A 69,607-nucleotide genomic window follows, 5' to 3' on the forward strand; every position below is an offset into this window, starting at 1 on the left:
ATTTTTTCCAATCTGTTCCCCCTGCTCCCTTTGGTTCCCCTGTGTTCTTCAGTGTTCCCCACGCTTCCCCACCCCTTCCAATCTGTACCCCCTGCTCCCTTTGGTTCCCCTCCATTCTGCAGTGTTTCCCACGATTCCCCACTTTTCCAACCTGTACCCCCTGCTCCCTTTGGTTCCCCTCTGTCCTGCAGTGTTCCCCACGATTCCCCACTTTATCCAATCCATTCCCCCTGCTCCCTTTGGTTCCCCACTCTTCTGCATTTTTCAATATGGTTCCCCACTTTTTCCAATCCGTTCCGCCTGCTCCCTTTGGTTCCCCTCGGTCCTGCAGTTTTCCCCACTGCTTCCCACTTTTTCCAATCCATTCCCCCTGCTCCCATTCGTTCCCCTCTGTTCTGCAGTGTTCCCCACGGTTCCCCACTTATTTCCAATCTGTTCCCCCTGCTCCTTTGGTTCCCCTCCGTTCTGCAGTGTTCCCCACGGTTCCCCACTTTTTCCATTCTGTTCCCCCTGCACCTTTGGTTCGCCTCTGTTCTGCAGTGTTCACCACGGTTCCCTTCATTTTCTAATCCCTTCGCCCTGTCCCCTTTGTTTCCGCACTGTTCTGCAGTTGTCCCCACAGTTCTCCACATTTTTTCCAATCTGTTCCCCATGCTCCCTTTGGTTCCCCTGTGTTCTTCAGTGTTCCCCACGATTTCCCATTTTTTCCAACCTGTACCCCCTGCTCCCTTTGGTTCCCCTCTGTCCTGCAGTGTTCCCCACGGTTCTCCACTTTTTCCAATCCGTTCCCCCTGCTCCCTTTGGTTCCTCACTCTTCTGCATTTTTCCATACGGTTCCCCACTTTTTCCAATCCGATCCCCCTGCTCTCTTTGATTCCCCACTGTTCTGCAGTGTGCCCCACTTCTCAACTTTTTTCCAATATGTTCACCCTGCTCCCTTTCGTTCCACTCTGTTCTGCAGTGTTTCCCACGTTTTCCCAAGTTTCCCCACATTTTCCAATCCGTTCCCGCTGCCCCCTTTCGTTACCCACTGTTTTGCAGTGTTCGCCACGGTTCCGCTCTTTTTCCAATATGTTCTCCATGCTCCCTTTATTTCCCCTCTATTCTGCTCTGTTCCCCAACGTTGCACATTTTTTCGATCTGTTCACCCTGCTCCCTTTGGTTCCCCTCTATTCTGCAGTGTTCCCCATGGTTCGCCACTTTTCCAACCTGTACCCCCTGCTCCCTTTAGTTCCCCTCTGTCCTGCAGTGTTTTCCACGGTTCCCCAGTGTTTCCAATCCTTTCACCCTGCTCCTTCGGTTCCCCTCCGTTCTGCAGTGTTCACCACGGTTCCCTTCATTTTCTAATCCCTTCGCCCTGTCCCCTTTGTTTCGGCACTGTTCTTCAGTTGTCCCCACGGTTCTCCACATTTTTTCCAATCTGTCCCCCCTGCTCCCTTTGGTTCCCCTGTGTTCGTTATTGTTCCCCATGCTTCCCCACTTTTTGCAATCTGTCCCCCCTGCTCCCTTTGGTTCCCCTCTGTCCTGCAGTGTTCCCACGGTACCCCACTTTTTCCAATCCCTTCCCCCTACTCCCTTTAGTTACCCAATCTTCTGCATTTTTCCATACGGTTCCCCACTTTTTTCAATCTGATCCCCCTGCTCCCTTTGATTCCCCACTGTTCTGCAGTGTTCCCCACTTCTCAACTTTTTTCCAATATGTTCGCCCTGCTCCCTTTCGTTTACCTCTGTTCTGCAGTGTTTCCCATGTTTCCCCACTTTTTCTAATCCATTCCCCCTGCTCCCATTCGTTCCCCTCTTTCCTGCAGTGTTCTCCACGGTTCCCCACTTTTTCCAAACTCTTCCCCCTGCTCCCTTTGTTTCCCCTCTGTTCTGTAGTGTTGCTCACGGTTCGCCACATTTTCCAATCCGTTCTCCCTTCTCTCTTTGGTTACCCACTGTTCTGCATTTTTCCACACTGTTCCCCAATTTTTCCAATCTGTTCCCCCTGACTCCTTTGGTTCACCTCTGTTCTGCAGTGTTCACCACGATTCCCCACTTTTTCCATTCTGTTCTTCTGCTCCTTTGGTTCCCCTCAATTCTGCAGTGATCCCCACGGTTCCCCACTTTTTCCAATCTGTTCCCCCTGCTCCGTTTGGTTCTCCTTTATTCTGCAGTGTTCCCCTCTGTCCTGCATTGTCCTTCGCGATTCCCCACTTTTTCTAATCAGTTCCACCTGCTCCCTTGGTTCCCCTCTGTTCTTCAGTGTTCCCCATGGTTCCCCAATTTTTCCAATGTATACCCCCTGCTCCATTTGTTTCCTCACTCTTCTGCATTTTTCCACACTGTTCCCCACTTTTTCCAATCAGTTTCCCCCGATCCCTTTGGTTCTCCACTGTTCTGCAGTATTCCCCACTTTTCCACTATTTTCGAATTTGTTCGCCGTGATCGCTTTTGTTCCTCTCTGTCTGCATTGTTCTTCACAGTTCCCCACTTTATCCAATCCATTCCCCCATGCTCCCTTTGGTTCCCCTCTGTCCTGCAGTGTTCCCGACTTCTCAACTTCTTTCCGATATGCTCGCCGTGCTCCATTTCGTTCCCCTCTGTTCTGCAGTGTTTCCCACGGTTCCCCACTTTTTCCAATCCGTTCCCGCTGCTCCCTTTGGTTCCCCACTGTTTTGCAGTGTTCGCCATGGTTCTGCACTTTTTCCAATCTGTTCCCCATGCTCCGTTTAGTTCCCCTCTATTCTGCAGTGTTCCCCAAGGTGCACACTTTTTCGAATCTGTTCACCGTGCTCCCTTTGTTTCCCCTCTGTCCTGCAGTGTTCCCCATGTTTCCCCACTTTTTCCAATCAGTTCGCCCTGCTCCCTTTGTTTCCCCTCTGTCCTGCAATGTTCTCCACGGTTCCCCACTTTTTCCAATCCATTCCCCCTGCTCCTTTTGGTTCCCCACTGTTCTGCAGAACACCCCACGATTCCCCACTTTTTCCAATCTGTTCCCCCTGCTCCGTTTGGTTCTCCTTTATTCTGCAGTGTTCCCCAAGGTTCCCCACTTTTCCGAGCTGTTCCCCCTGCTCCCTTTGGTTCTGCAGTGTTCTGCAGTGTTCCCCACGGTTACCCACTTTTTCCAAACCGTTCCCCCTGCTCCCTTTGGTTCCCCTCTGTCCTGCAGTGTTCCCCATGGTTACCCTCTTATTCCAATCCATTCCCCCTGCCCCCTTTGGTTCCCCTCTGTCCTGCATTTTCCCCAACAGTTCCCCACTTTTCCAATCCGTTTCCCCTGCTCCCTTTAGTTCCCCTCTCTACTGCAGTGCTCTCCACGGTTCCCCGTATTTTCCAATCCGTTCTCCCTGCTCCCTTTGGTTTCCCACTGTTCTGCATTTTTCCACACGGTTCCCCAATTTTTCCAATCTGTTCCCATGCTCCATTTGCTTCCCCTCTTTTCTGCAATATTCCCCACTGTTCCCCACCTTTTGCAATCTGTTCCCCCTGCTCCCTTTGGTTCCCCACTGTTCTGCAGTGTTCGCTAACGGTTCCCCAATTTTTACAACCTGTACCTCCTGTTCCCTTTGGATCCCCTCTGTCCTGCAGTATTCCCCACGGTTCCACACTTTTTCCAATCTGTTCGCCGTGCTCTCTTTGGTTCCCCTCAGTTCTACAATGTTCCCCACAGTTCCCCACTTTATCCAATCTGTTCCCCCTGCTCCCTTTGGTTCCCATCCGTCCTGCACTGTCCTCCATGGTTTCCCAAATTTTCCAATCTCTTCCCCGTGCTCCTTTGGTTCCCCTCTGTTGTGCAGTGTTCCGAACGGTTCCCCACTTTTTCCAATCCGTTCCCCCTGCTTTCTTTGATTCCCTTCTGTTCTGCAGTGTTCCACACTGTTCCCCAAATTTTCCAATCCGTTCACCCTGCTCCCATTGTTTCTCCACTCTTCTGCATTTTTCCACACCGTTCCCCACTTTTTCCAATCTGTTCGCCCTTCTCCATGGGCTCCCCTGTGTTGTGCAGTTTACCCCACAGTTTCCACTTTTTCCAATCTGTTCCCCCTGCTCCCTTTGGTTTCCCCTCTATTCTGCAGTATTCTATACAGTTCCCCACATTTTCCAATCCGTTACCCCTGCTCCCTTTGGTTCCCCTCTGTTCTGCAGTGTTCCCCACGGTTCCCCACTTTTTCCATTCTGTTCCCCCTGCTCCTTTGGTTCGCCTCTGTTCTGCAGTGTTCACCACGGTTCCCTTCATTTTCTAATCCCTTCGCCCTGTCCCCTTTGTTTCCGCACTGTTCTGCAGTTGTCCCCACAGTTCTCCACATTTTTTCCAATCTGTTCCCCATGCTCCCTTTGGTTTCCCTGTGTTCTTCAGTGTTCCCCACGATTTCCCATTTTTTCCAAGCTGTACCCCCTGCTCCCTTTGGTTCCCCTCTGTCCTGCAGTGTTCCCCACGGTTCTCCACTTTTTCCAATCCGTTCCCCCTGCTCCCTTTGGTTCCTCACTCTTCTGCATTTTTCCATACGGTTCCCCACTTTTTCCAATCTGATCCCCCTGCTCCCTTTGATTCCCCACTGTTCTGCAGTGTTCCCCACTTCTCAACTTTTTTCCAATAAGTTCGCCCTGCTCCCTTTGTTTCCCCTCTGTCCTCCAATGTTTTCCACGGTTCCCCACTTTTTCCAATCCATTCCCCCTGCTACTTTTGGTTCCCAACTGTTCTGCAGAACTCCCCACGATTCCCCACTTTTTCCAATCTGTTCCCCCTGCTCCGTTTGGTTCTCCTTTATTCTGCAGTGTTCCCCAAGGTTCCCCACTTTTCCGAGCTGTTCCCCCTGCTCCCTTTGGTTCTGCAGTGTTCTGCAGTGTTCCCCACGGTTACCCACTTTTTCCAAACCGTTCCCCTGCTCCCTTTGGTTCCCCTCTGTCCTGCAGTTTTCCCCACGGTTACCCTCTTATTCCAATCCATTCCCCCTGCCCCCTTTGGTTCCCCTCTGTCCTGCATTTTCCCCCACAGTTCCCCACTTTTTCAATCCGTTCCCCCTGCTCCCTTTAGTTCCCCTCTGTACTGCAGTGCTCTCCACGGTTCCCCGCATTTTCCAATCCGTTCTCCCTGCTCCCTTTGGTTTCCCACTGTTCTGCATTTTTCAACACGTTTCCCCAAATTTTCCAATCTGTTCCCATGCTCCATTTGGTCCTCCTCTTTTCTGCAATATTCCCCACTGTTCCCCACCTTTTGCAATGTGTTCCCCCTGCTCCCTTTGGTTCCCCACCGTTCTGCAGTGTTCGCTAACGGTTCCCCACTTTTTACAACCTGTACCTCCTGTTCCCTTTGGTTCCCCTCTGTCCTGCAGTATTCCCCACGGTTCCACACTTTTTCCAATCTGTTCGCCGTGCTCTTTTTGGTTCCCCTCAGTTCTACGATGTTCCCCACAGTTCCCCACTTTATCCAATCTGTTCCCCCTGCTCCCTTTGGTTCCCCTCCGTCCTGCACTGTCCTCCATGGTTTCCCAATTTTTCCAATCTCTTCCCGTGCTCCTTTGGTTCCCCTCTGTTGTGCAGTGTTCCGAACGGTTCCCCACTTTTTCCAATCCGTTCCCCCTGCTTTCTTTGATTCCCTTCTGTTCTGCAGTGTTCCACACTGTTCCCCAATTTTTCCAATCCGTTCACCCTGCTCCCATTGTTTCTCCCCTCTTCTGCATTTTTCCACACCGTTCCCCACTTTTTCCAATCTGTTCGCCCTTCTCCATGGGCTCCCCTCTGTTCTGCAGTTTACCCCACAGTTTCCACTTTTTCCAATCTGTTCCCCCTGCTCCCTTTGGTTTCCCCTCTATTCTGCAGTATTCTATACAGTTCCCCACATTTTCCAATCCGTTACCCCTGCTCCCTTTGGTTCCCCTCTGTTCTGCAGTGTTCTCCACGGTTCCCGACTTTTTCCAATCTGTTCCTCCTGCTCCCTTTTGTTCCCCACTGTTCTGCATTTTTCCACACAGTTCCCCACTTTTTCCAATCTGTTCCCCCTGCTCCCTTTGTTTCCTCACTCTTCTGCATTTTTCCACACTGTTCGCCACTTTTTCCAATCTGATCCCCCTGCTCCCTTTGTTTCCTCACTCTTCTGCATTTTTCCACACTGTTCCCCACTTTTTCCAATCTGTTTCCCCCGATCCCTTTGGTTCCCCACTGTTCTGCAGTATTCCCCACTTTTCCACTATTTTCGAATTTGTTCGCCGTGATCGCTTTGGTTCCTCTCTGTCTGCAGTGTTCTTCACAGTTCCCCACTTTATCCAATCCGTTCCCCCCTGCTCCCTTTGGTTCCCCTCTGTCCTGCAGTGTTCCCCACTTCTCAACTTCTTTCCGATATGCTCGCCGTGCTCCATTTCGTTCCCCTCTGTTCTGCAGTGTTTCCCACGGTTCCCCACTTTTTCCAATCCGTTCCCACTGCTCCCTTTGTTTCCCCACTGTTTTGCAGTGTTCGCCATGGCTCTGCTCTTTTTCCAATCTGTTCCCCATGCTCCGTTTAGTTCCCCTCTATTCTGTAGTGTTCCCCAAGGTGCACACTTTTTCGAATCTGTTCACCCTGCTCCCTTTGTTTCCCCTCTGTCCTGCAGTGTTCCCCATGTTTCCCCACTTTTTCCAAACAGTTCGCCCTGCTCCCTTTGTTTCCCCTCTGTCCTCCAATGTTCTCCACGGTTCCCCACTTTTTCCAATCCATTCCCCCTGCTACTTTTGGTTCCCCACTGTTCTGCAAAACTCCCCACGATTCCCCACTTTTTCCAATCTGTTCCCCCTGCTCCATTTGGTTCTCCTCTATTCTGCTGTGTTCCCCATGGTTCCCTACTTTTGCGAGCTGTTCCCCCTGCTCCCCTTCGTTACGTACTCTTCAGCAGATGTCCCCACGGTTCTCCACATTTTTTCCAATTTGTTCCCCCTGCTCCCTTTGGTTTCCCTCTGTTCTGCAGTGTTCCCCAAGATTCCCCACTTTTTCCAATCAGTTCTCCCTTCTCCCTTTGGTTCCCCTCTGTCCTGCAGTGTTCCCCACGGCTCCACACTTTTTCCAATCTGTTCGCCGTGCTCTCTTTGGTTCCCCTCTGTTCTACACATTTCCCCACAGTTCCCCACTTTTTCCAATCTGTTCCCCCTGCTCCCTTTGGTTCCCCTCCGTCCTACACTGTCCTCCATGGTTTCCCAATTTTTCCAATCTCTTCCCCGTGCACCTTTGGTTCCCCTCTGTTCTGCAGTGTTCCTAACGGTTCCCCACTTTTTCCAATCCGTTCCCCCTGCTTCCTTTGATACCCCTCTGTTCTGCAGTGTTCCTCACAGTTCCCCACTTTTTCCACTCCGTTCACCCTGCTCGCGTTCTTTCTCCACACTTCTGCATTTTTCGACACCTTTCCCCACTGTTCTGCAGTTTTCGCCACAGTTCCCCACTTTTTCCAAACTGTACCTCCTGTTCACTTTTGTTCCCCTCTGTTCTGCAGTTTTCCCCACAGTTCCCACTTTTTCCCATCTGTTCCCCCTGCTCCCTTTGGTTCCCCTCTGTCCTGCAGTGTTCCCCACGCTTCCCCACTTTTTCCAATCTGTAACCCCTGCTCTCTTTGGTTCCCCTCGCTTCTGCATTTTTCCACACGGTTCCCCACTTTTTCCAATCCATTCCCCCTGCTTCCTTTGGCTCACCTCTGTCCTGCAGTGTTGCCCACGGTTCCCCACTTTTTCCAATCCGTTCCCCCTGCTCCCTTTCGTTCCCCTCTGTCCTGAAGTATTCTCCATGGTTCCCCACTTTTCCAATCTGTTCCCCCTGCTCCCTTTGCTTCTCCTCTAATCTGCAGTGTTCCCCACGGTTCCCCACTTTTCCGAACTGTTCCCCCTGCTCCGTTTCGTTCCCCACTGTCCTGCAGTGTTCGCCACGGTTCCCCACTTTTTCCAACCTGTACCTCCTGTTCCCTTTGGTTCCCCTTTGTCCTGCAGTGTTCCCCACAGTTCCCCACTTTTTCCAATCTGTTCCCCCTGCTCCGTTTGGTTCTCCTTTATTCTGCAGTGTTCCCCACGGTTCCCCACTTTTCCGAGCTGTTCCCCCTGCTCCCTTTGGTTCCCCTCTATTCTGCAGTGTTCCCCCCGGTTCACTACATTTTCCAACCTGTATCTCCTGTTCCCTTTGGTTCCCATCTGTCCTGCAGTGTTCCCCACGGTTCCACACTTTTTCTAATCTGATCACCGTGCTCTCTTTGGTTCCCCTCTATTCTGCAGTGTTCCCCACAGTTCCCCACATTTTCCAATCTGTTCCCCCTGCTACCTTTGGTTCCCCTCCATCCTGCACTGTCCTCCATGGTTTCCCAATTTTTCCACTCTCTTCCCCGTGGTTCTTTGCTTCCTCTCTGTTCTGCAGTGTTCCTAACGGTTCCCCACTTTTTCCAATCCGTTCCCCCTGTTTCCTTTGATTCCCCTCTGTTCTGCAGTGTTCCACACAGTTCCCAACTTTTTCCAATCTGTTCCCTCTGCTCCCTTTGGTTCCCCTCTATTCTGCAGTTTTCCATACAGTTCCCCACATTTTCCAATCCCTGACCCATGCTCCCTTTGGTTCCCCTCTGTCCTGCAGTGTTCCCCACAGTTCCCGACTTTTTGCTATCTGTTCCTCCTGCTCCCTTTGGTTCCCCACTGTTCTGCATTTTTCCACACAGTTCCCCACTTTTTCCAATCTGTTCCCCCTGCTCCCTTTGGCTCCCCACTGTTCTGCAGTGTTCCCCACTTCTCCACTTTTTTCCAATTTGTTCGACCTGCTCCCATTGGTTTCCCTCTGTTCTGCAGATTTACCCACAGTTCCCCACTTTTTTCAATCCGTTCCCCCTGTTCCCTTTGGTTCCCCTCTGTCCTGCAGTGTCCTTCACAGTTCCCCACTTTTTCCAATCCATTCCCCCTGCTCTCTTAGTTCCACTCTGTTCTACAGTTTTCCCCACGGTTCCCCACTTTTCCCAATCTGTTCCCATGCTCCATTTGGTTCCCCTCTTTTTTGCAATATTCCCCACTGTTCCCCACTTTTTCCAATCTGTTCTCCCAGCTCCCTTTGGTTCCCCACTGCTCTGCAGTGTTCGCCACGGTTCCCGACTTTTTCCAACCTGTACCTCCTGTTCCCTTTGGTTCGCCTTTGTCCTGCAGTGTTCCCCACGGTTCCACACTTTTTCCAATCTGTTCGCCATACTCTCTTTGGTTCCCCTCTATTCTACACATTTCCCCACAGTTCCCCACTTTTTCCAATCTGTTCCCCCTGCTCCCTTTGGTTCCTCTCCGTCCTGCACTGTCCTCCATGGTTTCCCAATTTTTCCAATCTCTTCCCCGTGCTCCTTTGGTTCCCCTCTGATCTGCAGTGTTCCTAACGGTTCCCCACTTTTTCCAATTCGTTCCCCCTGCTTCCTTTGATTCCCCTCTGTTCTGCAGTGTTCCACACAGTTCCCCACTTTTTCCACTCCGTTCACCCTGCTCCCGTTGTTTCTCCACACTTCTGCATTTTTCCACACCGTTCCCCACTGTTCTGCAGTGTTCGCCACAGTTCCCCACTTTTTCCAACCTGTACCTCCTGTTCACTTTTGTTCCCCTCTGTTCTGCATTTTTCCCCACAGTTCCCACTTTTTCCCATCTGTTCCCCCTGCTCCCTTTGGTTCCCCTCGCTTCTGCATTTTTCCACACGTTTCCCCACTTTTTCCAATCCATTCCCCCTGCTTCCTTTGGCTCACCTCTGTCCTGCAGTGTTGCCCACGGTTCCCCACTTTTTCCAATCCGTTCCCCCTGCTCCCTTTCGTTCCCCTCTGTCCTGAAGTATTCTCTACGGTTCCCCACTTTTTCCAATCTGATCCCCCTGCTCCCTTTGCTTCTCCTCTAATCTGCAGTGAATCCCACGGTTCCCCACTTTTCCGAACTGTTCCCCCTGCTCCCTTTGGTTCCCCACTGTTCTGCAATGTTCGCCACGGTTCCCCACTTTTTCCAACCTGGACCTCCTGTTCCCTTTGGTTCCCCTTTGTCCTGCAGTGTTCCCCACAGTTCCCCACTTTTTCCAATCTGTTCCCCCTGCTCCGTTTGGTTCTCCTTTATTCTGCAGTGTTCCCCACGGTTCCCCACTTTTCTGAGCTGTTCCCCCTGCTCACTTTGGTTCCCCTCTATTCTGCAGTGTTCCCCCCGCTTTACTACATTTTCCAACCTGTATCTCCTGTTCCCTTTGGTTCCCATCTGTCCTGCAGTGTTCCCCACGGTTCCACACTTTTTCTAATCTGATCGCCGTGCTCTCTTTGGTTCCCCTCTATTCTGCAGTGTTCCCCACAGTTCCCCACATTTTCCAATCTGTTCACCCTGCTCCCTTTGGTTCCCCTCTGTTCTGCATTTTCCCCACGGTTCTCCACATTTTTTCCAATCTGTCCCCACTGCTACCTTTAGTTCCCCTCTGTTCTGCAGTGTTCTCCACGGTTCCCCACTTTTTCCAACCTGTACCCCCTGCTCCCTTTGGTTCCCCTCTGTCCTGCAGTGTTCCCCAAGATTCCCCACGTTTTCCAACTTGTACCTCCTGCTCCCTTTCGTTCACGTCTGTCCTACATTGTTCTCCACGTTCCCCACTTTTTCAAATCCATTCCCCCTGCTCCCTTTGGTTCCACAGTGTTCTGCAGAACTCCCCACGATTCCCCACTTTTTCCAATCTGTTCCCCCTGCTCCGTTTGGTTCTGCTCTATTATGCAGTGTTCCCCACGGTTCCCCACTTTTCCGAGCTGTTCCCCCTGCTCAATTTTGTTCCGCAGTGTTCTTCAGTGTTCCCCACGGTTCTCCACATTTTTTCCAATCTGTTCCCCCTGCTCCCTTTGGTTCCCCTGTGTTCTTCAGTGTTCCCCACGCTTCCCCACCCCTTCCAATCTGTACCCCCTGCTCCCTTTGGTTCCCCTCCATTCTGCAGTGTTTCCCACGATTCCCCACTTTTCCAACCTGTACCCCCTGCTCCCTTTGGTTCCCCTCTGTCCTGCAGTGTTCCCCACGATTCCCCACTTTATCCAATCCATTCCCCCTGCTCCCTTTGGTTCCCCACTCTTCTGCATTTTTCAATATGGTTCCCCACTTTTTCCAATCCGTTCCGCCTGCTCCCTTTGGTTCCCCTCGGTCCTGCAGTTTTCCCCACTGCTTCCCACTTTTTCCAATCCATTCCCCCTGCTCCCATTCATTCCCCTCTGTTCTGCAGTGTTCCCCACGGTTCCCCACTTATTTCCAATCTGTTCCCCCTGCTCCTTTGGTTCCCCTCCGTTCTGCAGTGTTCCCCACGGTTCCCCACTTTTTCCATTCTGTTCCCCCTGCACCTTTGGTTCGCCTCTGTTCTGCAGTGTTCACCACGGTTCCCTTCATTTTCTAATCCCTTCGCCCTGTCCCCTTTGTTTCCGCGCTGTTCTGCAGTTGTCCCCACAGTTCTCCACATTTTTTCCAATCTGTTCCCCATGCTCCCTTTGGTTCCCCTGTGTTCTTCAGTGTCCCCACGATTTCCCATTTTTTCCAACCTGTACCCCCTGCTCCCTTTGGTTCCCCTCTGTCCTGCAGTGTTCCCCACGGTTCTCCACTTTTTCCAATCCGTTCCCCCTGCTCCCTTTGGTTCCTCACTCTTCTGCATTTTTCCATACGGTTCCCCACTTTTTCCAATCCGATCCCCCTGCTCTCTTTGATTCCCCACTGTTCTGCAGTGTGCCCCACTTCTCAACTTTTTTCCAATATGTTCACCCTGCTCCCTTTCGTTCCACTCTGTTCTGCAGTGTTTCCCACGTTTTCCCAAGTTTCCCCACATTTTCCAATCCGTTCCCGCTGCCCCCTTTCGTTACCCACTGTTTTGCAGTGTTCGCCACGGTTCCGCTCTTTTTCCAATATGTTCTCCATGCTCCCTTTATTTCCCCTCTATTCTGCTCTGTTCCCCAACGTTGCACATTTTTTCGATCTGTTCACCCTGCTCCCTTTGGTTCCCCTCTATTCTGCAGTGTTCCCCACGGTTCGCCACTTTTCCAACCTGTACCCCCTGCTCCCTTTAGTTCCCCTCTGTCCTGCAGTGTTTTCCACGGTTCCCCAGTGTTTCCAATCCTTTCACCCTGCTCCTTCGGTTCCCCTCCGTTCTGCAGTGTTCACCACGGTTCCCTTCATTTTCTAATCCCTTCGCCCTGTCCCCTTTGTTTCGGCACTGTTCTTCAGTTGTCCCCACGGTTCTCCACATTTTTTCCAATCTGTCCCCCCTGCTCCCTTTGGTTCCCCTGTGTTCATTATTGTTCCCCATGCTTCCCCACTTTTTGCAATCTGTCCCCCCTGCTCCCTTTGGTTCCCCTCTGTCCTGCAGTGTTCCCACGGTACCCCACTTTTTCCAATCCCTTCCCCCTACTCCCTTTAGTTACCCAATCTTCTGCATTTTTCCATACGGTTCCCCACTTTTTTCAATCTGATCCCCCTGCTCCCTTTGATTCCCCACTGTTCTGCAGTGTTCCCCACTTCTCAACTTTTTTCCAATATGTTCGCCCTGCTCCCTTTCGTTTACCTCTGTTCTGCAGTGTTTCCCATGTTTCCCCACTTTTTCTAATCCATTCCCCCTGCTCCCATTCGTTCCCCTCTTTCCTGCAGTGTTCTCCACGGTTCCCCACTTTTTCCAAACTCTTCCCCCTGCTCCCTTTGTTTCCCCTCTGTTCTGCAGTGTTGCTCACGGTTCGCCACATTTTCCAATCCGTTCTCCCTTCTCTCTTTGGTTACCCACTGTTCTGCATTTTTCCACACTGTTCCCCAATTTTTCCAATCTGTTCCCCCTGACTCCTTTGGTTCACCTCTGTTCTGCAGTGTTCACCACGATTCCCCACTTTTTCCATTCTGTTCTTCTGCTCCTTTGGTTCCCCTCAATTCTGCAGTGATCCCCACGGTTCCCCACTTTTTCCAATCTGTTCCCCCTGCTCCGTTTGGTTCTCCTTTATTCTGCAGTGTTCCCCTCTGTCCTGCATTGTCCTTCGCGATTCCCCACTTTTTCTAATCAGTTCCACCTGCTCCCTTGGTTCCCCTCTGTTCTTCAGTGTTCCCCATGGTTCCCCAATTTTTCCAATGTATACCCCCTGCTCCATTTGTTTCCTCACTCTTCTGCATTTTTCCACACTGTTCCCCACTTTTTCCAATCAGTTTCCCCCGATCCCTTTGGTTCTCCACTGTTCTGCAGTATTCCCCACTTTTCCACTATTTTCGAATTTGTTCGCCGTGATCGCTTTTGTTCCTCTCTGTCTGCATTGTTCTTCACAGTTCCCCACTTTATCCAATCCATTCCCCCATGCTCCCTTTGGTTCCCCTCTGTCCTGCAGTGTTCCCGACTTCTCAACTTCTTTCCGATATGCTCGCCGTGCTCCATTTCGTTCCCCTCTGTTCTGCAGTGTTTCCCACGGTTCCCCACTTTTTCCAATCCGTTCCCGCTGCTCCCTTTGGTTCCCCACTGTTTTGCAGTGTTCGCCATGGTTCTGCACTTTTTCCAATCTGTTCCCCATGCTCCGTTTAGTTCCCCTCTATTCTGCAGTGTTCCCCAAGGTGCACACTTTTTCGAATCTGTTCACCGTGCTCCCTTTGTTTCCCCTCTGTCCTGCAGTGTTCCCCATGTTTCCCCACTTTTTCCAATCAGTTCGCCCTGCTCCCTTTGTTTCCCCTCTGTCCTGCAATGTTCTCCACGGTTCCCCACTTTTTCCAATCCATTCCCCCTGCTCCTTTTGGTTCCCCACTGTTCTGCAGAACACCCCACGATTCCCCACTTTTTCCAATCTGTTCCCCCTGCTCCGTTTGGTTCTCCTTTATTCTGCAGTGTTCCCCAAGGTTCCCCACTTTTCCGAGCTGTTCCCCCTGCTCCCTTTGGTTCTGCAGTGTTCTGCAGTGTTCCCCACGGTTACCCACTTTTTCCAAACCGTTCCCCCTGCTCCCTTTGGTTCCCCTCTGTCCTGCAGTGTTCCCCATGGTTACCCTCTTATTCCAATCCATTCCCCCTGCCCCCTTTGGTTCCCCTCTGTCCTGCATTTTCCCCAACAGTTCCCCACTTTTCCAATCCGTTTCCCCTGCTCCCTTTAGTTCCCCTCTCTACTGCAGTGCTCTCCACGGTTCCCCGTATTTTCCAATCCGTTCTCCCTGCTCCCTTTGGTTTCCCACTGTTCTGCATTTTTCCACACGGTTCCCCAATTTTTCCAATCTGTTCCCATGCTCCATTTGCTTCCCCTCTTTTCTGCAATATTCCCCACTGTTCCCCACCTTTTGCAATCTGTTCCCCCTGCTCCCTTTGGTTCCCCACTGTTCTGCAGTGTTCGCTAACGGTTCCCCACTTTTTACAACCTGTACCTCCTGTTCCCTTTGGATCCCCTCTGTCCTGCAGTATTCCCCACGGTTCCACACTTTTTCCAATCTGTTCGCCGTGCTCTCTTTGGTTCCCCTCAGTTCTACAATGTTCCCCACAGTTCCCCACTTTATCCAATCTGTTCCCCCTGCTCCCTTTGGTTCCCATCCGTCCTGCACTGTCCTCCATGGTTTCCCAAATTTTCCAATCTCTTCCCCGTGCTCCTTTGGTTCCCCTCTGTTGTGCAGTGTTCCGAACGGTTCCCCATTTTTTCCAATCCGTTCCCCCTGCTTTCTTTGATTCCCTTCTGTTCTGCAGTGTTCCACACTGTTCCCCAAATTTTCCAATCCGTTCACCCTGCTCCCATTGTTTCTCCACTCTTCTGCATTTTTCCACACCGTTCCCCACTTTTTCCAATCTGTTCGCCCTTCTCCATGGGCTCCCCTGTGTTGTGCAGTTTACCCCACAGTTTCCACTTTTTCCAATCTGTTCCCCCTGCTCCCTTTGGTTTCCCCTCTATTCTGCAGTATTCTATACAGTTCCCCACATTTTCCAATCCGTTACCCCTGCTCCCTTTGGTTCCCCTCTGTTCTGCAGTGTTCCCCACGGTTCCCCACTTTTTCCATTCTGTTCCCCCTGCTCCTTTGGTTCGCCTCTGTTCTGCAGTGTTCACCACGGTTCCCTTCATTTTCTAATCCCTTCGCCCTGTCCCCTTTGTTTCCGCACTGTTCTGCAGTTGTCCCCACAGTTCTCCACATTTTTTCCAATCTGTTCCCCATGCTCCCTTTGGTTCCCCTGTGTTCTTCAGTGTTCCCCACGATTTCCCATTTTTTCCAAGCTGTACCCCCTGCTCCCTTTGGTTCCCCTCTGTCCTGCAGTGTTCCCCACGGTTCTCCACTTTTTCCAATCCGTTCCCCCTGCTCCCTTTGGTTCCTCACTCTTCTGCATTTTTCCATACGGTTCCCCACTTTTTCCAATCTGATCCCCCTGCTCCCTTTGATTCCCCACTGTTCTGCAGTGTTCCCCACTTCTCAACTTTTTTCCAATAAATTCGCCCTGCTCCCTTTGTTTCCCCTCTGTCCTCCAATGTTTTCCACGGTTCCCCACTTTTTCCAATCCATTCCCCCTGCTACTTTTGGTTCCCAACTGTTCTGCAGAACTCCCCACGATTCCCCACTTTTTCCAATCTGTTCCCCCTGCTCCGTTTGGTTCTCCTTTATTCTGCAGTGTTCCCCAAGGTTCCCCACTTTTCCGAGCTGTTCCCCCTGCTCCCTTTGGTTCTGCAGTGTTCTGCAGTGTTCCCCACGGTTACCCACTTTTTCCAAACCGTTCCCCCTGCTCCCTTTGGTTCCCCTCTGTCCTGCAGTTTTCCCCACGGTTACCCTCTTATTCCAATCCATTCCCCCTGCCCCCTTTGGTTCCCCTCTGTCCTGCATTTTCCCCCACAGTTCCCCACTTTTTCAATCCGTTCCCCCTGCTCCCTTTAGTTCCCCTCTGTACTGCAGTGCTCTCCACGGTTCCCCGCATTTTCCAATCCGTTCTCCCTGCTCCCTTTGGTTTCCCACTGTTCTGCATTTTTCCACACGTTTCCCCAAATTTTCCAATCTGTTCCCATGCTCCATTTGGTCCTCCTCTTTTCTGCAATATTCCCCACTGTTCCCCACCTTTTGCAATGTGTTCCCCCTGCTCCCTTTGGTTCCCCACCGTTCTGCAGTGTTCGCTAACGGTTCCCCACTTTTTACAACCTGTACCTCCTGTTCCCTTTGGTTCCCCTCTGTCCTGCAGTATTCCCCACGGTTCCACACTTTTTCCAATCTGTTCGCCGTGCTCTTTTTGGTTCCCCTCAGTTCTACGATGTTCCCCACAGTTCCCCACTTTATCCAATCTGTTCCCCCTGCTCCCTTTGCTTCCCCTCCGTCCTGCACTGTCCTCCATGGTTTCCCAATTTTTCCAATCTCTTCCCGTGCTCCTTTGGTTCCCCTCTGTTGTGCAGTGTTCCGAACGGTTCCCCACTTTTTCCAATCCGTTCCCCCTGCTTTCTTTGATTCCCTTCTGTTCTGCAGTGTTCCACACTGTTCCCCAATTTTTCCAATCCGTTCACCCTGCTCCCATTGTTTCTCCCCTCTTCTGCATTTTTCCACACCGTTCCCCACTTTTTCCAATCTGTTCGCCCTTCTCCATGGGCTCCCCTCTGTTCTGCAGTTTACCCCACAGTTTCCACTTTTTCCAATCTGTTCCCCCTGCTCCCTTTGGTTTCCCCTCTATTCTGCAGTATTCTATACAGTTCCCCACATTTTCCAATCCGTTACCCCTGCTCCCTTTGGTTCCCCTCTGTTCTGCAGTGTTCTCCACGGTTCCCGACTTTTTCCAATCTGTTCCTCCTGCTCCCTTTTGTTCCCCACTGTTCTGCATTTTTCCACACAGTTCCCCACTTTTTCCAATCTGTTCCCCCTGCTCCCTTTGTTTCCTCACTCTTCTGCATTTTTCCACACTGTTCGCCACTTTTTCCAATCTGATCCCCCTGCTCCCTTTGTTTCCTCACTCTTCTGCATTTTTCCACACTGTTCCCCACTTTTTCCAATCTGTTTCCCCCGATCCCTTTGGTTCCCCACTGTTCTGCAGTATTCCCCACTTTTCCACTATTTTCGAATTTGTTCGCCGTGATCGCTTTGGTTCCTCTCTGTCTGCAGTGTTCTTCACAGTTCCCCACTTTATCCAATCCGTTCCCCCCTGCTCCCTTTGGTTCCCCTCTGTCCTGCAGTGTTCCCCACTTCTCAACTTCTTTCCGATATGCTCGCCGTGCTCCATTTCGTTCCCCTCTGTTCTGCAGTGTTTCCCACGGTTCCCCACTTTTTCCAATCCGTTCCCGCTGCTCCCTTTGGTTCCCCAATGTTTTGCAGTGTTCGCCATGGCTCTGCTCTTTTTTCAATCTGTTCCCCATGCTCCGTTTAGTTCCCCTCTATTCTGTAGTGTTCCCCAAGGTGCACACTTTTTCGAATCTGTTCACCCTGCTCCCTTTGTTTCCCCTCTGTCCTGCAGTGTTCCCCATGTTTCCCCACTTTTTCCAATCAGTTCGCCCTGCTCCCTTTGTTTCCCCTCTGTCCTCCAATGTTCTCCACGGTTCCCCACTTTTTCCAATCCATTCCCCCTGCTACTTTTGGTTCCCCACTGTTCTGCAAAACTCCCCACGATTCCCCACTTTTTCCAATCTGTTCCCCCTGCTCCATTTGGTTCTCCTCTATTCTGCTGTGTTCCCCATGGTTCCCTACTTTTGCGAGCTGTTCCCCCTGCTCCCCTTCGTTACGTACTCTTCAGCAGATGTCCCCACGGTTCTCCACATTTTTTCCAATCTGTTCCCCCTGCTCCCTTTGGTTTCCCTCTGTCCTGCAGTGTTCCCCAAGATTCCCCACTTTTTCCAATCAGTTCTCCCTGCTCCCTTTGGTTCCCCTCTGTCCTGCAGTGTTCCCCACGGCTCCACACTTTTTCCAATCTGTTCGCCGTGCTCTCTTTGGTTCCCCTCTGTTCTACACATTTCCCCACAGTTCCCCACTTTTTCCAATCTGTTCCCCCTGCTCCCTTTGGTTCCCCTCCGTCCTACACTGTCCTCCATGGTTTCCCAATTTTTCCAATCTCTTCCCCGTGCACCTTTGGTTCCCCTCTGTTCTGCAGTGTTCCTAACGGTTCCCCACTTTTTCCAATCCGTTCCCCCTGCTTCCTTTGGTTCCCCTCCGTCCTGCACTGTCCTCCATGGTTTCCCAATTTTTCCAATCTCTTCCCGTGCTCCTTTGGTTCCCCTCTGTTGTGCAGTGTTCCGAACGGTTCCCCACTTTTTCCAATCCGTTTCCCCTGCTTTCTTTGATTCCCTTCTGTTCTGCAGTGTTCCACACTGTTCCCCAATTTTTCCAATCCGTTCACCCTGCTCCCATTGTTTCTCCCCTCTTCTGCATTTTTCCACACCGTTCCCCACTTTTTCCAATCTGTTCGCCCTTCTCCATGGGCTCCCCTCTGTTCTACAGTTTACCCCACAGTTTCCACTTTTTCCAATCTGTTCCCCCTGCTCCCTTTGGTTTCCCCTCTATTCTGCTGTATTCTATACAGTTCCCCACATTTTCCAATCCGTTACCCCTGCTCCCTTTGGTTCCCCTCTGTTCTGCAGTGTTCTCCACGGTTCCCGACTTTTTCCAATCTGTTCCTCCTGCTCCCTTTTGTTCCCCACTGTTCTGCATTTTTCCACACAGTTCCCCACTTTTTCCAATCTGTTCCCCCTGCTCCCTTTGTTTCCTCACTCTTCTGCATTTTTCCACACTGTTCGCCACTTTTTCCAATCTGATCCCCCTGCTCCCTTTGTTTCCTCACTCTTCTGCATTTTTCCACACTGTTCCCCACTTTTTCCAATCTGTTTCCCCCGATCCCTTTGGTTCCCCACTGTTCTGCAGTATTCCCCACTTTTCCACTATTTTCGAATTTGTTCGCCGTGATCGCTTTGGTTCCTCTCTGTCTGCAGTGTTCTTCACAGTTCCCCACTTTATCCAATCCGTTCCCCCCTGCTCCCTTTGGTTCCCCTCTGTCCTGCAGTGTTCCCCACTTCTCAACTTCTTTCCGATATGCTCGCCGTGCTCCATTTCGTTCCCCTCTGTTCTGCAGTGTTTCCCACGGTTCCCCACTTTTTCCAATCCGTTCCCGCTGCTCCCTTTGGTTCCCCACTGTTTTGCAGTGTTCGCCATGGCTCTGCTCTTTTTCCAATCTGTTCCCCATGCTCCGTTTAGTTCCCCTCTATTCTGTAGTGTTCCCCAAGGTGCACACTTTTTCGAATCTGTTCACCCTGCTCCCTTTGTTTCCCCTCTGTCCTGCAGTGTTCCCCATGTTTCCCCACTTTTTCCAATCAGTTCGCCCTGCTCCCTTTGTTTCCCCTCTGTCCTCCAATGTTCTCCACGGTTCCCCACTTTTTCCAATCCATTCCCCCTGCTACTTTTGGTTCCCCACTGTTCTGCAAAACTCCCCACGATTCCCCACTTTTTCCAATCTGTTCCCCCTGCTCCATTTGGTTCTCCTCTATTCTGCTGTGTTCCCCATGGTTCCCTACTTTTGCGAGCTGTTCCCCCTGCTCCCCTTCGTTACGTACTCTTCAGCAGATGTCCCCACGGTTCTCCACATTTTTTCCAATCTGTTCCCCCTGCTCCCTTTGGTTTCCCTCTGTCCTGCAGTGTTCCCCAAGATTCCCCACTTTTTCCAATCAGTTCTCCCTGCTCCCTTTGGTTCCCCTCTGTCCTGCAGTGTTCCCCACGGCTCCACACTTTTTCCAATCTGTTCGCCGTGCTCTCTTTGGTTCCCCTCTGTTCTACACATTTCCCCACAGTTCCCCACTTTTTCCAATCTGTTCCCCCTGCTCCCTTTGGTTCCCCTCCGTCCTACACTGTCCTCCATGGTTTCCCAATTTTTCCAATCTCTTCCCCGTGCACCTTTGGTTCCCCTCTGTTCTGCAGTGTTCCTAACGGTTCCCCACTTTTTCCAATCCGTTCCCCCTGCTTCCTTTGATACCCCTCTGTTCTGCAGTGTTCCTCACAGTTCCCCACTTTTTCCACTCCGTTCACCCTGCTCGCGTTCTTTCTCCACACTTCTGCATTTTTCCACACCTTTCCCCACTGTTCTGCAGTTTTCGCCACAGTTCCCCACTTTTTCCAAACTGTACCTCCTGTTCACTTTTGTTCCCCTCTGTTCTGCAGTTTTCCCCACAGTTCCCACTTTTTCCCATCTGTTCCCCCTGCTCCCTTTGGTTCCCCTCTGTCCTGCAGTGTTCCCCACGCTTCCCCACTTTTTCCAATCTGTAACCCCTGCTCTCTTTGGTTCCCCTCGCTTCTGCATTTTTCCACACGGTTCCCCACTTTTTCCAATCCATTCCCCCTGCTTCCTTTGGCTCACCTCTGTCCTGCAGTGTTGCCCACGGTTCCCCACTTTTTCCAATCCGTTCCCCCTGCTCCCTTTCGTTCCCCTCTGTCCTGAAGTATTCTCCATGGTTCCCCACTTTTCCAATCTGTTCCCCCTGCTCCCTTTGCTTCTCCTCTAATCTGCAGTGTTCCCCACGGTTCCCCACTTTTCCGAACTGTTCCCCCTGCTCCGTTTCGTTCCCCACTGTCCTGCAGTGTTCGCCACGGTTCCCCACTTTTTCCAACCTGTACCTCCTGTTCCCTTTGGTTCCCCTTTGTCCTGCAGTGTTCCCCACAGTTCCCCACTTTTTCCAATCTGTTCCCCCTGCTCCGTTTGGTTCTCCTTTATTCTGCAGTGTTCCCCACGGTTCCCCACTTTTCCGAGCTGTTCCCCCTGCTCCCTTTGGTTCCCCTCTATTCTGCAGTGTTCCCCCCGGTTCACTACATTTTCCAACCTGTATCTCCTGTTCCCTTTGGTTCCCATCTGTCCTGCAGTGTTCCCCACGGTTCCACACTTTTTCTAATCTGATCACCGTGCTCTCTTTGGTTCCCCTCTATTCTGCAGTGTTCCCCACAGTTCCCCACATTTTCCAATCTGTTCCCCCTGCTACCTTTGGTTCCCCTCCATCCTGCACTGTCCTCCATGGTTTCCCAATTTTTCCACTCTCTTCCCCGTGCTTCTTTGCTTCCTCTCTGTTCTGCAGTGTTCCTAACGGTTCCCCACTTTTTCCAATCCGTTCCCCCTGTTTCCTTTGATTCCCCTCTGTTCTGCAGTGTTCCACACAGTTCCCCACTTTTTCCAATCTGTTCCCCCTGCTCCCTTTGTTTCCTCACTCTTCTGCATTTTTCCACACTGTTCGCCACTTTTTCCAATCTGATCCCCCTGCTCCCTTTGTTTCCTCACTCTTCTGCATTTTTCCACACTGTTCCCCACTTTTTCCAATCTGTTTCCCCCGATCCCTTTGGTTCCCCACTGTTCTGCAGTATTCCCCACTTTTCCACTATTTTCGAATTTGTTCACCGTGATCGCTTTGGTTCCTCTCTGTCTGCAGTGTTCTTCACAGTTCCCCACTTTATCCAATCCGTTCCCCCCTGCTCCCTTTGGTTCCCCTCTGTCCTGCAGTGTTCCCCACTTCTCAACTTCTTTCCGATATGCTCGCCGTGCTCCATTTCGTTCCCCTCTGTTCTGCAGTGTTTCCCACGGTTCCCCAAATTTTCCAATCCGTTCACCCTGCTCCCATTGTTTCTCCACTCTTCTGCATTTTTCCACACCGTTCCCCACTTTTTCCAATCTGTTCGCCCTTCTCCATGGGCTCCCCTGTGTTGTGCAGTTTACCCCACAGTTTCCACTTTTTCCAATCTGTTCCCCCTGCTCCCTTTGGTTTCCCCTCTATTCTGCAGTATTCTATACAGTTCCCCACATTTTCCAATCCGTTACCCCTGCTCCCTTTGGTTCCCCTCTGTTCTGCAGTGTTCCACACGGTTCCCCACTTTTTCCATTCTGTTCCCCCTGCTCCTTTGGTTCGCCTCTGTTCTGCAGTGTTCACCACGGTTCCCTTCATTTTCTAATCCCTTCGCCCTGTCCCCTTTGTTTCCGCACTGTTCTGCAGTTGTCCCCACAGTTCTCCACATTTTTTCCAATCTGTTCCCCATGCTCCCTTTGGTTCCCCTGTGTTCTTCAGTGTTCCCCACGATTTCCCATTTTTTCCAACCTGTACCCCCTGCTCCCTTTGGTTCCCCTCTGTCCTGCAGTGTTCCCCACGGTTCTCCACTTTTTCCAATCCGTTCCCCCTGCTCCATTTGGTTCCTCACTCTTCTGCATTTTTCCATACGGTTCACCACTTTTTCCAATCTGATCCCCCTGCTCCCTTTGATTCCCCACTGTTCTGCAGTGTTCCCCACTTCTCAACTTTTTTCCAATAAGTTCGCCCTGCTCCCTTTGTTTCCCCTCTGTCCTCCAATGTTTTCCACGGTTCCCCACTTTTTCCAATCCATTCCCCCTGCTACTTTTGGTTCCCAACTGTTCTGCAGAACTCCCCACGATTCCCCACTTTTTCCAATCTGTTCCCCCTGCTCCGTTTGGTTCTCCTTTATTCTGCAGTGTTCCCCAAGGTTCCCCACTTTTCAGAGCTGTTCCCCCTGCTCCCTTTGGTTCTGCAGTGTTCTGCAGTGTTCCCCACGGTTACCCACTTTTTCCAAACCGTTCCCCCTGCTCCCTTTGGTTCCCCTCTGTCCTGCAGTTTTCCCCACGGTTACCCTCTTATTCCAATCCATTCCCCCTGCCCCCTTTGGTTCCCCTCTGTCCTGCATTTTCCCCCACAGTTCCCCACTTTTTCAATCCGTTCCCCCTGCTCCCTTTAGTTCCCCTCTGTACTGCAGTGCTCTCCACGGTTCCCCGCATTTTCCAATCCGTTCTCCCTGCTCCCTTTGGTTTCCCACTGTTCTGCATTTTTCCACACGTTTCCCCAAATTTTCCAATCTGTTCCCATGCTCCATTTGGTCCTCCTCTTTTCTGCAATATTCCCCACTGTTCCCCACCTTTTGCAATGTGTTCCCCCTGCTCCCTTTGGTTCCCCACCGTTCTGCAGTGTTCGCTAACGGTTCCCCACTTTTTACAACCTGTACCTCCTGTTCCCTTTGGTTCCCCTCTGTCCTGCAGTATTCCCTACGGTTCCACACTTTTTCCAATCTGTTCGCCGTGCTCTTTTTGGTTCCCCTCAGTTCTACGATGTTCCCCACAGTTCCCCACTTTATCCAATCTGTTCCCCCTGCTCCCTTTGGTTCCCCTCCGTCCTGCACTGTCCTCCATGGTTTCCCAATTTTTCCAATCTCTTCCCGTGCTCCTTTGGTTCCCCTCTGTTGTGCAGTGTTCCGAACGGTTCCCCACTTTTTCCAATCCGTTCCCCCTGCTTTCTTTGATTCCCTTCTGTTCTGCAGTGTTCCACACTGTTCCCCAATTTTTCCAATCCGTTCACCCTGCTCCCATTGTTTCTCCCCTCTTCTGCATTTTTCCACACCGTTCCCCACTTTTTCCAATCTGTTCGCCCTTCTCCATGGGCTCCCCTCTGTTCTGCAGTTTACCCCACAGTTTCCACTTTTTCCAATCTGTTCCCCCTGCTCCCTTTGGTTTCCCCTCTATTCTGCAGTATTCTATACAGTTCCCCACATTTTCCAATCCGTTACCCCTGCTCCCTTTTGTTCCCCTCTGTTCTGCAGTGTTCTCCACGGTTCCCGACTTTTTCCAATCTGTTCCTCCTGCTCCCTTTTGTTCCCCACTGTTCTGCATTTTTCCACACAGTTCCCCACTTTTTCCAATCTGTTCCCCCTGCTCCCTTTGTTTCCTCACTCTTCTGCATTTTTCCACACTGTTCGCCACTTTTTCCAATCTGATCCCCCTGCTCCCTTTGTTTCCTCACTCTTCTGCATTTTTCCACACTGTTCCCCACTTTTTCCAATCTGTTTCCCCCGATCCCTTTGGTTCCCCACTGTTCTGCAGTATTCCCCACTTTTCCACTATTTTCGAATTTGTTCGCCGTGATCGCTTTGGTTCCTCTCTGTCTGCAGTGTTCTTCACAGTTCCCCACTTTATCCAATCCGTTCCCCCCTGCTCCCTTTGGTTCCCCTCTGTCCTGCAGTGTTCCCCACTTCTCAACTTCTTTCCGATATGCTCGCCGTGCTCCATTTCGTTCCCCTCTGTTCTGCAGTGTTTCCCACGGTTCCCCACTTTTTCCAATCCGTTCCCGCTGCTCCCTTTGGTTCCCCACTGTTTTGCAGTGTTCGCCATGGCTCTGCTCTTTTTCCAATCTGTTCCCCATGCTCCGTTTAGTTCCCCTCTATTCTGTAGTGTTCCCCAAGGTGCACACTTTTTCGAATCTGTTCACCCTGCTCCCTTTGTTTCCCCTCTGTCCTGCAGTGTTCCCCATGTTTCCCCACTTTTTCCAATCAGTTCGCCCTGCTCCCTTTGTTTCCCCTCTGTCCTCCAATGTTCTCCACGGTTCCCCACTTTTTCCAATCCATTCCCCCTGCTACTTTTGGTTCCCCACTGTTCTGCAAAACTCCCCACGATTTCCCACTTTTTCCAATCTGTTCCCCCTGCTCCATTTGGTTCTCCTCTATTCTGCTGTGTTCCCCATGGTTCCCTACTTTTGCGAGCTGTTCCCCCTGCTCCCCTTCGTTACGTACTCTTCAGCAGATGTCCCCACGGTTCTCCACATTTTTTCCAATCTGTTCCCCCTGCTCCCTTTGGTTTCCCTCTGTCCTGCAGTGTTCCCCAAGATTCCCCACTTTTTCCAATCAGTTCTCCCTGCTCCCTTTGGTTCCCCTCTGTCCTGCAGTGTTCCCCACGGCTCCACACTTTTTCCAATCTGTTCGCCGTGCTCTCTTTGGTTCCCCTCTGTTCTACACATTTCCCCACAGTTCCCCACTTTTTCCAATCTGTTCCCCCTGCTCCCTTTGGTTCCCCTCCGTCCTACACTGTCCTCCATGGTTTCCCAATTTTTCCAATCTCTTCCCCGTGCACCTTTGGTTCCCCTCTGTTCTGCAGTGTTCCCCACGGCTCCACACTTTTTCCAATCTGTTCCCCCTGCTCCCTTTGGTTCCCCTCCGTCCTACACTGTCCTCCATGGTTTCCCAATTTTTCCAATCTCTTCCCCGTGCACCTTTGGTTCCCCTCTGTTCTGCAGTGTTCCCCACGGCTCCACACTTTTTCCAATCTGTTCGCCGTGCTCTCTTTGGTTCCCCTCTGTTCTACACATTTCCCCACAGTTCCCCACTTTTTCCAATCTGTTCCCCCTGCTCCCTTTGGTTCCCCTCCGTCCTACACTGTCCTCCATGGTTTCCCAATTTTTCCAATCTCTTCCCCGTGCACCTTTGGTTCCCCTCTGTTCTGCAGTGTTCCTAACGGTTCCCCACTTTTTCCAATCCGTTCCCCCTGCTTCCTTTGATACCCCTCTGTTCTGCAGTGTTCCTCACAGTTCCCCACTTTTTCCACTCCGTTCACCCTGCTCGCGTTCTTTCTCCACACTTCTGCATTTTTCCACACCTTTCCCCACTGTTCTGCAGTTTTCGCCACAGTTCCCCACTTTTTCCAAACTGTACCTCCTGTTCACTTTTGTTCCCCTCTGTTCTGCAGTTTTCCCCACAGTTCCCACTTTTTCCCATCTGTTCCCCCTGCTCCCTTTGGTTCCCCTCTGTCCTGCAGTGTTCCCCACGCTTCCCCACTTTTTCCAATCTGTAACCCCTGCTCTCTTTGGTTCCCCTCGCTTCTGCATTTTTCCACACGGTTCCCCACTTTTTCCAATCCATTCCCCCTGCTTCCTTTGGCTCACCTCTGTCCTGCAGTGTTGCCCACGGTTCCCCACTTTTTCCAATCCGTTCCCCCTGCTCCCTTTCGTTCCCCTCTGTCCTGAAGTATTCTCCATGGTTCCCCACTTTTCCAATCTGTTCCCCCTGCTCCCTTTGCTTCTCCTCTAATCTGCAGTGTTCCCCACGGTTCCCCACTTTTCCGAACTGTTCCCCCTGCTCCGTTTCGTTCCCCACTGTCCTGCAGTGTTCGCCACGGTTCCCCACTTTTTCCAACCTGTACCTCCTGTTCCCTTTGGTTCCCCTTTGTCCTGCAGTGTTCCCCACAGTTCCCCACTTTTTCCAATCTGTTCCCCCTGCTCCGTTTGGTTCTCCTTTATTCTGCAGTGTTCCCCACGGTTCCCCACTTTTCCGAGCTGTTCCCCCTGCTCCCTTTGGTTCCCCTCTATTCTGCAGTGTTCCCCCCGGTTCACTACATTTTCCAACCTGTATCTCCTGTTCCCTTTGGTTCCCATCTGTCCTGCAGTGTTCCCCACGGTTCCACACTTTTTCTAATCTGATCACCGTGCTCTCTTTGGTTCCCCTCTATTCTGCAGTGTTCCCCACAGTTCCCCACATTTTCCAATCTGTTCCCCCTGCTACCTTTGGTTCCCCTCCATCCTGCACTGTCCTCCATGGTTTCCCAATTTTTCCACTCTCTTCCCCGTGCTTCTTTGCTTCCTCTCTGTTCTGCAGTGTTCCTAACGGTTCCCCACTTTTTCCAATCCGTTCCCCCTGTTTCCTTTGATTCCCCTCTGTTCTGCAGTGTTCCACACAGTTCCCAACTTTTTCCAATCTGTTCCCTCTGCTCCCTTTGGTTCCCCTCTATTCTGCAGTTTTCCATACAGTTCCCCACATTTTCCAATCCCTGACCCATGCTCCCTTTGGTTCCCCTCTGTCCTGCAGTGTTCCCCACAGTTCCCGACTTTTTGCAATCTGTTCCTCCTGCTCCCTTTGGTTCCCCACTGTTCTGCATTTTTACACACAGTTCCCCACTTTTTCCAATCTGTTCCCCCTGCTCCCTTTGGCTCCCCACTGTTCTGCAGTGTTCCCCACTTCTCCACTTTTTTCCAATTTGTTCGACCTGCTCCCATTGGTTTCCCTCTGTTCTGCAGATTTACCCACAGTTCCCCACTTTTTTCAATCCGTTCCCCCTGTTCCCTTTGGTTCCCCTCTGTCCTGCAGTGTCCTTCACAGTTCCCCACTTTTTCCAATCCATTCCCCCTGCTCTCTTAGTTCCACTCTGTTCTACAGTTTTCCCCACGGTTCCCCACTTTTCCCAATCTGTTCCCATGCTCCATTTGGTTCCCCTCTTTTTTGCAATATTCCCCACTGTTCCCCACTTTTTCCAATCTGTTCTCCCAGCTCCCTTTGGTTCCCCACTGCTCTGCAGTGTTCGCCACGGTTCCCGACTTTTTCCAACCTGTACCTCCTGTTCCCTTTGGTTCGCCTTTGTCCTGCAGTGTTCCCCACGGTTCCACACTTTTTCCAATCTGTTCGCCATACTCTCTTTGGTTCCCCTCTATTCTACACATTTCCCCACAGTTCCCCACTTTTTCCAATCTGTTCCCCCTGCTCCCTTTGGTTCCTCTCCGTCCTGCACTGTCCTCCATGGTTTCCCAATTTTTCCAATCTCTTCCCCGTGCTCCTTTGGTTCCCCTCTGATCTGCAGTGTTCCTAACGGTTCCCCACTTTTTCCAATTCGTTCCCCCTGCTTCCTTTGATTCCCCTCTGTTCTGCAGTGTTCCACACAGTTCCCCACTTTTTCCACTCCGTTCACCCTGCTCCCGTTGTTTCTCCACACTTCTGCATTTTTCCACACCGTTCCCCACTGTTCTGCAGTGTTCGCCACAGTTCTCCACTTTTTCCAACCTGTACCTCCTGTTCACTTTTGTTCCCCTCTGTTCTGCATTTTTCCCCACAGTTCCCCACTTTTTCCAATCGGTTCCTCCTGCTCCCTTTTGTTCCCCACTGTTCTGCATTTTTCCACACAGTTCCCCACTTTTTCCAATCTGTTCCCCCTGCTCCCTTTGTTTCCTCACTCTTCTGCATTTTTCCACACTGTTCGCCACTTTTTCCAATCTGATCCCCCTGCTCCCTTTGTTTCCTCACTCTTCTGCATTTTTCCACACTGTTCCCCACTTTTTCCAATCTGTTTCCCCCGATCCCTTTGGTTCCCCACTGTTCTGCAGTATTCCCCACTTTTCCACTATTTTCGAATTTGTTCGCCGTGATCGCTTTGGTTCCTCTCTGTCTGCAGTGTTCTTCACAGTTCCCCACTTTATCCAATCCGTTCCCCCCTGCTCCCTTTGGTTCCCCTCTGTCCTGCAGTGTTCCCCACTTCTCAACTTCTTTCCGATATGCTCGCCGTGCTCCATTTCGTTCCCCTCTGTTCTGCAGTGTTTCCCACGGTTCCCCACTTTTTCCAATCCGTTCCCGCTGCTCCCTTTGGTTCCCCACTGTTTTGCAGTGTTCGCCATGGCTCTGCTCTTTTTCCAATCTGTTCCCCATGCTCCGTTTAGTTCCCCTCTATTCTGTAGTGTTCCCCAAGGTGCACACTTTTTCGAATCTGTTCACCCTGCTCCCTTTGTTTCCCCTCTGTCCTGCAGTGTTCCCCATGTTTCCCCACTTTTTCCAATCAGTTCGCCCTGCTCCCTTTGTTTCCCCTCTGTCCTCCAATGTTCTCCACGGTTCCCCACTTTTTCCAATCCATTCCCCCTGCTACTTTTGGTTCCCCACTGTTCTGCAAAACTCCCCACGATTCCCCACTTTTTCCAATCTGTTCCCCCTGCTCCATTTGGTTCTCCTCTATTCTGCTGTGTTCCCCATGGTTCCCTACTTTTGCGAGCTGTTCCCCCTGCTCCCCTTCGTTACGTACTCTTCAGCAGATGTCCCCACGGTTCTCCACATTTTTTCCAATCTGTTCCCCCTGCTCCCTTTGGTTTCCCTCTGTCCTGCAGTGTTCCCCAAGATTCCCCACTTTTTCCAATCAGTTCTCCCTGCTCCCTTTGGTTCCCCTCTGTCCTGCAGTGTTCCCCACGGCTCCACACTTTTTCCAATCTGTTCGCCGTGCTCTCTTTGGTTCCCCTCTGTTCTACACATTTCCCCACAGTTCCCCACTTTTTCCAATCTGTTCCCCCTGCTCCCTTTGGTTCCCCTCCGTCCTACACTGTCCTCCATGGTTTCCCAATTTTTCCAATCTCTTCCCCGTGCACCTTTGGTTCCCCTCTGTTCTGCAGTGTTCCTAACGGTTCCCCACTTTTTCCAATCCGTTCCCCCTGCTTCCTTTGATACCCCTCTGTTCTGCAGTGTTCCTCACAGTTCCCCACTTTTTCCACTCCGTTCACCCTGCTCGCGTTCTTTCTCCACACTTCTGCATTTTTCCACACCTTTCCCCACTGTTCTGCAGTTTTCGCCACAGTTCCCCACTTTTTCCAAACTGTACCTCCTGTTCACTTTTGTTCCCCTCTGTTCTGCAGTTTTCCCCACAGTTCCCACTTTTTCCCATCTGTTCCCCCTGCTCCCTTTGGTTCCCCTCTGTCCTGCAGTGTTCCCCACGCTTCCCCACTTTTTCCAATCTGTAACCCCTGCTCTCTTTGGTTCCCCTCGCTTCTGCATTTTTCCACACGGTTCCCCACTTTTTCCAATCCATTCCCCCTGCTTCCTTTGGCTCACCTCTGTCCTGCAGTGTTGCCCACGGTTCCCCACTTTTTCCAATCCGTTCCCCCTGCTCCCTTTCGTTCCCCTCTGTCCTGAAGTATTCTCCATGGTTCCCCACTTTTCCAATCTGTTCCCCCTGCTCCCTTTGCTTCTCCTCTAATCTGCAGTGTTCCCCACGGTTCCCCACTTTTCCGAACTGTTCCCCCTGCTCCGTTTCGTTCCCCACTGTCCTGCAGTGTTCGCCACGGTTCCCCACTTTTTCCAACCTGTACCTCCTGTTCCCTTTGGTTCCCCTTTGTCCTGCAGTGTTCCCCACAGTTCCCCACTTTTTCCAATCTGTTCCCCCTGCTCCGTTTGGTTCTCCTTTATTCTGCAGTGTTCCCCACGGTTCCCCACTTTTCCGAGCTGTTCCCCCTGCTCCCTTTGGTTCCCCTCTATTCTGCAGTGTTCCCCCCGGTTCACTACATTTTCCAACCTGTATCTCCTGTTCCCTTTGGTTCCCATCTGTCCTGCAGTGTTCCCCACGGTTCCACACTTTTTCTAATCTGATCACCGTGCTCTCTTTGGTTCCCCTCTATTCTGCAGTGTTCCCCACAGTTCCCCACATTTTCCAATCTGTTCCCCCTGCTACCTTTGGTTCCCCTCCATCCTGCACTGTCCTCCATGGTTTCCCAATTTTTCCACTCTCTTCCCCGTGCTTCTTTGCTTCCTCTCTGTTCTGCAGTGTTCCTAACGGTTCCCCACTTTTTCCAATCCGTTCCCCCTGTTTCCTTTGATTCCCCTCTGTTCTGCAGTGTTCCACACAGTTCCCAACTTTTTCCAATCTGTTCCCTCTGCTCCCTTTGGTTCCCCTCTATTCTGCAGTTTTCCATACAGTTCCCCACATTTTCCAATCCCTGACCCATGCTCCCTTTGGTTCCCCTCTGTCCTGCAGTGTTCCCCACAGTTCCCGACTTTTTGCAATCTGTTCCTCCTGCTCCCTTTGGTTCCCCACTGTTCTGCATTTTTCCACACAGTTCCCCACTTTTTCCAATCTGTTCCCCCTGCTCCCTTTGGCTCCCCACTGTTCTGCAGTGTTCCCCACTTCTCCACTTTTTTCCAATTTGTTCGACCTGCTCCCATTGGTTTCCCTCTGTTCTGCAGATTTACCCACAGTTCCCCACTTTTTTCAATCCGTTCCCCCTGTTCCCTTTGGTTCCCCTCTGTCCTGCAGTGTCCTTCACAGTTCCCCACTTTTTCCAATCCATTCCCCCTGCTCTCTTAGTTCCACTCTGTTCTACAGTTTTCCCCACGGTTCCCCACTTTTCCCAATCTGTTCCCATGCTCCATTTGGTTCCCCTCTTTTTTGCAATATTCCCCACTGTTCCCCACTTTTTCCAATCTGTTCTCCCAGCTCCCTTTGGTTCCCCACTGCTCTGCAGTGTTCGCCACGGTTCCCGACTTTTTCCAACCTGTACCTCCTGTTCCCTTTGGTTCGCCTTTGTCCTGCAGTGTTCCCCACGGTTCCACACTTTTTCCAATCTGTTCGCCATACTCTCTTTGGTTCCCCTCTATTCTACACATTTCCCCACAGTTCCCCACTTTTTCCAATCTGTTCCCCCTGCTCCCTTTGGTTCCTCTCCGTCCTGCACTGTCCTCCATGGTTTCCCAATTTTTCCAATCTCTTCCCCGTGCTCCTTTGGTTCCCCTCTGATCTGCAGTGTTCCTAACGGTTCCCCACTTTTTCCAATTCGTTCCCCCTGCTTCCTTTGATTCCCCTCTGTTCTGCAGTGTTCCACACAGTTCCCCACTTTTTCCACTCCGTTCACCCTGCTCCCGTTGTTTCTCCACACTTCTGCATTTTTCCACACCGTTCCCCACTGTTCTGCAGTGTTCGCCACAGTTCCCCACTTTTTCCAACCTGTACCTCCTGTTCACTTTTGTTCCCCTCTGTTCTGCATTTTTCCCCACAGTTCCCACTTTTTCCCATCTGTTCCCCCTGCTCCCTTTGGTTCCCCTCGCTTCTGCATTTTTCCACACGGTTCCCCACTTTTTCCAATCCATTCCCCCTGCTTCCTTTGGCTCACCTCTGTCCTGCAGTGTTGCCCACGGTTCCCCACTTTTTCCAATCCGTTCCCCCTGCTCCCTTTCGTTCCCCTCTGTCCTGAAGTATTCTCCATGGTTCCCCACTTTTCCAATCTGTTCCCCCTGCTCCCTTTGCTTCTCCTCTAATCTGCAGTGTTCCCCACGGTTCCCCACTTTTTCCAATCCGTTCCCCCTGCTCCCTTTCGTTCCCCTCTGTCCTGAAGTATTCTCTACGGTTCCCCACTTTTTCCAATCTGATCCCCCTGCTCCCTTTGCTTCTCCTCTAATCTGCAGTGAATCCCACGGTTCCCCACTTTTCCGAACTGTTCCCCCTGCTCCCTTTGGTTCCCCACTGTTCTGCAATGTTCGCCACGGTTCCCCACTTTTTCCAACCTGGACCTCCTGTTCCCTTTGGTTCCCCTTTGTCCTGCAGTGTTCCCCACAGTTCCCCACTTTTTCCAATCTATTCCCCCTGCTCCGTTTGGTTCTCCTTTATTCTGCAGTGTTCCCCACGGTTCCCCACTTTTCTGAGCTGTTCCCCCTGCTCACTTTGGTTCCCCTCTATTCTGCAGTGTTCCCCCCGCTTTACTACATTTTCCAACCTGTATCTCCTGTTCCCTTTGGTTCCATCTGTCCTGCAGTGTTCCCCACGGTTCCACACTTTTTCTAATCTGATCGCCGTGCTCTCTTTGGTTCCCCTCTATTCTGCAGTGTTCCCCACAGTTCCCCACATTTTCCAATCTGTTCCCCCTGCTCCCTTTGGTTCCCCTCGCTTCTGCATTTTTCCACACGGTTCCCCACTTTTTCCAATCCATTCCCCCTGCTTCCTTTGGCTCACCTCTGTCCTGCAGTGTTGCCCACGGTTCCCCACTTTTTCCAATCCGTTCCCCCTGCTCCCTTTCGTTCCACTCTGTCCTGAAGTATTCTCTACGGTTCCCCACTTTTTCCAATCTGATCCCCCTGCTCCCTTTGCTTCTCCTCTAATCTGCAGTGAATCCCACGGTACCCCACTTTTCCGAACTGTTCCCCCTGCTCACTTTGGTTCCCCACTGTTCTGCAGTGTTCGCCACGGTTCCCCACTTTTTCCAACCTGGACCTCCTGTTCCCTTTGGTTCCCCTTTGACCTGCAGTGTTCCCCACAGTTCCCCACTTTTTCCAATCTGTTCCCCCTGCTCCGTTTGGTTCTCCTTTATTCTGCAGTGTTCCCCACGGTTCCCCACTTTTCTGAGCTGTTCCCCCTGCTCCCTTTGGTTCCCCTCTATTCTGCAGTGTTCCCCCCGCTTTACTACATTTTCCAACCTGTATCTCCTGTTCCCTTTGGTTCCTATCTGTCCTGCAGTGTTCCCCACGGTTCCACACTTTTTCTAATCTGATCGCCGTGCTCTCTTTGGTTCCCCTCTATTCTGCAGTGTTCCCCACAGTTCCCCACATTTTCCAATCTGTTCCCCCTGCTCCCTTTGGTTCCCCTCCGTTCTGCACTGTCCTCCATGGTTTCCCAATTTTTCCAATTTTTTCCCCGTGCTCCTTTGGTTCCCCTCTGTTCTGCAGTGTTCCCCACGGTTCCCTACGTTTCCAAGCTGTTCCCCCTGCTCCCCTTCGTTCCGCACTCTTCTGCAGTTCTCACCATGGTTCTCCACATTTTTTCCAAACTGTTCCCCCTGCTCCCTTTGGTTCCCCTCTGTCCTGCCGTGTTCCCCACGCTTCCCCACTTTTTCCAATCTGTACCCCCTGCTCCCTTTGGTTCCCATCCTTTCTGCAGTGTTCCCCATGATTCCCCACTTTTTCCAAACGGTACCCCCTGCTCCCTTTGGTTACCCTCTATTCTGCAGTTTTCTCCATGGTTCCCGACATTTTTCAATCCGTTCCCCTTGCTCCCTTTGGTTCTCCCCTATTCTGCTGTGTTCCCCATGGTTCCCTACTTTTCCGAGCTGTTCCCCCTGCTCCCCTTCGTTCCGTACTCTTCAGCAGATGTCCCCACGGTTCTGCACATTTTTTCCAATCTGTTCCCCCTGCTCCCTTTGGTTTCCCTCTGTCCTGCAGTGTTCCCCAAGATTCCCCACTTTTTCCAATCAGTTCTCCCTGCTCCCTTTGGTTCCCCTCTGTCCTGCAGTGTTCCCCACGGCTCCACACTTTTTCCAATCTGTTCGCCGTGCTCTCTTTGGTTCCCCTCTGTTCTACACATTTCCCCACAGTTCCCCACTTTTTCCAATCTGTTCCCCCTGCTCCCTTTGGTTCCCCTCCGTCCTACACTGTCCTCCATGGTTTCCCAATTTTTCCCATCTCTTCCCCGTGCTCCTTTGGTTCCCCTCTGTTCTGCAGTGTTCCTAACGGTTCCCCACTTTTTCCAATCCGTTCCCCCTGCTTCCGTTGATACCCCTCTGTTCTGCAGTGTTCCCCACGGTTCCCTACGTTTCCAAGCTGTTCCCCCTGCTCCCCTTCGTTCCGCACTCTTCTGCAGTTCTCACCATGGTTCTCCACATTTTTTCCAAACTGTTCCCCCTGCTCCCTTTGGTTCCCCTCTGTCCTGCCGTGTTCCCCACGCTTCCCCACTTTTTCCAATCTGTACCCCCTGCTCCCTTTGGTTCCCCTCCTTTCTGCAGTGTTCCCCATGTTTCCCCACTTTTTTCAATCCGTTCCCCTTGCTCCCTTTGGTTCTCCCCTATTCTGCTGTGTTCCCCATGGTTCCCTACTTTTCCGAGCTGTTCCCCCTGCTCCCCTTCGTTCCGTACTCTTCAGCAGATGTCCCCACGCTTCTGCACATTTTTTCCAATCTGTTACCCCTGCTGCCTTTGGTTTCCCTCTGTCCTGCAGTGTTCCCCAAGATTCCCCACTTTTTCCAATCAGTTCTCCCTGCTCCCTTTGGTTCCCCTCTGTCCTGCAGTGTTCCCCACGGATCCACACTTTTTCCAATCTGTTCGCCGTGCTCTCTTTGGTTCCCCTCTGTTCTACACATTTCCCCACAGTTCCCCACTTTTTCCAATCTGTTCCCCCTGTTCCCTTTGGTTCCCCTCCGTCCTACACTGTCCTCCATGGTTTCCCAATTTTTCCAATCTCTTCCCAGTGCTCCTTTGGTTCCCCTCTGTTCTGCAGTGTTCCTAACGGTTCCCCACTTTTTCCAATCCGTTCCCCCTGCTTCCTTTGATACCCCTCTGTTCTGCAGTGTTCCTCACAGTTCCCCACTTTTTCTACTCCGTTCACCCTGCTCGCGTTCTTTCTCCACACTTCTGCATTTTTCCACACAGTTCCCCACTGTTCTGCAGTTTTCGCCACAGTTCCCCACTTTTTCCAAACTGTACCTCCTGTTCACTTTTGTTCCCCTCTGTTCTGCAGTTTTCCCCACAGTACCCACTTTTTCCCATCTGTTCCCCCTGCTCCCTTTGGCTCCCCTCTATTCTGCAGTTTTCCCAACAGTTCCCACTTTTTCCCATCTGTTCCCCCTGCTCCCTTTGGTTCCCCTCTGTCCTGCAGTGTTCCCCACGCTTCCCCACTTTTTCCAATCTGTACCCCCTGCTCTCTTTGGTTCCCCTCACTTCTGCATTTTTCCACACGGTTCCCCACTTTTTCCAATCCATTCCCCCTGCTTCCTTTGGCTCACCTCTGTCCTGCAGTGTTGCCCACGGTTCCCCACTTTTTCCAATCCGTTCCCCCTGCTCCCTTTCGTTCCCCTCTGTCCTGAAGTATTCTCCATGGTTCCCCACTTTTCCAATCTGTTCCCCCTGCTCCCTTTGCTTCTCCTCTAATCTGCAGTGTTCTCCACGGTTCCCCACTTTTCTGAACTGTTCCCCCTGCTCCGTTTCGTTCCCCACTGTCCTGCAGTGTTCGCCACGGTTCCCCACTTTTTCCAACCTGTACCTCCTGTTCCCTTTGGTTCCCCTTTGTCCTGCAGTGTTCCCCACAGTTCCCCACTTTTTCCAATGTGTTCCCCCTGCTCCGTTTGGTTCTCCTTTATTCTGCAGTGTTCCCCACGGTTCCCCACTTTTCCGAGCTGTTCCCCCTGCTCCCTTTGGTTCCCCTCTATTCTGCAGTGTTCCCCCCGGTTCCCTACATTTTATAACCTGTATCTCCTGTTCCCTTTGGTTCCCATCTGTCCTGCAGTGTTCCCCACGGTTCCACACTTTTTCTAATCTGATCACCGTGCTCTCTTTGGTTCCCCTCTATTCTGCAGTGTTCCCCACAGTTCCCCACATTTTCCAATCTGTTCACCCTGCTACCTTTGGTTCCCCTCCATCCTGCACTGTCCTCCATGGTTTCCCAATTTTTCCACTCTCTTCCCCGTGCTCCTTTGCTTCCTCTCTGTTGTACAGTGTTCCTAACGGTTCCCCACTTTTTCCAATCCGTTCCCCCTGCTTCCTTTGATTCCCCTCTGTTCTGCAGTGTTCCCCACAATTCCCGACTTTTTGCAATCTGTTTCTCGTGCTCCCTTTGGTTCCCCACTGTTCTGCATTTTTCCACACAGTTCCCCACTTTTTCCAATCTGTTCCCCCTGCTCCCTTTGGCTCCCCACTGTTCTGCAGTGTTCCCCACTTCTCCACTTTTTTCCAGTTTGTTCGACCTGCTCCCATTGGTTCCCCTCTGTTCTGCAGAGTTCCCCACGGTTCCCCACTTTTTCCAATCCATTCCCCCTGCTCTCTTAGTTCCACTCTGTTGTACAGTTTTCCCCACGGTTCCCCACTTTTTCCAATCTTTTCCCATGCTCCATTTGGTTCCCCTCTTTTTTGCAATATTCCCCACTGTTCCCCACTTTTTCCAATCTGTTCTCCCAGCTCCCTTTGGTTCCCCACTGCTGTGCAGTGTTCGCCACGGTTCCCGACTTTTTCCAACCTGTACCTCCTGTTCCCTTTGGTTCCCCTTTGTCCTTCAGAGTTCCCCACGGTTCCACACTTTTTCCAATCTGTTCGCCATACTCTCTTTGGTTCCCCTCTATTCTACACATTTCCCCACAGTTCCCCACTTTTTCCAATCTGTTCCCCCTGCTCCCTATGGTTCCTCTCCGTCCTGCACTGTCCTCCATGGTTTCCCAATTTTTCCAATCTCTTCCCCGTGCTCCTTTGGTTCCCCTCTGTTCTGCAGTGTTCCTAACGGTTCCCCACTTTTTCCAATTCGTTCCCCCTGCTTCCTTTGATTCCCCTCTGTTCTGCAGTGTTCCACACAGTTCCCCACTTTTTCCACTCCGTTCACCCTGCTCCCGTTGTTTCTCCACACTTCTGCATTTTTCCACACCGTTCCCCACTCTTCTGCAGTGTTCGCCACAGTTGCCCACTTTTTCCAACCTGTACCTCCTGTTCACTTTTGTTCCCCTCTGTTCTGCAGTTTTCCCCACAGTTCCCACTTTTTCCCATCTGTTCCCCCTGCTCCCTTTTGTTCCCCTCTATTCTGCAGTTTTGCCCACAGTTCCCACTTTTTCCCATCTGTTCCCCCTGCTCCCTTTGGTTCCCCTCGCTTCTGCATTTTTGCACACGGTTCCCCACTTTTTCCAATCCATTCCCCCTGCTTCCTTTGGCTCACCTCTGTCCTGCAGTGTTGCCCACGGTTCCCCACTTTTTCCAATCCGTTCCCCCTGCTCCCTTTCGTTCCCCTCTGTCCTGAAGTATTCTCTGCGGTTCCCCACTTTTTCCAATCTGATCCCCCTGCTCTCTTTGCTTCTCTTCTAATCTGCAGTGAATCCCACGGTTCCCCACTTTTCCGAACTGTTCCCCCTGCTCCCTTTGGTTCCCCACTATTCTGTAGTGTTCGCCACGGTTCCCCACTTTTTCCAACCTGTACCTCCTGTTCCCTTTGGTTCCCCTTTGTCCTGCAATGTTCCCCACAGTTCCCCACTTTTTCAAATCTGTTCCCCCTGCTCCGTTTGGTTCTCCTTTATTCTGCAGTGTTCCCCACTGTTCCCCACTTTTCTGAACTGTTCCCCCTGCTCCCTTTGGTTCCCCTCTATTCTGCAGTGTTCCCCCCGCTTTACTACATTTTCCAACCTGTATCTCCTGTTCCCTTTGGTTCCCATCTGTCCTGCAGTGCTCCCCACGGTTCCACACTTTTTCTAATCTGATCGCCGTGCTCTCTTTGGTTCCCCTCTATTCTGCAGTGTTCCCCACAGTTCCCCACATTTTCCAATCTGTTCCCCCTGCTCCCTTTGGTTCCCCTCTGTCCTGCACTCTCCTCCATGTTTTCCCAATTTTTCCAATCTCTTCCCCGTGCTCCTTTGCTTCCTCTCTGTTCTGCAGTGTTCCTAACGGTTCCCCACTTTTTCCAATCCGTTCCCCCTGCTTCCTTTGATTCCCCTCTGTTCTGCAGTGTTCCACACAGTTCCCCACTTTTTCCAATCTGTTCCCTCTGCTCCTTGGGCTCCCCACTGTTCTGCAGTTTTCCCTTCGGTTCCCACTTTTTCCAAGCTGTTCCCTCTGCTCCCTTTGGTTCCCCTCTATTCTGCAGTTTTCCATACAGTTCCCCACATTTTCCAATCCGTTACCCATGCTCCCTTTGGTTCCCCTGTGTCCTGCAGTGTTCCGCACAGTTCCCGACTTTTTCCAATCTGTTCCTCCTGCTCCCTTTGGTACCCCACTGTTCTGCATTTTTCGACACAGTTCCCCACTTTTTCCAATCCGTTCCCCCTGCTTCCTTTGATTCCTCTCTGTTCTGCAGTGTTCCACACAGTTCCCCACTTTTTTCCAATCTGTTCCCTCTGCTCCTTGGACTCCCCCCAGTTCTGCAGTTTTTGCGACGGTTCCCCCTTTTTCCAATCTGTTCTCCCTGCTCCCTTTGGTTCCCCTCTATTCTGCAGTTTTCCATACAGTTCCCCACATTTTCCAATCCGTAACCCATGCTCCCTTTGGTTCTCCTGTGTCCTGCAGTGTTCCGCAAATTCCCGACTTTTTCCAATCTGTTCCACCTGCTCGCTTTGGTTCCCCACTGTTCTGCATTTTTCCACACATTTCCCCACTTTTTCCAATCTGTTCCCCCTGCTCCCTTTGGCTCCCCACTGTTCTGCAGTGTTCCCCACTTCACCACTTTTTTCCAATTTGTTCGACCTGCTCCCATTGGTTCCCCTCTGTTCTGCAGAGTTCCCCACAGTTCCCCACTTTTTTCAATCCGTTCCCCCTGTTCCCTTTGGTTCCCCTCTGTCCTGCAGTGTCCTTCACAGTTCCCCACTTTTTCCAATCCATTGCCCCTGCTCTCTTAGTTCCACTCTGTTCTACAGTTTTCCCCACGGTTCCTCACTTTTCCGATCTGTTCCCCCTGCTCCCTTTGGTTCCCCTTTGTCCTGCAGTGTTCGCCATGGTTCCCCACTTTTTCCAACCTGTTCCCCCTGCTCCGTTTAGTTCTCCTTTATTCTGCAGTGTTCCCCACGGTTCCCCACTTTTCCGAGCTGTTCCCCCTGCTCCCTTTGGTACCCCTCTATTCTGCAGTGTTCCACCCGGTTCCCTACATTTTCCAACCTGTATCTCTTGTTCCCTTAGGTTCCCATCTGTCCTGCAGTGTTCCCCACGGTTCCACACTTTTTCTAATCTGATCGCCGTGCTCTCTTTGGTTCCCCTCTATTCTGCAGTGTTCCCCACTGTTCCCCACATTTTCCAATCTGTTCCCCCTGCTACCATTGGTTCCCCTCCATCCTGCACTGTCCTCCATGGTTTCCCAATTTTTCCACTCTCTTCCCCGTGCTCCTTTGCTTCCTCTCTGTTGTACAGTGTTCCTAACGGTTCCCCACTTTTTCCAATCCGTTCCCCCTGCTTCCTTTGATTCCCCTCTGTTCTGCAGTGTTACACACAGTTCCCCACTTTTTCCAATCTGTTCCCTCTGCTCCTTGGGCTCCCCACTGTTCTGCAGTTTTCCCCATGGTTCACACTTTTTCCAATCTGTTCCCCCTGCTCCCTTTGGTTCCCCTCTATTCTGCAGTTTTCCATACAATTCCCCACATTTTCCAATCCGTTACCCATGCTCCCTTTGGTTCCCCTGTGTCCTGCAGTGATCCCCACAGTTCCCGACTTTTTCCAATCTGTTCCTCCTGCTCCCTTTGGTTCCCCACTGTTCTGCATTTTTCCACACAGTTCCCCACTTTTTCCAATCTGTTCCCCCTGCTCCCTTTGGCTCCCCACTGTTCTGCAGTGTTCCCCTCTTCTCCACTTTTTTCCAATTTGTTCGACCCGCTCCCATTGGTTCCCCTCTGTTCTGCAGAGTTCCCCACAGTTCCCCACTTTTTTCAATCCGTTCCCCCTTTTCCCTTTGGTTCCCCTCTGTCCTGCAGAGTTCCCCACAGTTCCCCACTTTTTCCAATCCATTCCCCCTGCTCTCTTAGTTCCACTCTGTTCTACAGTTTTCCCCACGGTTCCCCACTTTTTCCAATCTTTTCCCATGCTCCATTTGGTTCCCCTCTTTTTTGCAATATTCCCCACTGTTCCCCACTTTTTCCAATCTGTTCTCCCAGCTCCCTTTGGTTCCCCACTGCTGTGCAGTGTTCGCCACGGTTCCCGACTTTTTCCAACCTGTACCTCCTGTTCCCTTTGGTTCCCCTTTGTCCTGCAGAGTTCCCCACGGTTCCACACTTTTTCCAATCTGTTCGCCATACTCTCTTTGGTTCCCCTCTATTCTACACATTTCCCCACAGTTCCCCACTTTTTCCAATCTGTTCCCCCTGCTCCCTATGGTTCCTCTCCGTCCTGCACTGTCCTCCATGGTTTCCCAATTTTTCCAATCTCTTCCCCGTGCTCCTTTGGTTCCCCTCTGTTCTGCAGTGTTCCTAACGGTTCCCCACTTTTTCCAATTCGTTCCCCCTGCTTCCTTTGATTCCCCTCTGTTCTGCAGTGTTCCACACAGTTCCCCACTTTTTCCACTCCGTTCACCCTGCTCCCGTTGTTTCTCCACACTTCTGCATTTTTCCACACCGTTCCCCACTCTTCTGCAGTGTTCGCCACAGTTGCCCACTTTTTCCAACCTGTACCTCCTGTTCACTTTTGTTCCCCTCTGTTCTGCAGTTTTCCCCACAGTTCCCACTTTTTCCCATCTGTTCCCCCTGCTCCCTTTTGTTCCCCTCTATTCTGCAGTTTTGCCCACAGTTCCCACTTTTTCCCATCTGTTCCCCCCGCTCCCTTTGGTTCCTCTCGCTTCTGCATTTTTGCACACGGTTCCCCACTTTTTCCAATCCATTCCCCCTGCTTCCTTTGGCTCACCTCTGTCCTGCAGTGTTGCCCACGGTTCCCCACTTTTTCCAATCCGTTCCCCCTGCTCCCTTTCGTTCCCCTCTGTCCTGAAGTATTCTCTACGGTTCCCCACTTTTTCCAATCTGATCCCCCTGCTCTCTTTGCTTCTCTTCTAATCTGCAGTGAATCCCACGGTTCCCCACTTTTCCGAACTGTTCCCCCTGCTCCCTTTGATTCCTCTCTGTTCTGCAGTGTTCCACACAGTTCCCCACTTTTTTCCAATCTGTTCCCTCTGCTCCTTGGGCTCCCCCCTGTTCTGCAGTTTTTCCCACGGTTCCCACTTTTTCCAATCTGTTCTCCCTGCTCCCTTTGGTTCCCCTCTATTCTGCAGTTTTCCATACAGTTCCCCACATTTTCCAATCCGTAACCCATGCTCCCTTTGGTTCTCCTGTGTCCTGCAGTGTTCCGCACATTCCCGACTTTTTCCAATCTGTTCCACCTGCTCGCTTTGGTTCCCCACTGTTCTGCATTTTTCCACACATTTCCCCACTTTTTCCAATCTGTTCCCCCTGCTCCCATTGGTTCCCCTCTGTTCTGTAGAGTTCCCCACAGTTCCCCATTTTTTCAATCTGTTCCCCCTGTTCCCTTTGGTTCCCCTCTGTCCTGCAGTGTCCTTCACAGTTCCCCACTTTTTCCAATCCATTGCCCCTGCTCTCTTAGTTCCACTCTGTTCTACAGTTTTCCCCACGGTTCCTCACTTTTCCGATCTGTTCCCCCTGCTCCCTTTGGTTCCCCTTTGTCCTGCAGTGTTCGCCATGGTTCCCCACTTTTTCCAACCTGTTCCCCCTGCTCCGTTTAGTTCTCCTTTATTCTGCAGTGTTCCCCACGGTTCCCCACTTTTCCGAGCTGTTCCCCCTGCTCCCTTTGGTACCCCTCTATTCTGCAGTGTTCCACCCGGTTCCCTACATTTTCCAACCTGTATCTCTTGTTCCCTTTGGTTCCCATCTGTCCTGCAGTGTTCCCCACGGTTCCACACTTTTTCTAATCTGATCGCCGTGCTCTCTTTGGTTCCCCTCTATTCTGCAGTGTTCCCCACTGTTCCCCACATTTTCCAATCTGTTCCCCCTGCTACCTTTGGTTCCCCTCCATCCTGCACTGTCCTCCATGGTTTCCCAATTTTTCTAATCTCTTCCCCGTGCTCCTTTGCTTCCTCTCTGTTCTGCAGTGTTCCTCACGGTTCCCCACTTTTTCCAATCCGTTCCCCCTGCTTCCTTTGATTCCCCTCTGTTCTGCAGTGTTACACACAGTTCCCCACTTTTTCCAATCTGTTCCCTCTGCTCCTTGGGCTCCCCACTGTTCTGCAGTTTTCCCCATGGTTCACACTTTTTCCAATCTGTTCCCCCTGCTCCCTTTGGTTCCCCTCTATTCTGCAGTTTTCCATACAGTTCCCCACATTTTCCAATCCGTTACCCATGCTCCCTTTGGTTCCCCTGTGTCCTGCAGTGATCCCCACAGTTCCCGACTTTTTCCAATCTGTTCCTCCTGCTCCCTTTGGCTCCCCACTGTTCTGCAGTGTTCCCCTCTTCTCCACTTTTTTCCAATTTGTTCGACCCGCTCCCATTGGTTCCCCTCTGTTCTGCAGAGTTCCCCACAGTTCCCCACTTTTTTCAATCCGTTCCCCCTTTTCCCTTTGGTTCCCCTCTGTCCTGCAGAGTTCCCCACAGTTCCCCACTTTTTCCAATCCATTCCCCCTGCTCTCTTAGTTCCACTCTGTTCTACAGTTTTCCCCACGGTTCCCCACTTTTTCCAATCTTTTCCCATGCTCCATTTGGTTCCCCTCTTTTTTGCAATATTCCCCACTGTTCCCCACTTTTTCCAATCTGTTCTCCCAGCTCCCTTTGGTTCCCCACTGCTGTGCAGTGTTCGCCACGGTTCCCGACTTTTTCCAACCTGTACCTCCTGTTCCCTTTGGTTCCCCTTTGTCCTGCAGAGTTCCCCACGGTTCCACACTTTTTCCAATCTGTTCGCCATACTCTCTTTGGTTCCCCTCTATTCTACACATTTCCCCACAGTTCCCCACTTTTTCCAATCTGTTCCCCCTGCTCCCTATGGTTCCTCTCCGTCCTGCACTGTCCTCCATGGTTTCCCAATTTTTCCAATCTCTTCCCCGTGCTCCTTTGGTTCCCCTCTGTTCTGCAGTGTTCCTAACGGTTCCCCACTTTTTCCAATTCGTTCCCCCTGCTTCCTTTGATTCCCCTCTGTTCTGCAGTGTTCCACACAGTTCCCCACTTTTTCCACTCCGTTCACCCTGCTCCCGTTGTTTCTCCACACTTCTGCATTTTTCCACACCGTTCCCCACTCTTCTGCAGTGTTCGCCACAGTTGCCCACTTTTTCCAACCTGTACCTCCTGTTCACTTTTGTTCCCCTCTGTTCTGCAGTTTTCCCCACAGTTCCCACTTTTTCCCATCTGTTCCCCCTGCTCCCTTTTGTTCCCCTCTATTCTGCAGTTTTGCCCACAGTTCCCACTTTTTCCCATCTGTTCCCCCCGCTCCCTTTGGTTCCTCTCGCTTCTGCATTTTTGCACACGGTTCCCCACTTTTTCCAATCCATTCCCCCTGCTTCCTTTGGCTCACCTCTGTCCTGCAGTGTTGCCCACGGTTCCCCACTTTTTCCAATCCGTTCCCCCTGCTCCCTTTCGTTCCCCTCTGTCCTGAAGTATTCTCTACGGTTCCCCACTTTTTCCAATCTGATCCCCCTGCTCTCTTTGCTTCTCTTCTAATCTGCAGTGAATCCCACGGTTCCCCACTTTTCCGAACTGTTCCCCCTGCTCCCTTTGATTCCTCTCTGTTCTGCAGTGTTCCACACAGTTCCCCACTTTTTTCCAATCTGTTCCCTCTGCTCCTTGGGCTCCCCCCTGTTCTGCAGTTTTTCCCACGGTTCCCACTTTTTCCAATCTGTTCTCCCTGCTCCCTTTGGTTCCCCTCTATTCTGCAGTTTTCCATACAGTTCCCCACATTTTCCAATCCGTAACCCATGCTCCCTTTGGTTCTCCTGTGTCCTGCAGTGTTCCGCACATTCCCGACTTTTTCCAATCTGTTCCACCTGCTCGCTTTGGTTCCCCACTGTTCTGCATTTTTCCACACATTTCCCCACTTTTTCCAATCTGTTCCCCCTGCTCCCATTGGTTCCCCTCTGTTCTGTAGAGTTCCCCACAGTTCCCCACTTTTTTCAATCCGTTCCCCCTGTTCCCTTTGGTTCCCCTCTGTCCTGCAGTGTCCTTCACAGTTCCCCACTTTTTCCAATCCATTGCCCCTGCTCTCTTAGTTCCACTCTGTTCTACAGTTTTCCCCACGGTTCCTCACTTTTCCGATCTGTTCCCCCTGCTCCCTTTGGTTCCCCTTTGTCCTGCAGTGTTCGCCATGGTTCCCCACTTTTTCCAACCTGTTCCCCCTGCTCCGTTTAGTTCTCCTTTATTCTGCAGTGTTCCCCACGGTTCCCCACTTTTCCGAGCTGTTCCCCCTGCTCCCTTTGGTACCCCTCTATTCTGCAGTGTTCCACCCGGTTCCCTACATTTTCCAACCTGTATCTCTTGTTCCCTTTGGTTCCCATCTGTCCTGCAGTGTTCCCCACGGTTCCACACTTTTTCTAATCTGATCGCCGTGCTCTCTTTGGTTCCCCTCTATTCTGCAGTGTTCCCCACTGTTCCCCACATTTTCCAATCTGTTCCCCCTGCTACCTTTGGTTCCCCTCCATCCTGCACTGTCCTCCATGGTTTCCCAATTTTTCTAATCTCTTCCCCGTGCTCCTTTGCTTCCTCTCTGTTCTGCAGTGTTCCTCACGGTTCCCCACTTTTTCCAATCCGTTCCCCCTGCTTCCTTTGATTCCCCTCTGTTCTGCAGTGTTACACACAGTTCCCCACTTTTTCCAATCTGTTCCCTCTGCTCCTTGGGCTCCCCACTGTTCTGCAGTTTTCCCCATGGTTCACACTTTTTCCAATCTGTTCCCCCTGCTCCCTTTGGTTCCCCTCTATTCTGCAGTTTTCCATACAGTTCCCCACATTTTCCAATCCGTTACCCATGCTCCCTTTGGTTCCCCTGTGTCCTGCAGTGATCCCCACAGTTCCCGACTTTTTCCAATCTGTTCCTCCTGCTCCCTTTGGTTCCCCACTGTTCTGCATTTTTCCACACAGTTCCCCACTTTTTCCAATCTGTTCCCCCTGCTCCCTTTGGCTCCCCACTGTTCTGCAGTGTTCCCCTCTTCTCCACTTTTTTCCAATTTGTTCGACCCGCTCCCATTGGTTCCCCTCTGTTCTGCAGAGTTCCCCACAGTTCCCCACTTTTTTCAATCCGTTCCCCCTTTTCCCTTTGGTTCCCCTCTGTCCTGCAGAGTTCCCCACAGTTCCCCACTTTTTCCAATCCATTCCCCCTGCTCTCTTAGTTCCACTCTGTTCTACAGTTTTCCCCACGGTTCCCCACTTTTTCCAATCTTTTCCCATGCTCCATTTGGTTCCCCTCTTTTTTGCAATATTCCCCACTGTTCCCCACTTTTTCCAATCTGTTCTCCCAGCTCCCTTTGGTTCCCCACTGCTGTGCAGTGTTCGCCACGGTTCCCGACTTTTTCCAACCTGTACCTCCTGTTCCCTTTGGTTCCCCTTTGTCCTGCAGAGTTCCCCACGGTTCCACACTTTTTCCAATCTGTTCGCCATACTCTCTTTGGTTCCCCTCTATTCTACACATTTCCCCACAGTTCCCCACTTTTTCCAATCTGTTCCCCCTGCTCCCTATGGTTCCTCTCCGTCCTGCACTGTCCTCCATGGTTTCCCAATTTTTCCAATCTCTTCCCCGTGCTCCTTTGGTTCCCCTCTGTTCTGCAGTGTTCCTAACGGTTCCCCACTTTTTCCAATTCGTTCCCCCTGCTTCCTTTGATTCCCCTCTGTTCTGCAGTGTTCCACACAGTTCCCCACTTTTTCCACTCCGTTCACCCTGCTCCCGTTGTTTCTCCACACTTCTGCATTTTTCCACACCGTTCCCCACTCTTCTGCAGTGTTCGCCACAGTTGCCCACTTTTTCCAACCTGTACCTCCTGTTCACTTTTGTTCCCCTCTGTTCTGCAGTTTTCCCCACAGTTCCCACTTTTTCCCATCTGTTCCCCCTGCTCCCTTTTGTTCCCCTCTATTCTGCAGTTTTGCCCACAGTTCCCACTTTTTCCCATCTGTTCCCCCCGATCCCTTTGGTTCCTCTCGCTTCTGCATTTTTGCACACGGTTCCCCACTTTTTCCAATCCATTCCCCCTGCTTCCTTTGGCTCACCTCTGTCCTGCAGTGTTGCCCACGGTTCCCCACTTTTTCCAATCCGTTCCCCCTGCTCCCTTTCATTCCCCTCTGTCCTGAAGTATTCTCTACGGTTCCCCACTTTTTCCAATCTGATCCCCCTGCTCTCTTTGCTTCTCTTCTAATCTGCAGTGAATCCCACGGTTCCCCACTTTTCCGAACTGTTCCCCCTGCTCCCTTTGATTCCTCTCTGTTCTGCAGTGTTCCACACAGTTCCCCACTTTTTTCCAATCTGTTCCCTCTGCTCCTTTGGCTCCCCCCTGTTCTGCAGTTTTTCCCACGGTTCCCACTTTTTCCAATCTGTTCTCCCTGCTCCCTTTGGTTCCCCTCTATTCTGCAGTTTTCCATACAGTTCCCCACATTTTCCAATCCGTAACCCATGCTCCCTTTGGTTCTCCTGTGTCCTGCAGTGTTCCACACATTCCCGACTTTTTCCAATCTGTTCCACCTGCTCGCTTTGGTTCCCCACTGTTCTGCATTTTTCCACACATTTCCCCACTTTTTCCAATCTGTTCCCCCTGCTCCCATTGGTTCCCCTCTGTTCTGTAGAGTTCCCCACAGTTCCCCACTTTTTTCAATCCGTTCACCCTGTTCCCTTTGGTTCCCCTCTGTCCTGCAGTGTCCTTCACAGTTCCCCACTTTTTCCAATCCATTGCCCCTGCTCTCTTAGTTCCACTCTGTTCTACAGTTTTCCCCACGGTTCCTCACTTTTCCGAACTGTTCCCCCAGTTCCCTTTGGTTCCCCTTTGTCCTTCAGTGTTCGCCATGGTTCCCCACTTTTTCCAACCTGTTCCCCCTGCTCCGTTTGGTTCTCCTTTATTCTGCAGTGTTCCCCACGGTTCCCCACTTTTCCGAGCAGTTCCCCCTGCTCCCTTTGGTACCCCTCTATTCTGCAGTGTTCCACCCGGTTCCCTACATTTTCCAACCTGTATCTCTTGTTCCCTTTGGTTCCCATCTGTCCTGCAGTGTTCCCCACGGTTCCACACTTTTTCGAATCTGATCGCCGTGGTCTCTTTGGTTCCCCTCTATTCTGCAGTGTTCCCCACTGTTCCCCACATTTTCCAATCTGTTCCCCCTGCTACCTTTGGTTCCCCTCCATCCTGCACTGTCCTCCATGGTTTCCCAATTTTTCCAATCTCTTCCCCATGCTCCTTTGCTTCCTCTCTGTTCTGCAGTGTCCCTCACGGTTCCCCACTTTTTCCAATCCGTTCCCCCTGCTTCCTTTGATTCCCTTCTGTTCTGCAGTGTTCCACACAGTTCCCCACTTTTTCCAATCTGTTCCCTCTGCTCCTTGGGCTCCCCACTGTTCTGCAGTTTTCCCCACGGTTCACACTTTTTCCAATCTGTTCCCCCTGCTCCCTTTGGTTCCCCTCTATTCTGCAGTTTTCCATACAGTTCCCCACATTTTCCAATCCGTTACCCATGCTCCCTTTGGTTCCCCTGTGTCCTGCAGTGATCCCCACAGTTCCCGACTTTTTCCAATCTGTTCCTCCTGCTTCCTTTGGTTCCCCACTGTTCTGCATTTTTCCACACAGTTCCCCACTTTTTCCAATCTGTTCCCCCAGCTCCCTTTGGCTCCCCACTGTTCTGCAGTGTTCCCCTCTTCTCCACTTTTTTCCAATTTGTTCGACCCGCTCCCATTGGTTCCCCTCTGTTCTGCAGAGTTCCCCACAGTTCCCCACTTGTTTCAATCCGTTCCCCCTTTTCCCTTTGGTTCCCCTCAGTTCTGCAGTGTCCTTCACAGTTCCCCACTTTTTCCAATCCATTCCCCCTGCTCTCTTAGTTCCACTCCGTTCTACAGTTTTCCCCATGGTTCCCCACTTTTTCCAATATGTTCCCATGCTCCATTTGGTTCCCCTCTTTTTTGTAATATTCCCCACTGTTCCCCACTTTTTCCAATCTGTTCTCCCAGCTCCCTTTGGTTCCCCACTGTTCTGCAGTGTTCGCCACGGTTCCCGACTTTTTCCAACCTGTACCTCCTGTTCCCTTTTGTTCCCCTCTGTCCTGCAGTGTTCCCCACGGTTCCACACTTTTTCCAATCTGTTCCCCCTGCTCCCTTTGGTTCCCCTCTATTCTGCAGTGTTCCACCCGGTTCCCTACATTTTCCAACCTGTATCTCTTGTTCCCTTTGGTTCCCATCTGTCCTGCAGTGTTCCCCACGGTTCCACACTTTTTCGAATCTGATCGCCGTGGTCTCTTTGGTTCCCCTCTATTCTGCAGTGTTCCCCACTGTTCCCCACATTTTCCAATCTGTTCCCCCTGCTACCTTTGGTTCCCCTCCATCCTGCACTGTCCTCCATGGTTTCCCAATTTTTCCAATCTCTTCCCCGTGCTCCTTTGCTTCCTCTCTGTTCTGCAGTGTCCCTCACGGTTCCCCACTTTTTCCAATCCGTTCCCCCTGCTTCCTTTGATTCCCCTCTGTTCTGCAGTGTTCCACACAGTTCCCCACTTTTTCCAATCTGTTCCCTCTGCTCCTTGGGCTCCCCACTGTTCTGCAGTTTTCCCCACGGTTCACACTTTTTCCAATCTGTTCCCCCTGCTCCCTTTGGTTCCCCTCTATTCTGCAGTTTTCCATACAGTTCCCCACATTTTCCAATCCGTTACCCATGCTCCCTTTGGTTCCCCTGTGTCCTGCAGTGATCCCCACAGTTCCCGACTTTTTCCAATCTGTTCCTCCTGCTTCCTTTGGTTCCCCACTGTTCTGCATTTTTCCACACAGTTCCCCACTTTTTCCAATCTGTTCCCCCAGCTCCCTTTGGCTCCCCACTGTTCTGCAGTGTTCCCCTCTTCTCCACTTTTTTCCAATTTGTTCGACCCGCTCCCATTGGTTCCCCTCTGTTCTGCAGAGTTCCCCACAGTTCCCCACTTGTTTCAATCCGTTCCCCCTTTTCCCTTTGGTTCCCCTCAGTTCTGCAGTGTCCTTCACAGTTCCCCACTTTTTCCAATCCATTCCCCCTGCTCTCTTAGTTCCACTCCGTTCTACAGTTTTCCCCATGGTTCCCCACTTTTTCCAATTTGTTCGACCTGCTCCCATTGGTTCCCCTCTGTTCTGCAGAGTTCCCCACAGTTCCCCACTTTTTTCAATCCGTTCTTCCCGTTCCCTTTGATTCCCCTCTGTCCTGCAGTGTCCTTCACAGTTCCCCACTTTTTCCAATCCATTCCCCCTGCTCACTTAGTTCCACTCTGTTCTACAGTTTTCCCCACGGTTCCTCACTTTTGCGAACTGTTCCCCCTGTTCCCTTTGGTTCCCCTTTGTCCTGCAGTGTTCGCCATGGTTCCCCACTTTTTCCAACCTGTTCCCCCTGCTCCGTTTGGTTCTCCTTTATTCTGCAGTGTTCCCCACGGTTCCCCACTTTTCCGAGCTGTTCCCCCTGCTCCCTTTGGTTCCCCTCTATTCTGCAGTGTTCCACCCGGTTCCCTACATTTTCCAACCTGTATCTCTTGTTCCCTTTGGTTCCCATCTGTCCTGCAGTGTTCCCCACGGTTCCACACTTTTTCTAATCTGATCGCCGTGCTCTCTTTGGTTCCCATCTATTCTGCAGTGTTCCCCACTGTTCCCCACATTTTCCAATCTGTTCCCCCTGCTACCTTTGGTTCCCCTCCATCCTGCACTGTCCTCCATGGTTTCCCAATTTTTCCAATCTCTTCCCCATGCTCCTTTGCTTCCTCTCTGTTCTGCAGTGTCCCTCACGGTTCCCCACTTTTTCCAATCCGTTCACCCTGCTTCCTTTGATTCCCCTCTATTCTGCAGTTTTCCATACAGTTCCCCACATTTTCCAATCCATTACCCATGCTCCCTTTGGTTCCCCTGTGTCCTGCAGTGATCCCCACAGTTCCCGACTTTTTCCAATCTGTTCCTCCTGCTCCCTTTGGTTCCCCACTGTTCTGCATTTTTCCACACAGTTCCGCACTTTTTCCAATCTGTTCCCCCTGCTCCCTTTGGCTCCCCACTGTTCTGCAGTGTTCCCCTCTTCTCCACTTTTTTCCAATTTGTTCGACCCGCTCCCATTGGTTCCCCTCTGTTCTGCAGAGTTCCCCACAGTTCCCCACTTTTTTCAATCCGTTCCCCCTTTTCCCTTTGGTTCCCCTCTGTCCTGCAGTGTCCTTCACAGTTCCCCACTTTTTCCAATCCATTCCCCCTGCTCTCTTAGTTCCACTCTGTTCTACAGTTTTCCCCATGGTTCCCCACATTTTCCAATCTGTTCCCATGCTCCATTTGGTTCCCCTCTTTTTTGTAATATTCCCCACTGTTCCCCACTTTTTCCAATCTGTTCTCCCAGCTCCCTTTGGTTCCCCACTGTTCTGCAGTGTTCGCCACGGTTCCCGACTTTTTCCAACCTGTACCTCCTGTTCCCTTTGGTTCCCCTCTGTCCTGCAGTGTTCCCCACGGTTCCACACTTTTTCCAATCTGTTCGCCATACTCTCTTTGGTTCCCCTCTATTCTGCAGTGTTCCACCCGGTTCCCTACATTTTTCAACCTGTATCTCTTGTTCCCTTTGGTTCCCATCTGTCCTGCAGTGTTCCCCACGGTTCCACACTTTTTCTAATCTGATCGCCGTGCTCTCTTTGGTTCCCATCTATTCTGCAGTGTTCCCCACTGTTCCCCACATTTTCCAATCTGTTCCCCCTGCTACCTTTGGTTCCCCTCCATCCTGCACTGTCCTCCATGGTTTCCCAATTTTTCCAATCTCTTCCCCATGCTCCTTTGCTTCCTCTCTGTTCTGCTTTGTCCCTCACGGTTCCCCACTTTTTCCAATCCGTTCACCCTGCTTCCTTTGATTCCCCTCTATTCTGCAGTTTTCCATACAGTTCCCCACATTTTCCAATCCGTTACCCATGCTCCCTTTGGTTCCCCTGTGTCCTGCAGTGATCCCCACAGTTCCCGACTTTTTCCAATCTGTTCCTCCTGCTCCCTTTGGCTCCCCACTGTTCTGCAGTGTTCCCCTCTTCTCCACTTTTTTCCAATTTGTTCGACCCGCTCCCATTGGTTCCCCTCTGTTCTGCAGAGTTCCCCACAGTTCCCCACTTTTTTCAATCCGTTCCCCCTTTTCCCTTTGTTTCCCCTCTGTCCTGCAGAGTTCCCCACAGTTCCCCACTTTTTCCAATCCATTCCCCCTGCTCTCTTAGTTCCACTCTGTTCTACAGTTTTCCCCACGGTTCCCCACTTTTTCCAATCTTTTCCCATGCTCCATTTGGTTCCCCTCTTTTTTGCAATATTCCCCACTGTTCCCCACTTTTTCCAATCTGTTCTCCCAGCTCCCTTTGGTTCCCCACTGCTGTGCAGTGTTCGCCACGGTTCCCGACTTTTTCCAACCTGTACCTCCTGTTCCCTTTGGTTCCCCTTTGTCCTGCAGAGTTCCCCACGGTTCCACACTTTTTCCAATCTGTTCGCCATACTCTCTTTGGTTCCCCTCTATTCTACACATTTCCCCACAGTTCCCCACTTTTTCCAATCTGTTCCCCCTGCTCCCTATGGTTCCTCTCCGTCCTGCACTGTCCTCCATGGTTTCCCAATTTTTCCAATCTCTTCCCCGTGCTCCTTTGGTTCCCCTCTGTTCTGCAGTGTTCCTAACGGTTCCCCACTTTTTCCAATTCGTTCCCCCTGCTTCCTTTGATTCCCCTCTGTTCTGCAGTGTTCCACACAGTTCCCCACTTTTTCCACTCCGTTCACCCTGCTCCCGTTGTTTCTCCACACTTCTGCATTTTTCCACACCGTTCCCCACTCTTCTGCAGTGTTCGCCACAGTTGCCCACTTTTTCCAACCTGTACCTCCTGTTCACTTTTGTTCCCCTCTGTTCTGCAGTTTTCCCCACAGTTCCCACTTTTTCCCATCTGTTCCCCCTGCTCCCTTTTGTTCCCCTCTATTCTGCAGTTTTGCCCACAGTTCCCACTTTTTCCCATCTGTTCCCCCCGCTCCCTTTGGTTCCTCTCGCTTCTGCATTTTTGCACACGGTTCCCCACTTTTTCCAATCCATTCCCCCTGCTTCCTTTGGCTCACCTCTGTCCTGCAGTGTTGCCCACGGTTCCCCACTTTTTCCAATCCGTTCCCCCTGCTCCCTTTCGTTCCCCTCTGTCCTGAAGTATTCTCTACGGTTCCCCACTTTTTCCAATCTGATCCCCCTGCTCTCTTTGCTTCTCTTCTAATCTGCAGTGAATCCCACGGTTCCCCACTTTTCCGAACTGTTCCCCCTGCTCCCTTTGATTCCTCTCTGTTCTGCAGTGTTCCACACAGTTCCCCACTTTTTTCCAATCTGTTCCCTCTGCTCCTTGGGCTCCCCCCTGTTCTGCAGTTTTTCCCACGGTTCCCACTTTTTCCAATCTGTTCTCCCTGCTCCCTTTGGTTCCCCTCTATTCTGCAGTTTTCCATACAGTTCCCCACATTTTCCAATCCGTAACCCATGCTCCCTTTGGTTCTCCTGTGTCCTGCAGTGTTCCGCACATTCCCGACTTTTTCCAATCTGTTCCACCTGCTCGCTTTGGTTCCCCACTGTTCTGCATTTTTCCACACATTTCCCCACTTTTTCCAATCTGTTCCCCCTGCTCCCATTGGTTCCCCTCTGTTCTGTAGAGTTCCCCACAGTTCCCCATTTTTTCAATCTGTTCCCCCTGTTCCCTTTGGTTCCCCTCTGTCCTGCAGTGTCCTTCACAGTTCCCCACTTTTTCCAATCCATTGCCCCTGCTCTCTTAGTTCCACTCTGTTCTACAGTTTTCCCCACGGTTCCTCACTTTTCCGATCTGTTCCCCCTGCTCCCTTTGGTTCCCCTTTGTCCTGCAGTGTTCGCCATGGTTCCCCACTTTTTCCAACCTGTTCCCCCTGCTCCGTTTAGTTCTCCTTTATTCTGCAGTGTTCCCCACGGTTCCCCACTTTTCCGAGCTGTTCCCCCTGCTCCCTTTGGTACCCCTCTATTCTGCAGTGTTCCACCCGGTTCCCTACATTTTCCAACCTGTATCTCTTGTTCCCTTTGGTTCCCATCTGTCCTGCAGTGTTCCCCACGGTTCCACACTTTTTCTAATCTGATCGCCGTGCTCTCTTTGGTTCCCCTCTATTCTGCAGTGTTCCCCACTGTTCCCCACATTTTCCAATCTGTTCCCCCTGCTACCTTTGGTTCCCCTCCATCCTGCACTGTCCTCCATGGTTTCCCAATTTTTCTAATCTCTTCCCCGTGCTCCTTTGCTTCCTCTCTGTTCTGCAGTGTTCCTCACGGTTCCCCACTTTTTCCAATCCGTTCCCCCTGCTTCCTTTGATTCCCCTCTGTTCTGCAGTGTTACACACAGTTCCCCACTTTTTCCAATCTGTTCCCTCTGCTCCTTGGGCTCCCCACTGTTCTGCAGTTTTCCCCATGGTTCACACTTTTTCCAATCTGTTCCCCCTGCTCCCTTTGGTTCCCCTCTATTCTGCAGTTTTCCATACAGTTCCCCACATTTTCCAATCCGTTACCCATGCTCCCTTTGGTTCCCCTGTGTCCTGCAGTGATCCCCACAGTTCCCGACTTTTTCCAATCTGTTCCTCCTGCTCCCTTTGGCTCCCCACTGTTCTGCAGTGTTCCCCTCTTCTCCACTTTTTTCCAATTTGTTCGACCCGCTCCCATTGGTTCCCCTCTGTTCTGCAGAGTTCCCCACAGTTCCCCACTTTTTTCAATCCGTTCCCCCTTTTCCCTTTGGTTCCCCTCTGTCCTGCAGAGTTCCCCACAGTTCCCCACTTTTTCCAATCCATTCCCCCTGCTCTCTTAGTTCCACTCTGTTCTACAGTTTTCCCCACGGTTCCCCACTTTTTCCAATCTTTTCCCATGCTCCATTTGGTTCCCCTCTTTTTTGCAATATTCCCCACTGTTCCCCACTTTTTCCAATCTGTTCTCCCAGCTCCCTTTGGTTCCCCACTGCTGTGCAGTGTTCGCCACGGTTCCCGACTTTTTCCAACCTGTACCTCCTGTTCCCTTTGGTTCCCCTTTGTCCTGCAGAGTTCCCCACGGTTCCACACTTTTTCCAATCTGTTCGCCATACTCTCTTTGGTTCCCCTCTATTCTACACATTTCCCCACAGTTCCCCACTTTTTCCAATCTGTTCCCCCTGCTCCCTATGGTTCCTCTCCGTCCTGCACTGTCCTCCATGGTTTCCCAATTTTTCCAATCTCTTCCCCGTGCTCCTTTGGTTCCCCTCTGTTCTGCAGTGTTCCTAACGGTTCCCCACTTTTTCCAATTCGTTCCCCCTGCTTCCTTTGATTCCCCTCTGTTCTGCAGTGTTCCACACAGTTCCCCACTTTTTCCACTCCGTTCACCCTGCTCCCGTTGTTTCTCCACACTTCTGCATTTTTCCACACCGTTCCCCACTCTTCTGCAGTGTTCGCCACAGTTGCCCACTTTTTCCAACCTGTACCTCCTGTTCACTTTTGTTCCCCTCTGTTCTGCAGTTTTCCCCACAGTTCCCACTTTTTCCCATCTGTTCCCCCTGCTCCCTTTTGTTCCCCTCTATTCTGCAGTTTTGCCCACAGTTCCCACTTTTTCCCATCTGTTCCCCCCGCTCCCTTTGGTTCCTCTCGCTTCTGCATTTTTGCACACGGTTCCCCACTTTTTCCAATCCATTCCCCCTGCTTCCTTTGGCTCACCTCTGTCCTGCAGTGTTGCCCACGGTTCCCCACTTTTTCCAATCCGTTCCCCCTGCTCCCTTTCGTTCCCCTCTGTCCTGAAGTATTCTCTACGGTTCCCCACTTTTTCCAATCTGATCCCCCTGCTCTCTTTGCTTCTCTTCTAATCTGCAGTGAATCCCACGGTTCCCCACTTTTCCGAACTGTTCCCCCTGCTCCCTTTGATTCCTCTCTGTTCTGCAGTGTTCCACACAGTTCCCCACTTTTTTCCAATCTGTTCCCTCTGCTCCTTGGGCTCCCCCCTGTTCTGCAGTTTTTCCCACGATTCCCACTTTTTCCAATCTGTTCTCCCTGCTCCCTTTGGTTCCCCTCTATTCTGCAGTTTTCCATACAGTTCCCCACATTTTCCAATCCGTAACCCATGCTCCCTTTGGTTCTCCTGTGTCCTGCAGTGTTCCGCACATTCCCGACTTTTTCCAATCTGTTCCACCTGCTCGCTTTGGTTCCCCACTGTTCTGCATTTTTCCACACATTTCCCCACTTTTTCCAATCTGTTCCCCCTGCTCCCATTGGTTCCCCTCTGTTCTGTAGAGTTCCCCACAGTTCCCCACTTTTTTCAATCCGTTCCCCCTGTTCCCTTTGGTTCCCCTCTGTCCTGCAGTGTCCTTCACAGTTCCCCACTTTTTCCAATCCATTGCCCCTGCTCTCTTAGTTCCACTCTGTTCTACAGTTTTCCCCACGGTTCCTCACTTTTCCGATCTGTTCCCCCTGCTCCCTTTGGTTCCCCTTTGTCCTGCAGTGTTCGCCATGGTTCCCCACTTTTTCCAACCTGTTCCCCCTGCTCCGTTTAGTTCTCCTTTATTCTGCAGTGTTCCCCACGGTTCCCCACTTTTCCGAGCTGTTCCCCCTGCTCCCTTTGGTACCCCTCTATTCTGCAGTGTTCCACCCGGTTCCCTACATTTTCCAACCTGTATCTCTTGTTCCCTTTGGTTCCCATCTGTCCTGCAGTGTTCCCCACGGTTCCACACTTTTTCTAATCTGATCGCCGTGCTCTCCTTGGTTCCCCTCTATTCTGCAGTGTTCCCCACTGTTCCCCACATTTTCCAATCTGTTCCCCCTGCTACCTTTGGTTCCCCTCCATCCTGCACTGTCCTCCATGGTTTCCCAATTTTTCTAATCTCTTCCCCGTGCTCCTTTGCTTCCTCTCTGTTCTGCAGTGTTCCTCACGGTTCCCCACTTTTTCCAATCCGTTCCCCCTGCTTCCTTTGATTCCCCTCTGTTCTGCAGTGTTACACACAGTTCCCCACTTTTTCCAATCTGTTCCCTCTGCTCCTTGGGCTCCCCACTGTTCTGCAGTTTTCCCCATGGTTCACACTTTTTCCAATCTGTTCCCCCTGCTCCCTTTGGTTCCCCTCTATTCTGCAGTTTTCCATACAGTTCCCCACATTTTCCAATCCGTTACCCATGCTCCCTTTGGTTCCCCTGTGTCCTGCAGTGATCCCCACAGTTCCCGACTTTTTCCAATCTGTTCCTCCTGCTCCCTTTGGTTCCCCACTGTTCTGCATTTTTCCACACAGTTCCCCACTTTTTCCAATCTGTTCCCCCTGCTCCCTTTGGCTCCCCACTGTTCTGCAGTGTTCCCCTCTTCTCCACTTTTTTCCAATTTGTTCGACCCGCTCCCATTGGTTCCCCTCTGTTCTGCAGAGTTCCCCACAGTTCCCCACTTTTTTCAATCCGTTCCCCCTTTTCCCTTTGGTTCCCCTCTGTCCTGCAGAGTTCCCCACAGTTCCCCACTTTTTCCAATCCATTCCCCCTGCTCTCTTAGTTCCACTCTGTTCTACAGTTTTCCCCACGGTTCCCCACTTTTTCCAATCTTTTCCCATGCTCCATTTGGTTCCCCTCTTTTTTGCAATATTCCCCACTGTTCCCCACTTTTTCCAATCTGTTCTCCCAGCTCCCTTTGGTTCCCCACTGCTGTGCAGTGTTCGCCACGGTTCCCGACTTTTTCCAACCTGTACCTCCTGTTCCCTTTGGTTCCCCTTTGTCCTGCAGAGTTCCCCACGGTTCCACACTTTTTCCAATCTGTTCGCCATACTCTCTTTGGTTCCCCTCTATTCTACACATTTCCCCACAGTTCCCCACTTTTTCCAATCTGTTCCCCCTGCTCCCTATGGTTCCTCTCCGTCCTGCACTGTCCTCCATGGTTTCCCAATTTTTCCAATCTCTTCCCCGTGCTCCTTTGGTTCCCCTCTGTTCTGCAGTGTTCCTAACGGTTCCCCACTTTTTCCAATTCGTTCCCCCTGCTTCCTTTGATTCCCCTCTGTTCTGCAGTGTTCCACACAGTTCCCCACTTTTTCCACTCCGTTCACCCTGCTCCCGTTGTTTCTCCACACTTCTGCATTTTTCCACACCGTTCCCCACTCTTCTGCAGTGTTCGCCACAGTTGCCCACTTTTTCCAACCTGTACCTCCTGTTCACTTTTGTTCCCCTCTGTTCTGCAGTTTTCCCCACAGTTCCCACTTTTTCCCATCTGTTCCCCCTGCTCCCTTTTGTTCCCCTCTATTCTGCAGTTTTGCCCACAGTTCCCACTTTTTCCCATCTGTTCCCCCCGCTCCCTTTGGTTCCTCTCGCTTCTGCATTTTTGCACACGGTTCCCCACTTTTTCCAATCCATTCCCCCTGCTTCCTTTGGCTCACCTCTGTCCTGCAGTGTTGCCCACGGTTCCCCACTTTTTCCAATCCGTTCCCCCTGCTCCCTTTCATTCCCCTCTGTCCTGAAGTATTCTCTACGGTTCCCCACTTTTTCCAATCTGATCCCCCTGCTCTCTTTGCTTCTCTTCTAATCTGCAGTGAATCCCACGGTTCCCCACTTTTCCGAACTGTTCCCCCTGCTCCCTTTGATTCCTCTCTGTTCTGCAGTGTTCCACACAGTTCCCCACTTTTTTCCAATCTGTTCCCTCTGCTCCTTTGGCTCCCCCCTGTTCTGCAGTTTTTCCCACGGTTCCCACTTTTTCCAATCTGTTCTCCCTGCTCCCTTTGGTTCCCCTCTATTCTGCAGTTTTCCATACAGTTCCCCACATTTTCCAATCCGTAACCCATGCTCCCTTTGGTTCTCCTGTGTCCTGCAGTGTTCCACACATTCCCGACTTTTTCCAATCTGTTCCACCTGCTCGCTTTGGTTCCCCACTGTTCTGCATTTTTCCACACATTTCCCCACTTTTTCCAATCTGTTCCCCCTGCTCCCATTGGTTCCCCTCTGTTCTGTAGAGTTCCCCACAGTTCCCCACTTTTTTCAATCCGTTCACCCTGTTCCCTTTGGTTCCCCTCTGTCCTGCAGTGTCCTTCACAGTTCCCCACTTTTTCCAATCCATTGCCCCTGCTCTCTTAGTTCCACTCTGTTCTACAGTTTTCCCCACGGTTCCTCACTTTTCCGAACTGTTCCCCCAGTTCCCTTTGGTTCCCCTTTGTCCTGCAGTGTTCGCCATGGTTCCCCACTTTTTCCAACCTGTTCCCCCTGCTCCGTTTGGTTCTCCTTTATTCTGCAGTGTTCCCCACGGTTCCCCACTTTTCCGAGCAGTTCCCCCTGCTCCCTTTGGTACCCCTCTATTCTGCAGTGTTCCACCCGGTTCCCTACATTTTCCAACCTGTATCTCTTGTTCCCTTTGGTTCCCATCTGTCCTGCAGTGTTCCCCACGGTTCCACACTTTTTCGAATCTGATCGCCGTGGTCTCTTTGGTTCCCCTCTATTCTGCAGTGTTCCCCACTGTTCCCCACATTTTCCAATCTGTTCCCCCTGCTACCTTTGGTTCCCCTCCATCCTGCACTGTCCTCCATGGTTTCCCAATTTTTCCAATCTCTTCCCCATGCTCCTTTGCTTCCTCTCTGTTCTGCAGTGTCCCTCACGGTTCCCCACTTTTTCCAATCCGTTCCCCCTGCTTCCTTTGATTCCCCTCTGTTCTGCAGTGTTCCACACAGTTCCCCACTTTTTCCAATCTGTTCCCTCTGCTCCTTGGGCTCCCCACTGTTCTGCAGTTTTCCCCACGGTTCACACTTTTTCCAATCTGTTCCCCCTGCTCCCTTTGGTTCCCCTCTATTCTGCAGTTTTCCATACAGTTCCCCACATTTTCCAATCCGTTACCCATGCTCCCTTTGGTTCCCCTGTGTCCTGCAGTGATCCCCACAGTTCCCGACTTTTTCCAATCTGTTCCTCCTGCTTCCTTTGGTTCCCCACTGTTCTGCATTTTTCCACACAGTTCCCCACTTTTTCCAATCTGTTCCCCCAGCTCCCTTTGGCTCCCCACTGTTCTGCAGTGTTCCCCTCTTCTCCACTTTTTTCCAATTTGTTCGACCCGCTCCCATTGGTTCCCCTCTGTTCTGCAGAGTTCCCCACAGTTCCCCACTTGTTTCAATCCGTTCCCCCTTTTCCCTTTGGTTCCCCTCAGTTCTGCAGTGTCCTTCACAGTTCCCCACTTTTTCCAATCCATTCCCCCTGCTCTCTTAGTTCCACTCCGTTCTACAGTTTTCCCCATGGTTCCCCACTTTTTCCAATCTGTTCCCATGCTCCATTTGGTTCCCCTCTTTTTTGTAATATTCCCCACTGTTCCCCACTTTTTCCAATCTGTTCTCCCAGCTCCCTTTGGTTCCCCACTGTTCTGCAGTGTTCGCCACGGTTCCCGACTTTTTCCAACCTGTACCTCCTGTTCCCTTTTGTTCCCCTCTGTCCTGCAGTGTTCCCCACGGTTCCACACTTTTTCCAATCTGTTCCCCCTGCTCCCTTTGGTTCCCCTCTATTCTGCAGTGTTCCACCCGGTTCCCTACATTTTCCAACCTGTATCTCTTGTTCCCTTTGGTTCCCATCTGTCCTGCAGTGTTCCCCACGGTTCCACACTTTTTCGAATCTGATCGCCGTGGTCTCTTTGGTTCCCCTCTATTCTGCAGTGTTCCCCACTGTTCCCCACATTTTCCAATCTGTTCCCCCTGCTACCTTTGGTTCCCCTCCATCCTGCACTGTCCTCCATGGTTTCCCAATTTTTCCAATCTCTTCCCCGTGCTCCTTTGCTTCCTCTCTGTTCTGCAGTGTCCCTCACGGTTCCCCACTTTTTCCAATCCGTTCCCCCTGCTTCCTTTGATTCCCCTCTGTTCTGCAGTGTTCCACACAGTTCCCCACTTTTTCCAATCTGTTCCCTCTGCTCCTTGGGCTCCCCACTGTTCTGCAGTTTTCCCCACGGTTCACACTTTTTCCAATCTGTTCCCCCTGCTCCCTTTGGTTCCCCTCTATTCTGCAGTTTTCCATACAGTTCCCCACATTTTCCAATCCGTTACCCATGCTCCCTTTGGTTCCCCTGTGTCCTGCAGTGATCCCCACAGTTCCCGACTTTTTCCAATCTGTTCCTCCTGCTTCCTTTGGTTCCCCACTGTTCTGCATTTTTCCACACAGTTCCCCACTTTTTCCAATCTGTTCCCCCAGCTCCCTTTGGCTCCCCACTGTTCTGCAGTGTTCCCCTCTTCTCCACTTTTTTCCAATTTGTTCGACCCGCTCCCATTGGTTCCCCTCTGTTCTGCAGAGTTCCCCACAGTTCCCCACTTGTTTCAATCCGTTCCCCCTTTTCCCTTTGGTTCCCCTCAGTTCTGCAGTGTCCTTCACAGTTCCCCACTTTTTCCAATCCATTCCCCCTGCTCTCTTAGTTCCACTCCGTTCTACAGTTTTCCCCATGGTTCCCCACTTTTTCCAATTTGTTCGACCTGCTCCCATTGGTTCCCCTCTGTTCTGCAGAGTTCCCCACAGTTCCCCACTTTTTTCAATCCGTTCTTCCCGTTCCCTTTGATTCCCCTCTGTCCTGCAGTGTCCTTCACAGTTCCCCACTTTTTCCAATCCATTCCCCCTGCTCACTTAGTTCCACTCTGTTCTACAGTTTTCCCCACGGTTCCTCACTTTTGCGAACTGTTCCCCCTGTTCCCTTTGGTTCCCCTTTGTCCTGCAGTGTTCGCCATGGTTCCCCACTTTTTCCAACCTGTTCCCCCTGCTCCGTTTGGTTCTCCTTTATTCTGCAGTGTTCCCCACGGTTCCCCACTTTTCCGAGCTGTTCCCCCTGCTCCCTTTGGTTCCCCTCTATTCTGCAGTGTTCCACCCGGTTCCCTACATTTTCCAACCTGTATCTCTTGTTCCCTTTGGTTCCCATCTGTCCTGCAGTGTTCCCCACGGTTCCACACTTTTTCTAATCTGATCGCCGTGCTCTCTTTGGTTCCCATCTATTCTGCAGTGTTCCCCACTGTTCCCCACATTTTCCAATCTGTTCCCCCTGCTACCTTTGGTTCCCCTCCATCCTGCACTGTCCTCCATGGTTTCCCAATTTTTCCAATCTCTTCCCCATGCTCCTTTGCTTCCTCTCTGTTCTGCAGTGTCCCTCACGGTTCCCCACTTTTTCCAATCCGTTCACCCTGCTTCCTTTGATTCCCCTCTATTCTGCAGTTTTCCATACAGTTCCCCACATTTTCCAATCCATTACCCATGCTCCCTTTGGTTCCCCTGTGTCCTGCAGTGATCCCCACAGTTCCCGACTTTTTCCAATCTGTTCCTCCTGCTCCCTTTGGTTCCCCACTGTTCTGCATTTTTCCACACAGTTCCGCACTTTTTCCAATCTGTTCCCCCTGCTCCCTTTGGCTCCCCACTGTTCTGCAGTGTTCCCCTCTTCTCCACTTTTTTCCAATTTGTTCGACCCGCTCCCATTGGTTCCCCTCTGTTCTGCAGAGTTCCCCACAGTTCCCCACTTTTTTCAATCCGTTCCCCCTTTTCCCTTTGGTTCCCCTCTGTCCTGCAGTGTCCTTCACAGTTCCCCACTTTTTCCAATCCATTCCCCCTGCTCTCTTAGTTCCACTCTGTTCTACAGTTTTCCCCATGGTTCCCCACATTTTCCAATCTGTTCCCATGCTCCATTTGGTTCCCCTCTTTTTTGTAATATTCCCCACTGTTCCCCACTTTTTCCAATCTGTTCTCCCAGCTCCCTTTGGTTCCCCACTGTTCTGCAGTGTTCGCCACGGTTCCCGACTTTTTCCAACCTGTACCTCCTGTTCCCTTTGGTTCCCCTCTGTCCTGCAGTGTTCCCCACGGTTCCACACTTTTTCCAATCTGTTCGCCATACTCTCTTTGGTTCCCCTCTGTTCTGCAGTGTTCCCCACTTCTCCACTTTTTTCCAATTTGTTCGACCTGCTCCCATTGGTTCCCCTCTGTTCTGCAGAGTTCCCCACAGTTCCCCACTTTTTTCAATCCGTTCTTCCCGTTCCCTTTGATTCCCCTCTGTTCTGCAGTGTCCTTCACAGTTCCCCACTTTTTCCAATCCATTTCCCCTGCTCTCTTGGTTCCCCTATGTTCTACAGTTTTCCCCACGTTTCCCCACTTTTTCCAATCTGTTCGCCGTGCTCCCTTTGGTTCCCCTCTGTTCTACACATTTCCCCACAGTTCCCCACTTTTTCCAATCTGTTTCCCCTGCTCCCTTTGGTTCCCCTCCGTCCTGCACTGTCCTCCATGGTTTCCCAATTTTTCCAATCTCTTCCCCTGCTCCTTTGGTTCCCCTCTGTTCGGCAGTGTTCCTAACGGTTCCTCACTTTTTCCAATCCGTTCCCCCTGCTTCCTTTGATTCCCCTCTGTTCTGCAGTGTTCCACACAGTTCCACACTTTTTCAACGCCGTTCACCCTGCTCCCGTTGTTTCTCGACTCTTCTGCATTTTTCCACACCGTTCCCCACTGTTCTGCAGTGTTCGCCACGGTTCCCCACTTTTTCCAATCTGTACCTCCTGTTCCCTTTGGTTCCCCTCTGTTCTGCAGTTTTCCCCACGGTTCCCTACTTTTCCGAGCTGTTCCCCCTGCTCCCTTCGTTCCGCACTCTTCTGCAGATGTCCCCACGGTTCTCCACATTTTTTCCAATCTGTTCCCCCTGCTCCCTTTGGTTCCATTCTGTCCTTCAGTGTTCCCCAAGATTCCCCACTTTTTCCAATCTGTTCTCCCTGCTCCCTTTGGTTCCCCTCTGTCCTGCAGTGTTCCCCACGGCTCCACACTTTTTCCAATCTGTTCGCCGTGCTCTCTTTGCTTCCCCTCTGTTATACACATTTCCCACAGTTCCCCAATTTTTCCAATCTGTTCCCCCTATGGCATTTGGTTCCCATCTGTTCTGCAGTGTTCCCCACGGTTCCCCTGTTTTTCCAATCTGTACCCTGTGCTCCCTTTGGTTTTCCTCTGTTCTGCAGTGCTCCCCATGGTTCCACACTTTTTCCAAACTGTTCCACCTGCTCCCATTGATTCCCCACTGTTCTGCATTGTTCGCCACGGTTCCCTACTTTTCTGAGCTGTTCCCCCGCTCCCCTTCGTTCCGCACTCTTCTGCAGGTGTCCCCACGGTTCTCCACATTTTTTCCAATCTGTTCCCCCTGCTCCCTTTGGTTCCCCTCTGTCCTGCAGTGTTCCCAAAGATTCCCCACATTTTCCAATCTGTTCTCTCTGCTCCCTTTGGTTCCCCTCTGTCCTGCAGTGTTCCCCACGGCTGCACACTTTTTCCAATCTGTTCGCCGTGCTCTCTTTGTTTCCCCTCTGTTCTACACATTTCCCCACTGTTCCCTACTTTTTCCCATCTGTTCCCCCTGCTCCCTTTGGCTCCCCTCTATTCTGCAGTTTTCCCAACAGTTCCCACTTTTTCCCATCTGTTCCCCCTGCTCCCTTTGGTTCCCCTCTGTCCTGCCGTGTTCCCCACGCTTCCCCACTTTTTCCAATCTGTACCCCCTGCTCTCTTTGGTTCCCCTCACTTCTGCATTTTTCCACACGGTTCCCCACTTTTTCCAATCCATTCCCCCTGCTTCCTTTGGCTCACCTCTGTCCTGCAGTGTTGCCCACGGTTCCCCACTTTTTCCAATCCGTTCCCCCTGCTCCCTTTCGTTCCCCTCTGTCCTGAAGTATTCTCCATGGTTCCCCACTTTTCCAATCTGTTCCCCCTGCTCCCTTTGCTTCTCCTCTAATCTGCAGTGTTCTCCACGGTTCCCCACTTTTCTGAACTGTTCCCCCTGCTCCGTTTCGTTCCCCACTGTCCTGCAGTGTTCGCCACGGTTCCCCACTTTTTCCAACCTGTACCTCCTGTTCCCTTTGGTTCCCCTTTGTCCTGCAGTGTTCCCCACAGTTCCCCACTTTTTCCAATGTGTTCCCCCTGCTCCGTTTGGTTCTCCTTTATTCTGCAGTGTTCCCCACGGTTCCCCACTTTTCCGAGCTGTTCCCCCTGCTCCCTTTGGTTCCCCTCTATTCTGCAGTGTTCCCCCCGGTTCCCTACATTTTATAACATGTATCTCCTGTTCCCTTTGGTTCCCATCTGTCCTGCAGTGTTCCCCACGGTTCCACACTTTTTCTAATCTGATCACCGTGCTCTCTTTGGTTCCCCTCTATTCTGCAGTGTTCCCCACAGTTCCCCACATTTTCCAATCTGTTCACCCTGCTACCTTTGGTTCCCCTCCATCCTGCACTGTCCTCCATGGTTTCCCAATTTTTCCACTCTCTTCCCCGTGCTCCTTTGCTTCCTCTCTGTTGTACAGTGTTCCTAACGGTTCCCCACTTTTTCCAATCCGTTCCCCCTGCTTCCTTTGATTCCCCTCTGTTCTGCAGTGTTCCCCACAATTCCCGACTTTTTGCAATCTGTTTCTCGTGCTCCCTTTGGTTCCCCACTGTTCTGCATTTTTCCACACAGTTCCCCACTTTTTCCAATCTGTTCCCCCTGCTCCCTTTGGCTCCCCACTGTTCTGCAGTGTTCCCCACTTCTCCACTTTTTTCCAATTTGTTCGACCTGCTCCCATTGGTTCCCCTCTGTTCTGCAGTGTTCGCCACAGTTGCCCACTTTTTCCAACCTGTACCTCCTGTTCACTTTTGTTCCCCTCTGTTCTGCAGTTTTCCCCACAGTTCCCACTTTTTCCCATCTGTTCCCCCTGCTCCCTTTTGTTCCCCTCTATTCTGCAGTTTTGCCCACAGTTCCCACTTTTTCCCATCTGTTCCCCCCGCTCCCTTTGGTTCCTCTCGCTTCTGCATTTTTGCACACGGTTCCCCACTTTTTCCAATCCATTCCCCCTGCTTCCTTTGGCTCACCTCTGTCCTGCAGTGTTGCCCACGGTTCCCCACTTTTTCCAATCCGTTCCCCCTGCTCCCTTTCGTTCCCCTCTGTCCTGAAGTATTCTCTACGGTTCCCCACTTTTTCCAATCTGATCCCCCTGCTCTCTTTGCTTCTCTTCTAATCTGCAGTGAATCCCACGGTTCCCCACTTTTCCGAACTGTTCCCCCTGCTCCCTTTGATTCCTCTCTGTTCTGCAGTGTTCCACACAGTTCCCCACTTTTTTCCAATCTGTTCCCTCTGCTCCTTGGGCTCCCCCCTGTTCTGCAGTTTTTCCCACGGTTCCCACTTTTTCCAATCTGTTCTCCCTGCTCCCTTTGGTTCCCCTCTATTCTGCAGTTTTCCATACAGTTCCCCACATTTTCCAATCCGTAACCCATGCTCCCTTTGGTTCTCCTGTGTCCTGCAGTGTTCCGCACATTCCCGACTTTTTCCAATCTGTTCCACCTGCTCGCTTTGGTTCCCCACTGTTCTGCATTTTTCCACACATTTCCCCACTTTTTCCAATCTGTTCCCCCTGCTCCCATTGGTTCCCCTCTGTTCTGTAGAGTTCCCCACAGTTCCCCATTTTTTCAATCTGTTCCCCCTGTTCCCTTTGGTTCCCCTCTGTCCTGCAGTGTCCTTCACAGTTCCCCACTTTTTCCAATCCATTGCCCCTGCTCTCTTAGTTCCACTCTGTTCTACAGTTTTCCCCACGGTTCCTCACTTTTCCGATCTGTTCCCCCTGCTCCCTTTGGTTCCCCTTTGTCCTGCAGTGTTCGCCATGGTTCCCCACTTTTTCCAACCTGTTCCCCCTGCTCCGTTTAGTTCTCCTTTATTCTGCAGTGTTCCCCACGGTTCCCCACTTTTCCGAGCTGTTCCCCCTGCTCCCTTTGGTACCCCTCTATTCTGCAGTGTTCCACCCGGTTCCCTACATTTTCCAACCTGTATCTCTTGTTCCCTTTGGTTCCCATCTGTCCTGCAGTGTTCCCCACGGTTCCACACTTTTTCTAATCTGATCGCCGTGCTCTCTTTGGTTCCCCTCTATTCTGCAGTGTTCCCCACTGTTCCCCACATTTTCCAATCTGTTCCCCCTGCTACCTTTGGTTCCCCTCCATCCTGCACTGTCCTCCATGGTTTCCCAATTTTTCTAATCTCTTCCCCGTGCTCCTTTGCTTCCTCTCTGTTCTGCAGTGTTCCTCACGGTTCCCCACTTTTTCCAATCCGTTCCCCCTGCTTCCTTTGATTCCCCTCTGTTCTGCAGTGTTACACACAGTTCCCCACTTTTTCCAATCTGTTCCCTCTGCTCCTTGGGCTCCCCACTGTTCTGCAGTTTTCCCCATGGTTCACACTTTTTCCAATCTGTTCCCCCTGCTCCCTTTGGTTCCCCTCTATTCTGCAGTTTTCCATACAGTTCCCCACATTTTCCAATCCGTTACCCATGCTCCCTTTGGTTCCCCTGTGTCCTGCAGTGATCCCCACAGTTCCCGACTTTTTCCAATCTGTTCCTCCTGCTCCCTTTGGCTCCCCACTGTTCTGCAGTGTTCCCCTCTTCTCCACTTTTTTCCAATTTGTTCGACCCGCTCCCATTGGTTCCCCTCTGTTCTGCAGAGTTCCCCACAGTTCCCCACTTTTTTCAATCCGTTCCCCCTTTTCCCTTTGGTTCCCCTCTGTCCTGCAGAGTTCCCCACAGTTCCCCACTTTTTCCAATCCATTCCCCCTGCTCTCTTAGTTCCACTCTGTTCTACAGTTTTCCCCACGGTTCCCCACTTTTTCCAATCTTTTCCCATGCTCCATTTGGTTCCCCTCTTTTTTGCAATATTCCCCACTGTTCCCCACTTTTTCCAATCTGTTCTCCCAGCTCCCTTTGGTTCCCCACTGCTGTGCAGTGTTCGCCACGGTTCCCGACTTTTTCCAACCTGTACCTCCTGTTCCCTTTGGTTCCCCTTTGTCCTGCAGAGTTCCCCACGGTTCCACACTTTTTCCAATCTGTTCGCCATACTCTCTTTGGTTCCCCTCTATTCTACACATTTCCCCACAGTTCCCCACTTTTTCCAATCTGTTCCCCCTGCTCCCTATGGTTCCTCTCCGTCCTGCACTGTCCTCCATGGTTTCCCAATTTTTCCAATCTCTTCCCCGTGCTCCTTTGGTTCCCCTCTGTTCTGCAGTGTTCCTAACGGTTCCCCACATTTTCTAATTCGTTCCCCCTGCTTCCTTTGATTCCCCTCTGTTCTGCAGTGTTCCACACAGTTCCCCACTTTTTCCACTCCGTTCACCCTGCTCCCGTTGTTTCTCCACACTTCTGCATTTTTCCACACCGTTCCCCACTCTTCTGCAGTGTTCGCCACAGTTGCCCACTTTTTCCAACCTGTACCTCCTGTTCACTTTTGTTCCCCTCTGTTCTGCAGTTTTCCCCACAGTTCCCACTTTTTCCCATCTGTTCCCCCTGCTCCCTTTTGTTCCCCTCTATTCTGCAGTTTTGCCCACAGTTCCCACTTTTTCCCATCTGTTCCCCCCGCTCCCTTTGGTTCCTCTCGCTTCTGCATTTTTGCACACGGTTCCCCACTTTTTCCAATCCATTCCCCCTGCTTCCTTTGGCTCACCTCTGTCCTGCAGTGTTGCCCACGGTTCCCCACTTTTTCCAATCCGTTCCCCCTGCTCCCTTTCGTTCCCCTCTGTCCTGAAGTATTCTCTACGGTTCCCCACTTTTTCCAATCTGATCCCCCTGCTCTCTTTGCTTCTCTTCTAATCTGCAGTGAATCCCACGGTTCCCCACTTTTCCGAACTGTTCCCCCTGCTCCCTTTGATTCCTCTCTGTTCTGCAGTGTTCCACACAGTTCCCCACTTTTTTCCAATCTGTTCCCTCTGCTCCTTGGGCTCCCCCCTGTTCTGCAGTTTTTCCCACGGTTCCCACTTTTTCCAATCTGTTCTCCCTGCTCCCTTTGGTTCCCCTCTATTCTGCAGTTTTCCATACAGTTCCCCACATTTTCCAATCCGTAACCCATGCTCCCTTTGGTTCTCCTGTGTCCTGCAGTGTTCCGCACATTCCCGACTTTTTCCAATCTGTTCCACCTGCTCGCTTTGGTTCCCCACTGTTCTGCATTTTTCCACACATTTCCCCACTTTTTCCAATCTGTTCCCCCTGCTCCCATTGGTTCCCCTCTGTTCTGTAGAGTTCCCCACAGTTCCCCACTTTTTTCAATCCGTTCCCCCTGTTCCCTTTGGTTCCCCTCTGTCCTGCAGTGTCCTTCACAGTTCCCCACTTTTTCCAATCCATTGCCCCTGCTCTCTTAGTTCCACTCTGTTCTACAGTTTTCCCCACGGTTCCTCACTTTTCCGATCTGTTCCCCCTGCTCCCTTTGGTTCCCCTTTGTCCTGCAGTGTTCGCCATGGTTCCCCACTTTTTCCAACCTGTTCCCCCTGCTCCGTTTAGTTCTCCTTTATTCTGCAGTGTTCCCCACGGTTCCCCACTTTTCCGAGCTGTTCCCCCTGCTCCCTTTGGTACCCCTCTATTCTGCAGTGTTCCACCCGGTTCCCTACATTTTCCAACCTGTATCTCTTGTTCCCTTTGGTTCCCATCTGTCCTGCAGTGTTCCCCACGGTTCCACACTTTTTCTAATCTGATCGCCGTGCTCTCTTTGGTTCCCCTCTATTCTGCAGTGTTCCCCACTGTTCCCCACATTTTCCAATCTGTTCCCCCTGCTACCTTTGGTTCCCCTCCATCCTGCACTGTCCTCCATGGTTTCCCAATTTTTCTAATCTCTTCCCCGTGCTCCTTTGCTTCCTCTCTGTTCTGCAGTGTTCCTCACGGTTCCCCACTTTTTCCAATCCGTTCCCCCTGCTTCCTTTGATTCCCCTCTGTTCTGCAGTGTTACACACAGTTCCCCACTTTTTCCAATCTGTTCCCTCTGCTCCTTGGGCTCCCCACTGTTCTGCAGTTTTCCCCATGGTTCACACTTTTTCCAATCTGTTCCCCCTGCTCCCTTTGGTTCCCCTCTATTCTGCAGTTTTCCATACAGTTCCCCACATTTTCCAATCCGTTACCCATGCTCCCTTTGGTTCCCCTGTGTCCTGCAGTGATCCCCACAGTTCCCGACTTTTTCCAATCTGTTCCTCCTGCTCCCTTTGGTTCCCCACTGTTCTGCATTTTTCCACACAGTTCCCCACTTTTTCCAATCTGTTCCCCCTGCTCCCTTTGGCTCCCCACTGTTCTGCAGTGTTCCCCTCTTCTCCACTTTTTTCCAATTTGTTCGACCCGCTCCCATTGGTTCCCCTCTGTTCTGCAGAGTTCCCCACAGTTCCCCACTTTTTTCAATCCGTTCCCCCTTTTCCCTTTGGTTCCCCTCTGTCCTGCAGAGTTCCCCACAGTTCCCCACTTTTTCCAATCCATTCCCCCTGCTCTCTTAGTTCCACTCTGTTCTACAGTTTTCCCCACGGTTCCCCACTTTTTCCAATCTTTTCCCATGCTCCATTTGGTTCCCCTCTTTTTTGCAATATTCCCCACTGTTCCCCACTTTTTCCAATCTGTTCTCCCAGCTCCCTTTGGTTCCCCACTGCTGTGCAGTGTTCGCCACGGTTCCCGACTTTTTCCAACCTGTACCTCCTGTTCCCTTTGGTTCCCCTTTGTCCTGCAGAGTTCCCCACGGTTCCACACTTTTTCCAATCTGTTCGCCATACTCTCTTTGGTTCCCCTCTATTCTACACATTTCCCCACAGTTCCCCACTTTTTCCAATCTGTTCCCCCTGCTCCCTATGGTTCCTCTCCGTCCTGCACTGTCCTCCATGGTTTCCCAATTTTTCCAATCTCTTCCCCGTGCTCCTTTGGTTCCCCTCTGTTCTGCAGTGTTCCTAACGGTTCCCCACTTTTTCCAATTCGTTCCCCCTGCTTCCTTTGATTCCCCTCTGTTCTGCAGTGTTCCACACAGTTCCCCACTTTTTCCACTCCGTTCACCCTGCTCCCGTTGTTTCTCCACACTTCTGCATTTTTCCACACCGTTCCCCACTCTTCTGCAGTGTTCGCCACAGTTGCCCACTTTTTCCAACCTGTACCTCCTGTTCACTTTTGTTCCCCTCTGTTCTGCAGTTTTCCCCACAGTTCCCACTTTTTCCCATCTGTTCCCCCTGCTCCCTTTTGTTCCCCTCTATTCTGCAGTTTTGCCCACAGTTCCCACTTTTTC

This window comes from Narcine bancroftii, chromosome 3 (assembly GCF_036971445.1).
Source record: "Narcine bancroftii isolate sNarBan1 chromosome 3, sNarBan1.hap1, whole genome shotgun sequence".
Lineage (NCBI taxonomy): Eukaryota > Metazoa > Chordata > Chondrichthyes > Torpediniformes > Narcinidae > Narcine > Narcine bancroftii.